The sequence below is a fragment of the Telmatherina bonti genome (assembly GCF_933228915.1).
Source record: "Telmatherina bonti genome assembly, chromosome: 2".
Taxonomy (NCBI): Eukaryota; Metazoa; Chordata; class Actinopteri; order Atheriniformes; family Telmatherinidae; genus Telmatherina; species Telmatherina bonti.
Genome location: NC_136620.1, coordinates 21,044,135 through 21,115,575, shown reverse-complemented (window position 1 = coordinate 21,115,575; position 71,441 = coordinate 21,044,135). Strand labels below are relative to the sequence as shown.

The 71,441-nt window shown below is 37.8% G+C and overlaps 6 protein-coding genes across 9 annotated transcripts in view; 1 reads left to right on the top strand and 5 right to left on the bottom strand.

Annotated features, from left to right (window-relative positions):
• The window catches only part of mfge8b (milk fat globule EGF and factor V/VIII domain containing b), a 22,960-nt gene extending 5,967 nt beyond the window's left edge, over nucleotides 1–16,993 (bottom strand). For 2 of the 4 annotated variants that reach the window (XM_079252509.1, XM_079252510.1), the window contains exons 1-7: nucleotides 16,866–16,993; nucleotides 8,967–9,089; nucleotides 8,687–8,818; nucleotides 8,009–8,041; nucleotides 1,994–2,107; nucleotides 1,483–1,664; nucleotides 279–434 (exon numbers count right to left, since the gene is read on the bottom strand). In XM_079252509.1, coding sequence (XP_079108635.1) covers nucleotides 279–434; nucleotides 1,483–1,664; nucleotides 1,994–2,107; nucleotides 8,009–8,041; nucleotides 8,687–8,818; nucleotides 8,967–9,089; nucleotides 16,866–16,935 — 810 coding nt within the window. In that variant the 5' untranslated portion in view covers nucleotides 16,936–16,993. The remainder of the gene's footprint in view (nucleotides 1–278; nucleotides 435–1,482; nucleotides 1,665–1,993; nucleotides 2,108–8,008; nucleotides 8,042–8,686; nucleotides 8,819–8,966; nucleotides 9,090–16,865) is intronic. The other 2 variants (XM_079252511.1, XM_079252512.1) reach the window with 1 other exon arrangement.
• A 5,769-nt stretch (nucleotides 16,994–22,762) lies between these two features.
• Nucleotides 22,763–30,259, top strand: LOC306768435 (monoacylglycerol lipase ABHD2-like; the record flags this gene model as incomplete). Its single annotated transcript, XM_079256800.1, has 10 exons — nucleotides 22,763–22,832; nucleotides 23,572–23,802; nucleotides 24,869–25,044; nucleotides 25,387–25,554; nucleotides 25,728–25,911; nucleotides 26,063–26,155; nucleotides 26,324–26,425; nucleotides 26,497–26,566; nucleotides 26,777–26,861; nucleotides 30,033–30,259. The coding sequence occupies exons 2-10, from the start codon at nucleotides 23,591–23,593 to the stop codon at nucleotides 30,257–30,259; spliced, it is 1,317 nt and encodes a 438-aa protein (XP_079112926.1). The 5' UTR covers nucleotides 22,763–22,832; nucleotides 23,572–23,590.
• Nucleotides 30,260–33,354: 3,095 nt separating this feature from the next.
• On the bottom strand, nucleotides 33,355–36,524 carry rlbp1b (retinaldehyde binding protein 1b; the record flags this gene model as incomplete). Its single annotated transcript, XM_079259885.1, has 7 exons — nucleotides 36,479–36,524; nucleotides 35,703–35,831; nucleotides 34,660–34,864; nucleotides 34,235–34,413; nucleotides 33,951–34,109; nucleotides 33,721–33,831; nucleotides 33,355–33,483 (listed from the first exon to the last, which is right to left on the bottom strand). The coding sequence occupies exons 1-7, from the start codon at nucleotides 36,488–36,490 to the stop codon at nucleotides 33,355–33,357; spliced, it is 924 nt and encodes a 307-aa protein (XP_079116011.1). The 5' UTR covers nucleotides 36,491–36,524.
• Nucleotides 36,525–39,878: 3,354 nt separating this feature from the next.
• On the bottom strand, nucleotides 39,879–42,997 carry isg20 (interferon stimulated exonuclease gene). The gene is made up of 4 exons (XM_079249619.1): nucleotides 42,933–42,997; nucleotides 41,453–42,115; nucleotides 40,922–41,122; nucleotides 39,879–40,704 (listed from the first exon to the last, which is right to left on the bottom strand). Exons 2-4 carry the CDS (start codon nucleotides 42,080–42,082, stop codon nucleotides 40,504–40,506), a joined length of 1,032 nt encoding a protein of 343 aa, XP_079105745.1. The 5' UTR covers nucleotides 42,083–42,115; nucleotides 42,933–42,997; the 3' UTR covers nucleotides 39,879–40,503.
• A 617-nt stretch (nucleotides 42,998–43,614) lies between these two features.
• On the bottom strand, nucleotides 43,615–50,602 carry pdia3 (protein disulfide isomerase family A, member 3). The gene is made up of 13 exons (XM_079252585.1): nucleotides 50,330–50,602; nucleotides 49,271–49,349; nucleotides 49,008–49,125; nucleotides 48,788–48,895; nucleotides 48,453–48,582; nucleotides 48,162–48,278; nucleotides 47,281–47,406; nucleotides 46,909–47,091; nucleotides 45,779–45,887; nucleotides 45,197–45,325; nucleotides 44,949–45,028; nucleotides 44,640–44,697; nucleotides 43,615–44,560 (listed from the first exon to the last, which is right to left on the bottom strand). Exons 1-13 carry the CDS (start codon nucleotides 50,461–50,463, stop codon nucleotides 44,444–44,446), a joined length of 1,488 nt encoding a protein of 495 aa, XP_079108711.1. The 5' UTR covers nucleotides 50,464–50,602; the 3' UTR covers nucleotides 43,615–44,443.
• A 5,601-nt stretch (nucleotides 50,603–56,203) lies between these two features.
• Nucleotides 56,204–70,850, bottom strand: LOC306766711 (creatine kinase U-type, mitochondrial-like; the record flags this gene model as incomplete). Its single annotated transcript, XM_079254531.1, has 9 exons — nucleotides 56,204–56,317; nucleotides 59,706–59,831; nucleotides 60,195–60,329; nucleotides 60,943–61,066; nucleotides 63,153–63,238; nucleotides 63,849–64,070; nucleotides 64,757–64,852; nucleotides 67,369–67,567; nucleotides 70,705–70,850. The coding sequence occupies 9 exons, from the start codon at nucleotides 70,848–70,850 to the stop codon at nucleotides 56,204–56,206; spliced, it is 1,248 nt and encodes a 415-aa protein (XP_079110657.1).
• Between the last annotated feature and the right edge of the window lie 591 nt (nucleotides 70,851–71,441).

Sequence of the window (71,441 nt, the reverse complement as noted above, 5' to 3'; positions counted from 1 at the left end):
AATATAAAACCAAAAGTAGAAATAAAAAGAAAGCCAAAAAGGCTACACAAAAAGTTTGAAAATATAAGGGAGGGGACTTTCATTTACTTATAATTTTTTTTATTATTATTAAGATTAACACCAAAGTCCATACAAATGATGTTTCATCCAAAACCAGTTTTCACAGTGAAGTACTGTTATTCTTGGCATCACTATGAACTTTGTTCAATAATATGGCACCCTCTGGTGGGTAAGAGATATCTTAGCAGTGTAGATTCTTCTGTGTTGCATCTCCTTACCTGGTCGTTCCTCTGTCCCTCTGTCCTGTATATTGTGTATGTCTTGCCATCGAGGCTGGAGGCCACTTTGAAGGCCTTAATGAACTCTGCTGTGCCCATACGGCTGGCCCCCTGAGTAACAATGCCTGTAAAGCGCATCTTTCTTTGCATGTTGATCTAGAAAGGAGAAGAGAGAAACCATGTGTGACAAAATACGATATATAAACCACCCTTTTTCAGCTATTTTATAAAGAGTCATTAAATCAAAGCAGGTAAGGCCAATATAATATACACCTTTCAAAATCTAAAGTTTAAAGGGGTCCTATTATGGTATTTTGAGTTTTCTGAGCTTTCTACAGTGTTACAGTGTTGAATCCTCATCAGACATGTGAACGACACTGTTTTTTATCACCTAAACGCATGTTTGAGTTTCAGTTTGAGTTCCAGCACGAAAAACGCGTCGTTTTAGAGAGTTTTTTCTGCTTGGAAATCCTTGTGATGTCCCAGGGGATAAGGTTCGGTGATTGGTTACCTTCTACTGGTTAACAAGGGCATGTGCAAATACATCAGGCGGGTGGAAAACGTCGGATAAAGTTATTTCCAACGATGGCTGGTGAGTTTACCAAAGAGACATCCTGCTGCATTCGTTGCTGTGGGTTGCTGTTTTCCACTTTGTTTTCAGGGTCTGATTCAGGTTCCAACATGTAGGGCTGTATGCTATGTGTTGACATTGTTTTTTTTTTTTTTTTTTTTTCTATTGAGTTCATATCAGCCTAATCCTTCTGTTTATGAGATGTTACAATGACGGCGAAAGCAGTTGTGGTGCGCGCTCCCGATGCAGTGCAGTGGCGGGAGGCGGGGCTTAATGCGGAAGAGTCTCAATCCACTCGTTTTGCCCACAGGCTGATCTGACAGCCTACAGAGAGGGTCGGTCTGAAGTAAATAAAGCGATTTGTGACAATAACTCGATCAATCCCAGCCCTTCTGGGCTCAGAAATAAAAATAAATTAGCCTGAAATGCACATAATAGTTCCACTTTAAAAGTAAAATCAAATCTGAATAAGTCTTCTGAATGTGACTCCTCCTCAATAAAAAAATAAACTTTTATTAATTGTCTCTGCTTCATATGTTGACTTCTGAAAACCACAATGGATAAAATATTCCATCTGCATCTCTCATCAGATCCAACTTCTAATGTCACACTGAACTTTGTAAGTAAGCCTACTTGTATCCATGGGTTCTTGTCATGGGCCGCGGCACTCCAGGCATTGACCAGTCCCTTGTTATTGAGGCGGGCAAGCTCTGGACCCCAGCGCTGCAGACCCAGCAGGCTGTAGCGGACCGATGAGGCTGAAATCTGGGACTCAGCAATGCCCCCTCCCTCCATACCAAGCAGAGAAATGCAGCCTGTAAGAGAGAGACAGTGGTGGAGCCTGCATTATACTCTATACAATAACCAACTGCAGCACATAGGCCATACAAACATTCAGGATGCTGAGCACTGAATTAAATTAACCAAAGAAAGTATCGATTAACTGTTCAAGTAGAACATCTTGCTGCATATTGATCGTCCTAAAACCCGGCAGTTTGGCCCTCATCCAAACTGGTGTCTTTAGTGTTTTCCATCACAATGTTTTAATGTAATAATACTGCACTGATTGTGCTGTCTTTAAAAATCGGAGACCTCTATAAGAGAGAATATAAGAAAAGAAAAAGTGCTCATTGATCATACTTACGCAAGTGGCAATGCTTGCCTACATATGGAGAAGGACAGTGGCATTTGAAATCTCCCTCCAGGTCTCTGCAGATGCCGCCATTCTGACATGGCTGGCCAGCACAGTCGTTAACATCTGTAGAGAGATAATCACACAGGCATTGACCATAGAGAAACTTATAAAGGATGGAGAGCTAGAGGTCAGTCTGAAAGCAGATTACAGTTGGAGATGCAAGGGGATTACATGCCATGCTTCATGGTAATACCAAGCCAAGAGGACTGGAGCTGTTGTGGAGAGAAGGTTAGTGAAAGCTTGTTTCTTGTTAGAGGGTTAATGTAGTCTTTATCAGGTCATGTGGTATTAATAGACCAACTGCACCAGGAGATCATGTGGCCATGATGTTGATAAAGTAACTGAAACCCATGATGAATATACACTGTTCAGAAAACACTGGAGAATGATTCAGTGTAATATAATGTGATAAACTTAATTCTTTCTGTCACCTCTTGATGGCGCCCTCACAAACACTGTTAGTCCCTCTTCAAGTCCACCACATATGAATCAAAGCACAAAACGAATCAGCAGAAGGAAAAGTGCATAAACTCCCTTTTCATCTCTCACCCACATGAACCACTAGTGTGACTAAACCAGCTTCTAACATGCTCTTGATTGGGAAGATATGAAAAGAATAGCGCAAAAATTCAGCTACTTGCAGAAATGGCCGTAAGCCAGAGGGGAAAATATATTCCCATCTCTGAAGCCTCAATCTTTAATGGTTGTTATTACTGAGTAAAGTGCACACAACCAACCCAGGCACAAAGACGTAATGTTTCAATCCACCAAACACACATGGTTGCATCTCTCTGCCCACATGCACACGCTATAAATAGCTCTGTGTCCAAACAGTTATTTTCACCCGTCATAGAAGGAATATAGTAATTTTAAAGTGTGCAGCCACAAGCTCTGGATAAAAAAAGGTCTGCTATCGAGACACTTCTGAGACATGGAGCACATATTAAAGGGAAAAAAAAAAAACATCAAAACATCTGTATGTGGAAAGAAATTTTTAGAATTTTACCTGATATTTTTATATATTTATTGTCAAGGTACTTTCAGGTTTTAGAGGAAGAACCGACTTCTATTAATAGAGTATAATCAACTATATACACATGAAAAGAATAAATGAGTAGAAAATATTTGGTAAGGTCATGTTTTAAGTGTACCTGAATACAGTCATTTTGAGGGACAAAATTGTAAATTATTGTGTAAACTTGCTGCAGATGTCTTGATGTAGTACAAAAGTTAGTTTTTGAGATCCAAGATGCGTGAGCTTCAATTTGTCTCACAGAAACACCACACCCAGACACTTACATCAGTGATTAAAGACAGACTGGCAAAAACTCAAGACCTTTGGTGTGTCCGCTAGTGGCCCACTAGGCTCTAAGAAGATTGAGCACCTAGTCTAGTCTAGTCAGCTCGATGCTCTAATCCATTTACCTGAGACATGCATTTTGACTTGAGATAAGAAAAAAAAAAAAAAATCAAAAGTCTGCATTTTCTTTTTCAATTTACAACAATAATGATGGAATTAACATTGTAGCAAGTAACAATTATAACATTATAGTTGTAACACAATCAACATACTGCGGTAGCATTTATGTTGTCAATATCTTGCTGGCATGAAGCGAAAACCAATATAAATCTCATATGGCCTGTTTGAAACCTGACCCTAATCAATGCAGTCGAGGTCAGCTGGCAGTGCATGTGGTGATCAGCAAAGCTATCTGCATCCAGGATCTGACTGCAGGCAGCAAGAAGTGGTGCCAGCCTGCATCCAACGACCACAACCAGCTTTTGTTTTGTGAGGAAGAGGAGAGAGAAGAGGGTGTCTCGCAATGAGCTCAGTTTTCTGTACCTTCAATGAAAAAAATAGCACTTTGGTAGTTTAGATTTTGTGAGACAATAAGTGTGTTGCTTTGGTTCATTTAGCAATGGCTTTTTTTTTTTTTTAAACCACAGTAGCCATGTTTACATGGATGTAAGTATTCAGATTAAAAGCATGATTGGTTTGCAATCGGAAAATTCTGGTTCAATCATGCTCATTCAGATCAAAATTTTGTCAACACGGCAAAAAATGCCTTAAAAATGCACGGTTCACTGTTGCTACATGATCACACGTGCATGTTCACATGTGCATGCCCACAAAAGTGCTCCTTTTTCCATCTGCTTGCTGCTGAATGTTTCTGATATTTGGGTGTTGTCAGGTTCCCTGCAGATAATATGTTATGTGTTTTGCATATCTTTAATTTATATTAGGTATCCCCTACTTAGTACTGTAATATTTTATGTGTGTATATATACTGTGATTGTGGCAGCTTAGACAAATTTTCCCATAACATTGTAACTCTGCACCATTTTCTCCTCGTTTTTTTTTTGGTTTTTTTTCCCCCCCTTTCTTCCTGCTTTCCTCTTCCCTGCCAGGTTCAGCATTGCCATATCAGGACTAATGATTAAATAAAAATAAAAAAATATTCAGATTATCAGGGCAGCCATATTCAAGACATCGCTCCCTTATTAGAGTAAATCTGTCTGGCAAAATATAGCCATTCTATATGCTACGATGCTGGACAGGGTTAAAAAAAAAAAAAAAAAAAAAGAAGAAGATGTTCACCAAGACAGGTGGGTCATGCAGATTGTTGATCTAATCAGTGTTCACAAAAACAGATAGTATAAATATTGGGTTGAAATTATCCTTAGTAATTCCTGTTCCTTTTACTTTATAAAGTTTGTTTGTTTTTTTTTTTTTTTAAAAAAAAGTTATGTCAAGTGGCAGACAGGGTGGAACATAAACATGAGCAGTATCTCATACAAAGACAGTGCTTGAGAATTTATAGTTATTAAGAGGGGAAGAAACAGCATTAAATACATACATGCAGCAGCAGTTGTTTAGAGTTTGTTTAGACTGGAAGTCATTTATACTTGTCCTATTGCTATTTCCAGAAAGTTAGACAACAGTATAATTCTGTGCATGTCAAAATGATTTTTTTCTTTTTAAAACGTGATGCATGGCAACGCATTGCGGTGCAGGTGTGATTGGACTTGTTACCTGACTGTAGTGATTTTTCCCATGTAACTATGATGACTAATGTCACTCCCACATTAAAAGCCTTAAAAGATATCCAGAATACTGCCAGTACAAAACCAGTTCAACTCTGATCAGTTCTCAATGCCAGGAGTAAACGCACGGAGCTGAAACATCATATGTCATCAAGTATTTTTACCAAGCGCATTATTTCAAGCGAGGTTTCTCAGTGGTGACATACAATCCTGCACACTGCTAAAAAAAAAAAAAAAAAAACTACTGTCTGCAGCATTTTAACATCTACAGTGTGTCATATGAACTGAAGATTTATTATTAGTACAAAATCAGCTCGGGCTAAAGTCAGAACCTACATATGCTGCAAGTAGAATAGAGTACTGTGCGAAAAATCATGCACCATGCCACAATCCCTTACATTTTATTTCTAATCAATCAGATTTTCTGTTACCGTTTGTGTTTTCAGATATTGCTCTCCAGGCTTTCTGAGAGTTTTTAAAAAGTTTTATTCAGATATTGGATGACTTTTTGTTCCCCACTTATCTTTACTCAAGCTGTTGTACAATGATACAATATTACATACATAAAGTACTTAGAAAATTTCAGCAAAGCTGGGCAAGTAAAAGAAAAAAAAAAAAAAAAAAAAAAAGATGTAGCAGACTAAAAAAAAAAAAAAAAAAAATTATAATTAGATACACACACGCACACACACAAAGTCGAAGATAAAACATCATGGCCATGCACTTACACCAAAGTTGTTACTGTACCTTCTGAAGAAATAAACTATTCTACCAGTGTAAAATCAGATTTACATGATAATAAATACATAGCATATTTGTTGTGTACCTGCAGTAGTCAATTGACAATATCCGTGGATACTTGTGACTATATCCCCAACTGGTAAGTTGCTATTCACGTTTTCATGTTTAAATGTGAGGTCCGGCCCCTCTAAAATACCAGACAGGTGCACTGGGTTACTCATCATGCTGCAATTCCACACAGGCAGCTTTGGGGGCTTGATAAGTCAACAGAGAAGAAAAAAGTGAACACTAAATGAACATCCTCCTGTGAGATCCACCACAGCACAAACAGGCATGCCAACACACCCTCTATGTATTCCTTAGGGGGCATGAAGCCCAGTCTGCCCACACGACCACATCCTGGGAGGAGCAGAAAACTCTTCCGAAACAAATAAGAGATTAGTACACTCATGCATACACTACTTTGGTGATTTCCAAAAAGTATAAATAACCACCTTAAGATGATGTGAAAATCTGGGATTTAAAAAGCTAGAAGCAAAAAGGGCTCCTTTCTTCCATCACTGTTTCCAACCATCTGCTTGGGCTGAAGTGAGCAGCAAATTAGTCTCACTTTCTCAGCATCTCCGCATTTGAGCCCATTGTGCAACACACACACACACACACACACCTTCTCTGCCACCAATAAAAGCTTTTAGACCAATTTGAGAGGACAGTTAAAGCTGCTGCAGTCAGACCTGAGTAGCAAGTGTGACATTGTCAGGAGGACAGACTTAATTCATCATTCTGCCTCCATATTCACTTTTTCGCCCGGCAACAGAAGCACAGCTGACGTTTCCAGCGCTCAACGCGGACTGCCACTTTCTGTTGGCTAGACTGGCATGAGGGATGAACAATGTGTGGATGTGTATGCTAAACAGTCTATATGAGATCATGAGCCATGTGTGGTTGTTCATGTAGGATGTGCAGTGCAAACATGATGGTTTTTCCCATCAGATTTTCATTTTCCCTCAAACTGTTTCTCAGAGGAATTTTAGCACAGCGTTCACAAATGAAAGAAAACATTTGATCTGCACAATGAACATTTGCTTTTAAGTTATTTTCCAGAAATAACAGTAAATCTTAATGGTGATTACATTTAAACATTTTCCAAAACACATTTCCCAATTGTGTACAGTTTCTATTTATAGACTGTTAGACATTGATTTGTGTGGGAAATACAGTTTCTTCTACATTTGGCTTCAGCGGACTCACACTTTCCAGCTTCCAAATTTATTCATCTCCTGTGTGGATCTAAAAGCCTCCCAGATGAATATCAAAGCTGTAACACTGCTAAAAATACATTTTCTGCTTCTTTTTTTTTTATCCAAACTGTGCATCTGAACATTGTTAGATCTGAGAGGAGCATGAGGACACTAGCAAACTGTCTGAACACAACATTCATACTTCGGTTGACAACAATTGTGGTTTTTTTACATTGAATTTTCAGTTGTTTCACATAAACCACACGAGCTCTCCGCCATCACTTTCATTTCTTGCCCTCGCACATCTTTGAGCGCTTTTAACTCTTGAGCGCTTTTAACACATCTTGAGCGCTTTTAACTCTTGTTAATGACTGTCACAACAGTCATTAACAAGAGTTAAAAGCAGGAGCCTCACTAAACGAGAAACCTACTGCAGACCTTTCATGAATCAGCATAGTAAAATCATTCCCCTAATTATCATCCATAAGGCATTATCTAATTAGTGTAAATGCTTTCTCTGCACTTGGTTCCTAACATTACAGCCAAATGACTAGTGAATGTATAGTTTTTGCTGAGCTGTCGGGTAAAAAAAAACAAAACAAAAAAAAAAAACCAAAAACCTCAAACGGACAAATAATTTTGCTGCACTTTAAAAGTTAAATAAAAATGTCTGCTGTATGAATACACTTGTGGGATTCTCAATCAAAAAATGAGAACTTGAAAAAATTCCATTTAAAAGGCTGTGGGTCTGGCAGCAACATGATCGAACTGCTGATTTTGAATCAGATACAGCTCCTTGTTTTCATAGATACAGACGGCCATGGTGGTTTCTATTAGATCATTTTCATGACTTCCAGAGTTTCTGCATGCAGTCAAAAGAACAGAGCACACCTGAATTCAAAGAATAAAAAGAGACTAGATTAATTTTTGCTGTTACCTTTGTCCAAATTTAAATCTGCCCATTGGACACCTAGGATAAAAAAGGCATACATAAAATGAAACAAAAAGAAATACACTGAAAAAGTCCCACATAATTCTTGTTAAATTAGTTCTTTGTGAACATTTGGCCACTGTTATTCCAATGCCTTCTCAGGCAAACAGTGGCCATCTGTCTTTGTACGCAGGGCTGGAGGCACTTGGAAAAGCACAGCACATGTCCCCTCTGTTGCTTCCCTTCTTCAGGCTGACCCTAACTGAACCAACCTGGTCTGAGTGACGTCTGAATGAAGCCCCCATTAGGACAGCAGCTGCCTGGTGGACAAAACTCATAACAGCCCACCATTTGGAGTGGCAGATTACGCCAATAGAAAAAGGGACCTTACTAAATTTGTCAATTAATTGTCAAGTTGTGAATATCTCAGGTCATTAATCAAATAAAAAATTTTTAAAAAATAAATTTAAAAAAAGAAAAAAAAAAAGACTAGCTTGTAAACAACACTAGCCGTTTTCAGTGGTACACTGCTGCAGCTTAAAGTAGTCAATATGAGCTACAGCAAACCGGCATGAAAATGATTAAATCTTTCTAAATTCATCAGGATTGTTTCTAGACTGACTGTTTGAGTTCAACATTGTGACACTACTGATAAAGCTTTTAATAAAAGCAGCACAAACTTACTGGTCTGGCAGTGAACTCCTTCAAAACCTGGCTGGCATTTGCAGATGTACTCATTGAAAACGTCACCTCGTCGGGATTGGCCAGTCACTTCACAAACGCCATCATTCTTACAGGGATTAGGGTGGCACGGACCTTTTTAAATGACAGAAATAAAAATGGAATTTAGGATAATTGAACATTGTTCTAATTGTTTGGTTATCAATTTTTTAACCCATTGAAAGCACAAACGTGATCGGTTTATCTAAATTATGAAAATCACATAGTTTGGAGTATATCTTACCAGTCTCTGTGTCATTGCATGTTTCTCCAGAAAAGCCATCAGGACAGATGCAGATGAAAGGAGCCCCTGTCCCAGTTACACAAGTTCCCCCATTACTGCACACATTCACCTCACAGGGGTCACCTGCAGGAATAAAGAAGTAACAAGTTGGGGACATTTACACAGTGGTAGCCTTAGAGCCAACATTTTATGATGTATTTAGAACATTTTTGTTTTCTCAACGTTTTTTTTTTTTTTTTTTTTTTTTAACAATGCTTTTCTTTAAAATAAAATCTAAAAAGGAGTAAAACACATTTGGGACAACACTGATTTATTACATTTTCTACTCCATTGCCTTGTTGTCCTGCTGAATGACTAACAAACAGCCTGTTGCTGGGTTGAGTGGGATGGTTTGAACAGCTGAGTAAGCCATCACTACACTGTAAACACAACACAGACACTGGATGCTTCCACCAGCATGCAACTGCTGCATGGCCTGAACCTGACGATCTGGCACCTCAGTGACCCCGGGTACGAGGAAAATCAGCAGGGCCTGCGTTTATTTTTTTTTTTAAGTTGTTTTCGAAAACAAAGTTTTGTTGTTTTTGTTGGGACTTTTTTTTTTTTCTAATGACTGTTTGAAGGTTTTTACTCAAAATTGGATTTCTGTTTATTAGAAATGTTTCAAATAATAAGTTTGTCCTAGAAGAGCAACCCTCACAGTTTTATACATGGCTAAACCACGTGTTAATTACAATTTTTCTCCAGTGAAAGAATTTAGCACATTTTACTTCCTTAATTATGGCAAGAATCTTATTAACCTGGCATTTATTTTGATGATTGTTCAAGAAATTGTGCTTAGACCCCAACTATGAAATCATTGCTTTACACACCACAGACTAAAAAGCAGCTTACCTTTCTTCAATGTTACAACACGGGAGGTATGGATACCCTGTTCAAACAAGCTACATACTCATGAGAGTACATAAATATTTTTTGTCACCTTCACGTTCCACTACAACGATAACGGGTGTTTAGGTCCACTTGGAGGGATTCTCAGAGGCTACAGACAAAAACATTTCAGAGTTTTTTGTTTTGTTCATTTTTTTCAAATAACATTGCTGAGTCCTTCATGTAAACTTACAAATAAGATTTTATCTTTTAAAAATGTTCAAGGATCAAAGCCATCTGTCTAGTTTATTTTAATGCCAACTCTGGCTACCAATCAACATCTAAATGATCTTTAAACAAAACAGGATTTGGAAAGAATTTTTTTTTTTTTTTTTTTAAAGGCACAAATGAGTGTAAAGTAGATCGTGGATTACATTTAGCAGCTCTATTTTTAGTCACTGATGTTCAAAAAAGATTAACTCAGTTTACTATGAATATTTATGAGAAATTAAAGGAGATGTCAGGTACATCTGTGTTGTATCCAGTGAGAGAGAACGAAGAAAAAAAAAGAAGAAAAAAAAAGACCCATTCTGCAAACATCCTGTCTGGCTGTTTATCCTCTCTACTTCCTATGAGTATCAAATGCTTTCAGTACTGTATCCAGTTTCAAGGATCTCAAGTACTTTCACATCCCGTGGGATTCTTAAGCAATTGTCTTCCCTGGCACCATCAATACATCCTTATCCAAAAGTTGTTTATCTTTGGGAAGGAACACAACCTCCCTTCCAACAGGCAGACAGCTCCCTTTAGAAAACCGTCTTTGCACCAAAGATGGCAGAGCTTAACAAATTATTTTCAAAAATGAATATTTCTGGAATGATCTGAATGATGAAAGTTTAAATAAATAAAAAGGAAAACTGGTCAGATACAGATTTCATTTAACTATTGCTGTAAATGTCACTTTAATTTAGGTTAAAGCCCAACCGTCTTCAATAAGGAATTGAAATTACTAATAAGTCAGACAAGGTTGCATAGGGGAAGTAATCAAACCACCAAAATGACCTTAATAAGGGCTTAACGGATGCAAAGTCATGCTTATATAAAATCATGAGGAGAATATACAAAAGTGTGCCAATTTTAGTACACTTATACTTTAAATGTTTTTGGGGATGGAAGAGTCTTAAAATTTTTAATGACCTGAGATTTCCCCGCCATGCAATGGCTAATTCGGCTTCCATCTTGCATCCTACCTGACCTGTTGGCTCTTTCCAGCCAGCAAAAGACAATCTTACGATTACTTGTTTTTTCCCTTCCTCTCTTTTAGTCTTCTTGTGTTTATTTGCTGAATCAGTGATGTATGTTCAAAACAGCCAGTTCCTTATTATACAATAAAGCGATACTCCTCAGCAACGTCAAATCGCCTCGGGGCTATAAAAGTTGTAGAGTGCGGCTTCTCAACCTCAGGACAGTGCTGGGTAGCAGCAGCTCTAGAAATGCACATGATAGATGTCCCTTTGGCAAGGAACAAGTCCGGGACCTTAATGCGACTTTAAGGCTTAAACACGCATACTGAAATAGAAATTACAAAAAAAAAAAAAAAAAAAAAAAAAAAAAAAAGACTACGTATCGCAATAATTAGCTATTACATTAATGGTTTGCTTACATTTCAAAGAAAACCATTAATTTATTCTTTATTATCTGCTTTAATTGTTAAGGGGAAAAAAAAGCTTCATATTTCAGAACATATTTATACTGTGTATAAACATCTTTATGTATATAGAGATTCTTTTTTTCCCCCGTAGGATTTTAAGGAAAAGAACACTTTAATTCTAATAAATTTTACATTCAAAAAGTACCTGTATGTTTAAAAGGTCTCTCTTGCTCTCTTGCTTTTGGTAATTTCAGTTATTTTTCAGTGACTTGTTTTATTTTAATATGCGTTAACAGGTTTTTCTTCAACTATGTAAAGCACTTTGTTGCTTTGTGTCATGAAAAGTATGTAATGAATAAATAAAACTTGAATTTAAATAAACTTCAATAAGGATGCAGCATCTGCTCTATTTAAGTCCCCCGACCCCCCAATACTCTGCTGTGAAAAGCATTTTGAGAGTGCTACATAATCAGATTCAAAATATATTTTACATTTCTGAACTTAAAAAGTGAAAATGAAATTAAGAGTAATGGAAATAACTCTCAATTTAAAAGAAATATTAATTTTAAAATATATGGGTACTACGACTACAACTACTACTACTAAGATTAATAAGCTGGTATGGCAGTTCGAAGCAGAGCCTCACAGCAAGATGGTCGTTGGTTTGAGCCTCAGGTTTGGGGAAGTTCAAACAATGGCTTTATGTGCAAAGTTTGCAGGTTCTGCTTTGGTTCTCTCTAGTTACATAACTCCAATGACATCCAAGTTTGCTTAATTGGACTCTCCAAATCCTCCACAGGAGTAAATGTAATAATGAGAACATTTCTTTCTGTGTTGGCCCCTAATAGACTGGCATCTTGTCCAGGTTGTACCCTGCATCTCACCTACTAATTGTAAGCATGGGCTCCAGCTTCCCCGCAAGTGGTATGGAAGAGAAATGCGTGAACAGTTATAATATTAATAATAATAACAATAATAAGCCACTTTGCCGTAACATTTTAGAAGTAAAAGCACCCCCGGCCCCCCAAAATCATAAAAAAAACCTTAGTCAAAATTATACCAGTGTACAGGTATGCCTCATGCCCCTCAGAGACCACATTGACAAATTATAGAGTTATACAGAGTTGTGTTTGGCAGGAAAGGGCATTTCCAGAGGGCATTGTGTTTTCACAATCCTTGTGAGTCATGGTCTGTGCCTTTCCCATGATGCCTCAGCTCAAGAATGAGACTCAAATACCAGACCAAAAGCACAAAGCAGTATTAGGCAGCTTCACATAATGGTTCTGTCCCCACAGCAACCTACCAACCAGGGGCTGCATATCATTCTGCACAAATGTAACTTCAGATAATAAGAAATAAATGGGGTGTGTAGCAATATTTGATTTGGTGTAAACACATTAAAAGGTGCCAAATGCTTGACCTAGGCTAATTAAATTGGAGAGAACCACACAGGTTCATTTCTTGGCGCTTAGCAGCAGGGAGTTGGGTGTGACTTGAGTATTTGCGATAATGGGGCGATAATGGGGCTAAGTAAATGAATGCTCACAGAAGACGTCATTCTGGTAATGGAAGAAATGTATGAAGAAAAGAACTGAAAAGAACTGAATGAAAAGATAAATGAATAAATAGAATGAAAAAACTAAAGATACTTTGAGTAAAACACCTTAAAAAATTTACAGCTCTAAAACATAGTTTTAAGGTTCTCTACAACACCAACTATGGTTATGACTGAAACAGTGAAATGTACTCTCCCATTTAAATGTAAGGCAATGGCGTCTTGTTGCGGTTTTTCTTCTGCGATTATTGCACAGCAAGAAGCCACGGCTATCTGGAAACGTATCACAAACCGCACAATCAAAAAGGAGTGCTTCCGCGTAACTGCGCTGCAAGCATGTGGGCCTATCAAGTCTGAAAACGATGCACATCAGGCATCAATGGGCCTATGCAGAGCATACAGCAGTGACGCTATAACCGACCTTACACAGACACCGCACCAGTATAAATCCAGCTTAAGAGGTCAGGGAAACTGAGGCGAACAATGTTTACATCAGTTTGTCTTAAACTGTGTTAGACAGCACAGTGAAGAAAATAAAAACAGTGACAGCACACTGACATGGGAGGCTCCGCTTATCATTCTAACTGAGAAGCATTTGCAGAGTATTAAGTATGTAATTTGTGTACATCAGTCCTTGTTAGTAAGGCCTGAAAAGAGAAAAAAAATGCCCACTGATCTGTCATGCACACACTGGCATGCTGTGAGGCATACAAGCTAATAGGCCACTGTGAAACTCAGTGTTCCAGAAAGCCTGTGAAAGGGTTATATCTGTGTGTGATGTAACCTTTCTTTCCCAGGCCTTGTTTAAACTGTTAGGGATGTGTTGAAGTACATTTAGGCGGGCTGCAATACCCAGCTAGTCAGACAAGCTGCCACTGAACTGACATACTGGTTGCCGTAGGTGAATGAGGAAGAAAACCTTAACGGCAAAAGCAATATGAATGGGACTGACACAGCTTGGCTGAAAACAATCTTAACTTCAACTTTATTTTTTTAATAATTTGAGATCAGCAGGACTCCAGCTGCAGGTGAGCTTTCAGTTATCTGCAATTGCTACTCCCGAACGCGACCATCTGCTCCTGCTCTAAAAGGCTAAAAATACACGCTGGAGTCACACACCACAACCAAACAACAACTCTGTTTGTTATGGAGGTACCGTGACTAAAACGGAGTAAAAACCTTCTGCACTGAGTCAGTTCACCAACAATTAACGCCACCCTCGCCACCAATTTGACATTTTTTTCCACAGATCATATAAACACAAAGAGTGTACGGAAACATTTCCTGCCATATTCCTCCTTGGCTCTGTTTAAACTTACAAGGCAGTGTGTAAAATTTTAAACAGAGCAGATTGAAAAGTGGGGCGACAGAAACTAATAAAGTAGCTCAAATTAGATGTTACTCCATACTGTGATAAAACATTGATTAAGATAGCTATTCAAAATTTAGATAGAATTAAAAAAAGAAAGAGGAGGAGCAGCAGAGGGAGGATTTGGTGGGAAAAGTAACAAAGTCATGAGCACAGATCAAGGCAGCAGCCTGAAGGAAAGACCCATTAGAGGCAGATGGTAAAACCCTGATTTGTCGATGGACATACATCTTTAACACATTCACAAATCATTTTGGCATTGTATGCGGATCTGTTTTGTTTATATTTTTAAACACTCTGTAGTTTTCCACCGGCTTTGAGCTGGTGGAAATTGTATTGGAAATCTCTTTTCCAGAATGGTTTTGCTTTCAGAGCGATTGGATATTGTACAGCAGAGTGAGTCACAACAAGCAGGGTATTAACTGTCCGAAGAAAGAAACTGAGATGCCTCAAAACCAAGAGCTCACCCAGGAAATCCTTCTGGAACAAAGACACAGGAAAGTCTGTGCATGATTTAGCATTCCATCCAAATGTGGAGAAAAGACATTATCCCATTAGTAGGAAATTTAAATTCCTGGCTAGGATCTGACACTTGACAAAGTAGGGCTAATAGCCAGCTAACATATCAGCAATCTTTAACCCACAAGGAAATTTGCTGCAGTTTGTGTCTACCTGCCAACATGCACAAATTATGCACATTTTCACACTCGAGCTATGCCATTGGTCCAGTATTTGGATATATTTAGCCTTGGTTCACTCAGCGACCTTAAGTGGTTCTGTTGTTTGGAAAAAAAAAAAAACGAAAAAGTCTGCCTCAGCCCTGACACCGAACAGTGTTCTCCACTTCGCTCCACTCAGCAACTAACAGAAAAACAAGCAAGCTGCAACCTGCTGAACTGAACCAAATCACGTAAAGCATTTTCTCAGCTTTTTTAAATGCCTCATAAACAGTTTGCAGGACACAACAGCAACAAGTCTCTCACTAACAATATCCATCTCCCTGAGAATGTAGAGGACAGATCTCTGTGAGCTCTGCTCTACTGATGTTCACTTGATTTTAGAAATGTGACTAATCATCAAGATAGCCAGAATAGCCACACCTTCTCTCCAAAACTTTTAGTCCACAAGCCTAGGGGAACAAATGTGTTGGGTTGTGCTACACACCTACTCACTTTGAGCTCTGTAGTTTTGTTTCGCTTTTGTTTTACCTTTCTATAAATTCAAATAGGGGGCCTAAAAGCACATCAAACATCGAGGGACAGATGTACCAGGAAAGAATAGAAATATAATCCAAGTCAAATAAAATAATTTAGCCACTAAGATCATAAACTATGCTAGGACGGAAAAGAAAATTGTGGTCTTTTACAAGGTCAACATTATAAATCAACACAAATACTACAGATCAATAGCAAAGTCAAAATTGAATAAAAAAATAAGTCAGATGCTATATTTGGCATTCTGACTTATTCATGTTTTAATCTGTTGATAATGTCAAAGCACTACTTCCATCAAATGTAATGCAATTTTGTACACTGTGTGACTTAGTTGTCTATTTGATTTATTTATCTTCATTACAAATTTTATATTTAAAGAAACGGAAAACCTACTTGACTACCAATACTGAGCCATGTTTCCTGAGAAAGGGAATATATACAAGAAATTCCCAACTAAGTCAAGTTATTAATGTCATCCAAGTCACACAATGAAAGAAAGTGGAACATTTTTACATGTGGAAAATCCATCATAATGGGAAAACTTATGTAGCATGTGATTTCTTCTCCTGGATTATGAGCAGAAATAAAAGCAACAAAGTCAGTCCATTTTACCTTTTGTCCACTGACCTAGATGTATTTGATGCATAGGACTGCAAACAAAGCCTGGCGCCAAATGCATGTGGTTGACATGAAAGTATAACAGTCAGCCTCTGTCTCTGCTGCTTTTTAAAGGGGGTCAGTGATTAAAACAGCCTTTAGGCACTGATTCAGTAACCCTGCTTTCTGACAAAAAACGTAAACAAACATGTCAATGTAGAACATCGTCTTCTTAAGACAAATGTTTTCTCAGCATAGATTACAGACCTTTAACATTTAGTTTCAAAGACAAATGGCGTCTCCCTCCCTGCAAACACACGTCTTGTACGCTTGTTGATCAGAAGTCTGTTAAACTTGTGAGCACCTTCACATGAGCACCGTGACTCCGGAGATTTACGGACGGTGTCACTTGTGACAGGCTGTGACTGAATCAACACATACCAAACCCCCTTAGTCGTCGACAAAACAAAAACACTGAGGGGTTCAATAAGTTGACAGATAAATTTAAAGAGAAAGAGAGGAGTCCACTTCAAACAGAAACATCCGTAATTCAAGGAAAATACCAACTGTCCGGGATGGAAAAGGCAGAAATTTGTAAACAAACAAACAAACAATAAAACAGAATCCAAAACAGACACTTTACCTTTCGCCCCAAACAGCAGAAAAGCTGTAAAAAGTTGAAGACAGAAGAGAAAACGCGCCTGCTCCTCCATTACTGCTGTTTTTGTCAGAAGGGTCAACCACTCGGTTAGAGCTCAGCAGCGGTCTGGACGTTGCTGCTGCGGTGGCGCGAGCTCTTAAAAACTACCAAGCAGCAGGCGTACAAGAGATGCACGTGCGCGTCACTCTTCGGCCAATCACAGCCCGGCATTTAATTACAGCACCGCCCTCCATTTCTCTTTGTTGTCAGAAAAAATAAGAGTCCACCAAAAGCCATAAATTAGCTTGAAAACACAAGAAGCCTTTACTGTATATGTGTTGAATTACTTTCACAATTTAATTTAATATAATATAAGTTACTTCAGAAAAATATAATTACAGCTCAGCTTCGACATTTATAATCTTATTTATCAAATTTTATCAGTAACTCAGTTTATTCTTTCCATTAGTCTTACTTAAAATATTTTCATAACAATAATTTAAAAGGCTACTCAAGGTCTTAAGTCTACAAAGAAGCCTGTCATATGCAATCCTCATCATTTGTTTTAGCTCAATGTAACGGCCTAAATCTACAATTTTGTTAATTATACTCGAACATTTAGTAGATACAGAGCACTGATCTAGATCAGACCAAAGGATTTAGAAAGGAGATATTTATCATACAGAAAGTGGTCAAAAATAGAAAATAAAAGACACTAAATGACTTACCATTATGAGCAACTTGTCAGAAAGGTCCAATAAAGGTGATAAATTTCATCAAAAAGAGTGATTATGTCAATTTGAAAACACATGGAAGACCTGTAAGAAACTAGTGGACAATTTTATTAATCTGCCTGTTATCTACCTACACACCTTCCAGAGCTAAATAAGTGACATGTACTTTATTGAACCATGTTGGCAATCTGTTTCTTAAACCTGCAATATGACTCAGGTCAGTGCATTGTAGGCCTGTTAATAAGTTGTGGGAAGTTTCCCATGATGACTCCTTGCATGAACTCCTCAGAAATGCAGATTAAAGGCACCGTTTCATTGTATAAAGAATAAAGGTTCATCTGTGTCTGTTTCTTAAACAGAGATCCAGCAGTGGGTCAGAGTTAATTTCTTAGCCATCATAGGGAGTGGGCATGGGCAAAAAAGCAGTTATAAATGCTTAGGAGCTATTTTCATATTTGCTTTTTTTAATATATTTTCCTAACTTAGTCTGTCCTTTTGCATTCTCCCATACTGCCCCAAATATTTTAAATAAAAATAAGTACAATAACATTTTCTTTTGCACTGTATAAAAGTCACCTAAATGTTGGCCAGAGAAATGTCTCCTGAAATATTTAATTTCCTGCATCTTTTACTAAGAAATGTAACAATAGCATGTGTCATTTAGACAGAAGAACTCAACACACTTTGACTGATGGGGTCAAACTAACCTTTCTGTAACCTAGTAACAAGCCAAAGTGATTTAAATAAAGCTCAAAGTGATCTCCCACAAGGTGGAGAAATGCTGCTGTATATTTTTAATTGTCCATTCTTATCAGAGCTGGAGTTATTGAGGATTGCTCTATGGCACCTACTGTTCCACTTTTATGTAGAAACACAGAGAAATACTATCTTCCAACATTATATTTATACAAATATACACATTTACTATTTAAAGCATGGCAGATCTTCTGATATCCCATCATTAATCTGTCATGATTAAAATATTTCTACTTGATGACATGAGGGTTGTGGAGATTGAACATAAATAAATAAGTAAATAAATAAATAGTGCTATTTATTTATTTACTTATTTAGTAGTATGCTTATACTTCCCATTAGAACGTAAACCCTTGTTTTATATTTTATGTGCAAATGTTAATCTACACTCAACTGAAGTAGTTACATATAGACTAAAAAGGTTTGGTTTGCTGAGTTAAAACCACCAGCATGACAAAATTATCATTTTGTTGTGTACTGAATTATTTCTTTTGCTTAAACCTAGTGGCCCAAATTCAGTAAGATTACTGACTGATCAAGTCATTCCACCCAGGAGTGGAATGGTTATGCTGGCCAGGCAGCAGAATCAGTACACAGACAATGCTTTCACTATGGACAATTTTAAAAAGAAAAATAGGCCACACACAACTGTAGATCTTTGTTACAAATCAGAAATCAAAACTCCTGAGGCAATGTGCCTTTGGCATGCTCAACACAGAAAAGTCTTTTACAGCAGAGCCAGCACAATTGAAAATGTGTCGTTCAACCATCAGCAATTTGAGGAATCTTTAAAGAGAAACAGGCAGCAGTTCTGTGAGGTGCACTGCTGTGCATAATGCCAATGGTGGAGAAACTCAGCACTGAGTGCTGTGATGTCGACCAGTCTGTGAACATGGTGCATTGTTTCATGAATTGTTCATTCATTCATTTTCTAAACCGCTTTATCCAATTCAGGGTCGCGGATGTTTCATGAATTGTTGACAGAAAATTACAGTTGTTGTAAAAATCACAGTATAAAAGGATTTTTTTCAAAACTGTTATGCAAAAACATTTAAATTAATAAATAAATCCATTCATCCACCCATTTTCTTAACCGCTCAGTCCAATTCAGGGTCGCAGGAAGCTGGAACCTAATCCCTGGGCGAGAGGCAGGGGAAACCCTGGACAAGTTGCCAGTCCAAGTAATTAAACAAGCAAATAAACAAATAAATAAATAAACTATGTTTTGGTTGTGTGTGCTACACTGAATAATTATATGTAGAATATTTCCTGTAGGGCAGTGGTGTTAACAAAAAGCGCTTGTTTAATCTGTTTTTGCTGCTGTCATATTCAATTCAGCTTTATTTGTATAGCGCCACTTTACAGCAATGTTGTCTCAGGGCACTTTACAGACACATCAGTTCAAGCCAATTCAGTATGAAGCATGCACAGCTTTTGTGTTTGTTTGGAGCATTTTTGTACAGAGCAGGACTGTAAAACTTTTGAGTTTCATTGATCTAAGAAGTCATGATTGTAACAATTAGGATGTTTGCTAAAGTTGTTATGCAGTAAAATACTACATTTTGCACATTCTTGTTCATCTGTTCTACATTTTAAAAACAAAAGTAAATAAATTGGTTAACTTGTTTATATGTATCTTCTTTGCCAATGTTTTCATATGTTTAAGTCAATGGTTCCCCACTATCCTTCCAGTTTTTAATAATGTGTCTGACACTTCTTAACCCAGTTTTAGTAGTTTCTAGAATTCTGTCTCTGCTTGCAGTATGCCAGTGATTTGACCCTTTTTTAAACAGAGTAACATCTTTACCATGACTGATGGATGTGTCTTTCCGTATGGTTGTTTAGGAAATGGGAATCTACTCATGGCAACAGTTGGGGTTAAATAGCTTGCTGACAGCTAAAAGATAACTGCAGGTTACAACTCTTCTTTTAGGTCAGCGTACAATGTGTACAATGCATTTGCCACTGGGTACCATGGTGGTTTAGTGGTTTGCACTGTGGCCTCACAGCAAGGAGGTTGCTGGTTTGATCCTCAGTTTGCGGAAAGTTTGAACAGCAGTTTTTCTGCATTTTTATCCCAGTGTATGCATGAGTTCTGTCTGGGTGCTCTGGGATCCTCCACAAAACATGTGGTTTTAGTTTAAATGCTAAATTGATCACTTCTTTTAAGTCGCTTTGGATAAAAGCATCTGCAAAATGACTGTAGAATAGCAGAAAGAAGTGTTTTGTGAATTTGTAGTTGCATCTTTAATGGTGTATATCCTTAGCTTTCCAATGGTAAACAACATGTGTAGGCACTTGGAAAGGGGACTGAGTAAAATACACATTAATTTGTCAAGACCCCCATATCTGGAAGGTTTGACATTTATGGTTTAGATTTAGGTGTGGTTAAACACAATGACAGAGTCCTCTGATGTTCCTCTTTACTTTGACAAAGCCTCTTCACATGACTAACCTTTGAAAAGTCTGAGCCAGAGAAGTTATATGTCAGAAGATGATTGTGAAACAGGACTTGAATGAGACAGCGGGCTGTTTGATCCTAATCCTCAATGCGGAGAATAGTATAATCCTGTAAATTCAAAACCAGAATGTATTATTCTTGAAAGAGAGCGCTCCTGAAGTTCTTTGGGAGAGAGTTCATAAAGGTTTAAGATGTGTGTGTCAGCAGAGTTTCACCTGTCTCAGATATAGAAATGGGATTAATCCACCTAGCCTTCTTTCACTTCTGTCTTCTAGTTAAAAATGGGGAATGAGCATTACATTTCCAGAAGGCATATCAGGTAAACTGAAAGTGAAGATGTGAGTATTTACAAATGACGTGATACCTAGTTTTTTTTTTTTTTTTTTGTTTTTGGTTTTTTTTTTTTGTATGTTTTTTTTCAGAATGTACAACAGTAATAAGAAAAACACTCAGATGTTTTGGGGTCTTGGAAAGTACAATAAATGCCCCCTAACAATAAACAAAACAAGTAGACGCCAAAGAGACAAAAGAAAGGAATAGTTTTCAAATTTGCATTGGACCTTGTTTTATTTAATATATTTTAATTTACTGTGATTCCAAAGGGATATCCTATCCATCTTATGTAAGTAAGAGTAGATAATTTATCTGAATTGCACCTTCAGTTAGACAATTGCTGGTTCAGAGCGCTGAAACAAAGTGTGTTTCTGATCTACAATAACATTTACAGTTTGTGTAATATACTTCTGATTAATTTGGTATAAATGTCTTTATGTTTAACTTACAAGAAACTCATCACTTCTACAATTCACATCGTGCACCCGCTTACAAAATTTGGTATCGTTGGTGAATAGCGCCACCCAGTGGTTATAATATTCACTGCAAATATGACTGATCGTTGCAAACTGAACTGAGTTTTTGCTGAATTTCTCTTTAAATATTTTTGATATCTTCTTATACCACCCTTGTGATTTTCAGTTGTTATGTTAACTTTTTTTTTTTTCTTTTTGTGGATCTGCAACTCTGTTTCCAAAAGCAAACAAGTTGCAGCACCACAAGAATTATGAGGACTTCTGAACCTGCACTTCTGAACCTTTGTTCTAAACAAAACATGTTTTCTTGTTCTTTTTAAATAATTCATTTTAGTTATCAAAAGTTTTCTGGAATTTTCTCATATTTTCCTTTGATGTGCCAAATGTTTTCAGTTAATTATAGATTTGGACATACATGTAGATCAATTTAACCCTGATTCTTTTGCCTTAGAGGCATGGCGTTGTGATTCATAACAATGCTTTTTTTTTCTTTCTTTTTTTTAAGTTACATTAAATGTAATAAGCGTTTCATTTTATTTAATAAACCAAATCAGACATATAAATTCAACATAAAATCTTCCAGTTGGAATAAAAAGTAGTCAAAGATCAAAAATATTGTGCCTGCTTTATTTTCACAATCATCAACAAAGACATTGAGGGACACAACTTTTTAGTACGTTGCTGCTCCTCTCCTCCAACACGCAGCTTTTGGGAATTTGTTGGTGTTAAATAATAAGCGACATTTTCAACTATTCACTGTCAAACAATCCACATATTTCGGACATCAGTGTTCTCCACTGAGGGGGCGTGTTTCTGACCTCAAAGTTGGGAGGGCATTTACGGTAAACTAGAGTTTGGACAAAAGGGAAGTACAAGGATATACTACGATCACACAAACGCCATTTCACGAGAATGGGGAAGTTCATTTGAACATAAGTGATTATATAAATATACAAAATAGATATAGTGCTTAAGTGACTTTAAATATACATATAAATATCCCATAAATGAGCATTTCTAAAAGCAGTGTTTCCCATTGTTGCTAATGATTACGACGTAGAATCCCAAAGTCGGAGCTTTGTGGAAGTCCCTGAAGGCATCCTGAGTTCGCGGCTGGTCACTCAGCCTCTCCGCTGTAAACAGCCGGTGTCGAGACGGAGGCCAAGTAGGAGTGTGTTCAGCAGACTCTAAACGGGCTTTTTCAACCATGGTAAGCCAGGAAGTGTCCTCCTTTTATATACTCTTAATACATATGTCATTTCAAAAACGTACATACTTTGTTGAGTCCATGTGTGTGTTGAAGCCTCTGTCTAAACTTCGGACCCCTGCTGGAGCAGTTGTTTCTGTAAGAAAACAAAACCAAAGCAAAGAACTTGTTGATTTTAGCTTTAGCGGAAGCGGAGCTTCTAGTTCTAATAACACCTTGTTTTAGCATTGCAGTTGCGTGTCAGAATAATTTTACAGCAAATGAATGGTCGGCTTTGTGTTTATAGTCTTTGTGTGTGTGGGTGTGGGTGTGTGTGACTGTGACTGTGTGTGTGGGTGTGTGTGTTTGTTTTCCAAGTGTTTTACTTCTTACATAATAGTTTAAAAGTTGACTAACTGATATGGTTTTCAGCTCTGACTGGAAACAGTTTATCTTCTTCAGTTTCACACAGGTACGTAAAACTGAACAACAGGGAACCAGTGTTGGTTAATACTGTAATGTAAATCCTCCAGACAAGTTCCTCATAATAAGTTGCTTATTAACTGGGTCTGTACTTTGGATTGAAGAAAATACCTAGCATTTTATGCTGGAAACCTGAAACATATAGTTTGTGTTAGGAAGGTATCACACTGTACATCCCTACATGCATATGTGTACTTGTCTAAAATAGGAGGACCTATATAAGTAAGAAACCAATAGGAGTTGGAATAGTTTTATGATTATATTGTTGTTATCATTACAGGACTTTTAACGTACCTACAATGACTATCATGGAGGACACTGGCGTGCACATTCTTGGCTCTGAGCTGCCAGCTATGTTTGATGGTATGAAGCTGGCAGCAGTGGCTGCTGTCCTCTACATCATCGTTCGATGCCTGAACCTAAAGAGTTCCACAGCACGACCAGAAGTAATCTACCAGGACACGCCGCTCAGCCGGTACCTGTTCAAGTCTTGCCCAACAATGACCAGAGAGTGAGTTTTACATATTTATTCTTCCCTTTTATCTCAGTCAGATATAGATTGTTGCCAAACAGAGATACAAAAGACCAGTATCATGTTGGACCCAGTCATGCCACCAGAACAGCTCTCATCCTTAGGAATATGTATGAGGAACATAATTTTTGCACAAGGGCACTCCCTCTGCTGGGAAGCATTTCTAATAAGGGATTCTACGAATAGGACCAATACTTTTATCTATGCAAGTCTGTGGTTTCAAAGTTTTGAGCGATAGATCCATTTATGTAGTTTATGTAGTAATGACCCTTCAAGAAAATTTCTTACCACCCTACACTAGAAGGGTGAAAACAACCAGTGTTGTCCTGGTGCCTGGAAGAGAAATTGTCATGGTGAACTTTTACATATTGAGACTGCTTTTAAAATATATTAGAATATATAATAGTATGAAAAAGTTGAATGTGATCTAATTAGTAAAGCTTCCTTAAAAGTGAGTACAAACCTCCAAAAGAGATGCACTACAACTTAAAGAAGTAATCAGTTTGGTGCAGCAGGACCAAAGGCATGGCACGCATCAGAGATTCAGGTGGGTCATGTCAGCAGCAACTAGTGAAGCATCAAGCCGCTCACTTCCAGCAAAGTGCTGCAGGTAGAGTTTTCATGTTTTAGTAAACCTTTTATTTACGGTGACTAAGCATTTCTTTTATTTATGTGCGGTGGAATACGTCTGGTAGACATAGTAGAGTGTAATGTTTGCTTTTGAGCATGTATTTCAGCACATCAACTTTATTATTCATCTTGTGAGCTATTAGTGACGACTATTTTTGCTATTTACAATGGTTTATACTGTTTCACTGGAATCTTTTAATTTCATAGCATTAAATTAGTAACAAAACTATGAAGTCATCTCAGTTTACTGGACTGTTCAGTAAAAAGGCCAACAGTCCGATGGATTTATCTGCATCCTCTTGTTGAAATGGAGTGCATGCATGTTTGTGATCTCTGCTGGGACTCCACTAAACATCCACAGGGCTGCAATTACAGCTGACTTATATAATATGGACTGTATGGTCCTTCTCTTCAGATACATTCCTCCCTTGCTTTGGGGGAAGAGTGGTCATCTCCAAACAGCACTGTATGGCAAGATGGGACGCATCAACACTCCAACACCCCATGGGGTTCGCATGTTCCTCCCAATGCAGGATGGCGCCACAGCAACCTTTGACCTCTTTGAGCCTCTTGGGGACCACAGCACAGGAGGTCAGTGGCAAATAGTCCATCTGTTTTTACAACTAAGCAGCTCACTTTGTGGATTTAATGATATGGCTGATGTCTTTCTTAAAGACTTTATTTTTTATATTGTATGGTTCTTTGTCTATTTCTTCATGGGTTTATATGCTTGCTTGGATCATGAGTACATCAGCCTCAAGAATGCACAAGCAGAATCAACTCTAATGAACTCCCACGGGGGAAAATACCATGCATTACAGCAGCCAATTAAATCAACACACACACAATATCCTCTTTGCACTCACCCATGACTTCACTTTATGTTTTTGTGCATGTGTTCCCACTTTCTTTGTGTGTTTATGTATATATCAGATGATGTTACCATGGTAATCTGCCCTGGGATTGGTAACCATAGTGAGAAGAACTACATTCGGACCTTTGTTGATTACTCCCAGCGGCAGGGTTACCGCTGCGCCGTCCTCAACCACTTGGGAGCTCTGCCTAACATGGAGCTCACCTCGCCACGCATGTTCACCTACGGTAAAACAGACAATGCATCACTTTTGCTGAATTTTGAAAACCGCTCACCTAAACTAATTACCCAAGAGCTCTTGTGAAGCATTACCAAACTACTGAGATGACCTAACATTTTGCTAATCTAATCAGTCCAAATAACTGTCTCACATTTTGAAAATTATGTCTCTTGGATTCAGGTTGTACATGGGAGTTTGGGGCCATGGTGGGTTATATAAAACGTGCTTTTCCTCACACAATGCTGGTGGTTGTTGGATTCAGTCTGGGAGGAAACATCGTCTGTAAGTTCCTGGGAGAAAACCGATTCAACCAGGACAGAGTGCTGTGCTGTGTCAGTGTTTGTCAGGGATACAGTGCCCTAAGGTTGGTAGACAACACAAACAAATGACCTGAAATAAGATTTGATCCCGTGGGGGGGGGGTTGTTGTTGACATTTTTATTTAGAGGCTTAGAAAATACATATTTTATGTTATAAAGTAATCCACTCATTCTAAAAACTTTTTTTTACATTCAGGGCCCAGGAAACATTCCTTCAGTGGGACCAGTGTCGGAGACTTTACAATTTTGTGTTGGCTGACAACATGAAGAAGCTCATCCTGTTACACAGGTGAAGAAACAATCTTCACAGTTAGAGACAAGGCTGATTGTGAACGATTTAGCAAAATGTATTAATTCCTCGAGCCATTATTTAACTTTTGTATGTTTTTTGGAGGGGGTCTGAAAAAGGATTTAGTCTCATGCCCTGATTTGTCTGAATGCTCATATTGTTGTACAGGGGCACTTTGTTGGGCATGACCTCCAGCAACATTGGCCACGCAGACCTGAACAGATTGTATGCAGCCACATCTCTGACACAGATTGATGACAATGTCATGAGGTAAAATGCTGCGTTTTGAACGTCAGCGATCTTGATCTAACACTGATGTTAACCCATAATTTCCACTGCAGAAAATTCCATGGTTATGGTTCCTTGAGGGAGTACTATGAGAAGGAAAGCTGTGTCCACTACATACACAAAGTGAGCAATTACATCTATTATTACTACTGTAGTTGCTATTTATGCCTGTATTGCTAAAGCAAATACTAAATTAAATTGAAGGCCTTAATATTTATTTTTTACTATTGTACTTGTTGATGAGTTCTCAGAAAACAGTCTCACAAAAATGTTTGAATGAATACTAAATTTGATAGTGTATGTCTACAAACTGAGCCAGAGTTTTGCCTGCAGGTCTCTGTACCCCTCCTCCTGGTAAACTCCTCAGACGATCCACTGGTTCACCAGTCGCTACTGGCTATTCCACGCACACTTGCAGGTTAGTGGTTAATTCCAAAAAACAGTCACAAGGTTTGTATGAAAATGGAAAAATCTGAATCTGGTTTTAACATATTTTTTTATATGGAACAAAAGGCACGTTGGATATAAAAATATATCTATTTCCAAGTTTCTTTCGCTTTTTAGTTCTTAAATAGGAAATTCTGAACTGCTAGAAATTGTTCAAGGGCCCAATATGTTTATAATAGTGTATTTTCACAGTCACTGTGTTTTTTGGAAGGGATTGGGGTGGGAAGGTTGTTTAGAACATGTAGTCGGTGAAAAATTAGCTTCTGTCAAAGTCAAGTCAAAAAGACTTGCACCACATACTGCAAAACAGCTCTATCCCAAGGTCTGGATCTAAACATCTGTGATTAGAGCCATTTGAAAGAAGCAGCGACAAGATCTAAGCATTGCATATAAGTCACATCACAAAAACACTGTCATTAAACTTCTCTGAACTTTTGAATTATGTTGCACTTTTAATTGAAGAAAACTGGACATCAGTAGCTGGCATTGATTGTTGTTTCCATGGATACAATAAACAAGATTTCACAGAGGCCTTAAAATCTTTTTTTCTTTTTAAATAAAGAGACAGAAGATTTGGTGAGAGCAGTAATGTGTGAGGTTGTTCAACCTGGCCCTACTTCAGCTGATGTCCTTCAACAGCTGCAGTAGGCTAAACACGTGACAAAACTAACATGTATTTGTTATATTTGTCTCGTATTTGTCATTGTCCATATCACAACAAAACAGAAACCATTAAATATTGAGCAAACTGATATTCATGTCTCCAACAAATAATGCAAAATAACTTATATCTAAGTATGATAAGACAGGGAAAATAGTGTTTTTTTGGACCGATGTTTCTGCGTTGCTCCCTGTTAAAATGCAGCAAAATTTGAATGAGGTGCAATCCAGTGAAAATTGTTTGGCAACACTCATTTTTTACATCCATCTGAACAAGATCCCAAAATTTATCTACTAATAAATATTCACCTTTTCTCAGATTAAGGTTTATGGTCAAACAAATGTGCCATAATGATATTAAGGTTTTATTGTTTATTGTATGTCTCTTTCTTCCTTTTTCTTTTGTCAAATAAACGTTAAGATCAGTCACCAAACCTGAGCAAAATCAGTGTAAAATGGTCCAGTGTTTTTGTCAGCCGAGGCAGAAATCGCAGTATTATATTTCTCATATAGTTTTAGAATTATATAACTACTTATAATATCAGTTTTATTGTCATTAATGACACAGATGACAATTATGGTTTGAAAAATTGACAGGGGTGTAGAAACCTGATACGTTAGTCTGGAAAAGTAGGAATCATGCTTTCAAGCATGAAAGTCACTGGTGTTGCTGTCCAAATTTAGCACAGTGGCTGCATTAACCAGTCAGTTGTGCATGTTTAGTTTGTTTATTCAAAAACAATGACTAGATCTGCAAAACATTTCCCACAGTTACACTGAATTAAAAAGCGTGAATGAACCTGTTGTCCTTCCTCAAGAACCGGAAAGACAGTGTTGATAACATCTTGCCGCAGCTATCTGCTCAACACCATTCAGCCCAGACGATACTGTTGAATTTTTCAGGGCTATGTGATCTCCCTCGGCTTTAAGGATTTTGTGGTGTGTGTGTGTGTGTGTGTGTGTGTGTGTGTGTGTGTGTGTGTGTGTGTGTGTGTGTGTGTGTGTGTGTGTGTGTGTGTGTGTGTGTGTGTGTGTGTGTGTGTGTGTGAAGGTTTTTCGGGCCAGGGGTTGCTGATATGTCTCACATTGGCAGCACACGTGCAGTGACCTTATTGTGTGTTAATTATCGTGTAATAACTTCGAAGTGAACTAAGAAAAGTAAAAACTGGACTAGTACTTCAATGTAACACATCACATTTTTTCAGCTTTTTTTCTTCTAACACTCACATGTTCAAAGTCAAGTAAAGTAAAATCAGAACACATAGAATATGGCTTCTTTTTTTTTTCCCATGTAGATGATGTAATTACCCTTTACTGTACTGACCTGTAGCACACAGGAGCGTTATTAAGATACAGATAGGCAAAGCTTGGAAACAGAATTTTAAGTTTCCTCATCAGTATGCAGTATTTTACCAAAAGTCTCAAGTACAGATGGTGAGAAAACTGGCCCTGTACGAAGTGAAGGTGGAGTCGTGTAACGGTGCGGGAAAGGAAGGTGGTGCAGAAACCAACCATCTTGGCCAGTGACCTTGTGAGTTACTGAGCACCATACCTCCACATTCAAAGTAGGGGGAGCTTAATTATTTATTGCCACACAGACAAGATTGTGGCAGCTTGAATGAACTGAACGCAGATATCCAGAAAACAAAAGTGAAACATTTTTGCTCAAGAAGTTGCATCTTCATAGACCTTTAAGCACAGCGTTTGTGAAAAGTGTCATTTTTCAGCAGCTGCTGGATGTTCCCCCCCCTGTTTCTGCTGTTCAGCCTCATAGAGGGGAGAAACCAGACACCTTGCACAATAAGATTGTTTGCAAAGTCATTAATAGTCTCTACTCGTTCTTGCAGTTCATTCAATAAGCATCCTGGTAATGACAATAAATAAATAAATGACAAAAAACTTTGCAGTGTAACACTTTTAATGCTTCACTGTTTGCAGATGAGGACCTAGTTTTACATTTGTTTCTGTCCTTTTGCTCACTCAGACATGTTACTTAAACTCTTTAAATATGTAGTAAGAAACTGCATGTGCATGGGTCAACTTTCTGTTTTGCTGCTCCAGTCTTTGATCTGACTTTGCCTGACTTGCATACATACTTGAAAGACACTTGGAAGAAACCATCAATTAAACTTCAGGGAAGTAATTTTTGGATTTGTACAGCTGACATGAAATAGAATTCCAGTTCGATGCTTTGTCTCTTCTGCTAACGGGATAACCAGAGTTTTGTTTTACCGAGTTTCTTAAAGGTCTTAAAGAAGCACTGCAATTCTTCTAAAGATTTTTTCAGCTGTACACCCGCTATCGGCAGCTTATTCATCATCCATCTCACATCCTTACAGTATTTTGCAATCTCTCTAGACAGTAAAAGACAGTTTTGACTCATCTTTTCTCTTGCTCTTTCTTTTTCTCTTTCTCTCTCTTCCTCTAATAATGTTTGTGCATTTCTTTATATGTACACATTTCTATCCATCTTACTTTTCAGAGAAGATGCCCAATGTAATGTTTGTCCTGACACAGCACGGAGGCCACATGGGCTTCTTTGAAGGAGCTGTGCTGTTCCCGCAGCCCCTCACCTGGATGGACAAGGTTATTGTTGAGTATACAGATGCAATCTGCCACTGGGAGAAGAGGCAGCCGGTCAACCAGAAGAGCACTAACCAAGATTTGGACTCTTCACGACAAAGCACAGGGATGAAGCTCAGCGGGTAATGGAGACATGCATGTCCAGGGACAGACTCCCAAAGGCAAAACAAGCACGTGCTCAAGCCCAGCTCTGCATATCTGCTCAACTTCAGCACTAACGACTGTACAGTCAGTCATACTGGAAATAACACCTGCAAGAGTGATGTGGCCTGTTCTAAAATGTTTCACTTAGCCGCCACTGTAACAGCAATCTGCCCTCTGCTGGTTTGTGGGAGCTGCAGTGTTTGATTTAGCTGAGAGGTGAACTTCAGCTACACTGTAAAGACAACCTTTTACTTTCAGACTATTTTTATACACATTTTCTACTCAAATCATTCCTTAAAATGCTCATTCATCTTAGTATTTATAAGTCAGTTTACATAGAAGCAGCACAGTATAGAACAAGAGAAAATCAAAGTGACCTAATATCAATGAGGTAAAGGAAGATTCCTGATGCAGCTGCTGTGATGAGTACAAATTGTTAGTACTCTTTTCAGATATCTTCAATTCCTTAATATGACATGTTTGAAGAGAATGTGGCTGCTTGTTGCAGGTTAAATGCGATAAAAACACCTCACTTTATATTTCTGTTTTTGCACAGTCGGCCATCAGGCCGTGATGTTGTTGCTATCCTTAAAAACAAAAATGAGAGTCCCAATTTTTTCTTTGTTTGTTTTTTTTGTTTTATTTTGTTTAATGAAACTTAAATCTTGAAACTGTGCAGGCACTTTATACAAACTGGCTGTAGCCTGGTAATCCCAACGTTGCACTTCTTGGTGTAAACCATTTTTTTCCCATTGTACTATTTCTTTTTTTTTTTTTTTACTTCATAGTAAATCTACCTTAAAAACATGCATTGCATGTTGGTTATCACTCTTCTGTCTCCTGGGGAAGATGAAGCGTTCAAGTGGTTTTGTTATTTAAATGCAGCTGTTTACACGGGTTATTACTTGCTTGAGTAAATGCCCTGAAACAATTCTGCTGTCAAAAAAAATGGATGAATTACAAGAAAAGATGGAAAAGAAGGTGGAAAATACTACATCTAGAACATTAAAAATTGTCCCTCTGAACTTTCTTCTATTGAAATTGTCATGATATCAATAGAAAACGTGCTGGTTTAGCTTCTTTTACAGTAAAGCTTTTGTGTCATGTGGCAGTGTGAACATCAAATGTTATGGAAAACATACTGATGAACAACTCAACAACTCAACTCAACTCAAAACGGGTCCAGAAATGGCATTTTTGCTTTCTGTAATTTCTTTTTTGACGTCTTTCATTGATATTCATCAGTTTCCTGAAAACATCCACAGTTTATTTAGTAAACTACAAACAGTTTGTGCAACTCAACAATATTTAAATCCTGTTTACTTGCATTAATCAATAACCAACTTTTAAAACAACTTCTATCGGCTTAACTTAAATTCACCACTGCCTTATATGTGCAATGTGTCCCGTTTGACTGTTTTTGCACTTTATTGGATTAATAATTTTTTGTAACATGAATCAGCTTGTTTTTTTTGTTTTTTTGTGTGTTTGTTTAATATTGTGTTTGCTCTAATGTAAACAGGCTGAACTAATCCGTTAATAAAAAAATTTCAAGCGTGTGTATTTATATAAATATTTATATGTAGAATGAAAATCACCAAACTTTGTATTTATATACAATTTATTGTACATTTATTGACATTATTGGTGCACAAGACAGCACAATGGGACAAGCTTGGTTAAATCCATTCTATAGCAAAAGCTAAAAGAAAAACACACACATGAGACAGGCACTTGTTGAAATTTCAGCCTTGTATTTCATGTGAAGACAGAGACGGAGGGTGGAAGCTGAGAAAGCTGGGGCCTGCCAGTGTTAAAACAAGCTGTGTGGATATCTGGAAGCTCAAAGAAGCACAATTAAACATGAGTGAGACTGAACATTATTTGTTTAAAAGAAGGCAATCCTGGAGTTAATGTGTATATTTAAGTGAAGTGCTGATTATATACTGAAGCATAAGTTTTTAGATGATATACTACCTCCAGGGCAGCCACAAGTTTCTACTGGTTTGACATGTAAAGCAATGTGCAAAATTGTGAAAGCTGCTTAAAATAAATTCACTACAGTGAACATTAGTCCTCTGAATGTTTAACAGTTTCAAATTTATTAAATTTTGAGTGTGGGTCTTTAGCAAACTCTTCCCTGTTGGACACTTTTCAGGAAGCACAGCTCATTTTCAGTCCCGTGAGTGTTAAATAACACAATCGCTTTTGTTTTTCTGATCTGAACATTTTCATGGAGCCAAAAATAAAAGTAAAATCCCTAAATTATCACAGTGACAAATGACTTGTTATTTAGACTAGTGAGACTGAGGGGTGATTTCTATACTATATTGCTATAAATGTAAATTAATAGTTTCTTGGGCGACACCTTTGTTAAAACAAGTTTAAAAGCCAATTCAAAAACAGCTAATTAGTGAAGCATCTTTGTCTTCTTTGTTCTTTACACCAGGGTTGTCCTTTTAGTCTCTCTGCTTCTTACTCACCTGATTAAAATGAAATGGGTCTCCTCTACAGCCGGTTCAGTTTCTCCACAACTGTTACCCACCAGTTCATGTGGGCCAGCTGAAGCAGGGATGCATTGTAAACCAGCAGAGCGTTTAACCTTGAGGACTGGATTGGACTACTCTGGTCTACACTGTCTCTAAGGGCTGCTATTTAGCAGCTTTTTATTGTTTTCACACTCTAGGCATAATGGGTCACGATGACAAGAAGCTGTTGTTACTTTTGATTTGATTCAGGTGTACTGGAGCAAGGAAACATTTGAAAACTACAGTATAACAGACCTCGAGGACCGTGGTTTGACACCTCTGGTCTGTAACGTCATATGAAGTTGTAAAGTGCCAGCTGAAGGGCTTGTACAGTACACAATATACAGCAGAGTGAAATGCTGGTAACAAACCTTAGATGATCTTACTACTGCATGTCTGTGCTTTATTAGAACCACTTTTAATTTCTCACACACTCATGCCTTTAATAACATCTGTTCCTACAACCACACAGCAAGATTGGACTTTGATTCTCCACTGTCCTATAGGGGTGTGTAATACATAAAGACCCTCAGCTTTCTCTGAGGATGTTTAGTCAAACAGCTTGGCAGCCGTTGCCTTGCCGTCATACTTGGAGCCTTTTCCGTCAAACTCGGAGGGAAGGATGTCTGCGTCAAACTCCTTGTAATAGTTTTCCAGCTCATCTCCATGGACAAACACCTAAACCAAGGACAGCAGCTGTTAGCGATGTTTGAGACTAGAATTAGTCATAATTTGATTTACTTGGTATTTACAGGACATATGTTGCTTTATTTCTAAGATGTTTTATAGCAGCAGTGGTCAATGGGTCTTCATTAGACCCCTTGTTTCTGCTCCCAAAGTATCTTGATATGCTTTAAAACCATCATTCTACCTCAGTGTCATTGTTTTTCTACTGTTTTTTTTTAACTGACTCACTCTCTCTAGGAGCTTGCTCTTCATGAGTGGTTTGACCACGTTGTAGGTGGTGGTGAAGTACCAGGGCTGATGAATGAAGTGCACAGCTTTGAAACGTGCAGGGAAGGAGTCCTGGTGGAATACAAAGAGCAGCGGGCATTTGTCTACAATCCTCTAAGGGTCTTCATTTACTATCCTACTGATCTATTACGATCTAGATTCAACTAAAGGTTTAAATTGACTCCTCCCACCTGCAACATGTCCACCATCTTTTTAAGCTCAGTTGGTTTGATTCCTGAAGCTTGCTGCATGGTAAAACCTTTGAAGTTTTCAATGATGCAGAACCCATTGATCTGAGTTTCCTCATTCTCCAGGAGCTTCTCAAGGATCACACAATAGGCACGCAAAATCTGTTGGCATATTAACATTCTTATCGTTTTTCTTTAAGTTGTAAGAAACATCTCCAGTACATGCGGCTACTTAGGCCTGATCAATGATAGAGAAAGCCTCTAGGTATACAAAATTAAGCCTGTACCTCATCGAAGGTGATCTCTTCATAGTCCCAGTTCTCAATGTTGAAGAGCAGAACCACACGGCCGTATTTGTCTCTACTGTGCAGGATGCCGGGATAGCCGGCCTCGATGGTGCTGCGTACGGCCTCTGGGGTGAGATTCTCAAAAAGCTCAGGATAATCTTTCCTGAAGCGAACGTATCCTGGATAGAGACACAGTAGAATCACTTGATTACCAATGGAAACTCAAACACCTCACTTGATGAGAATTTGGCACAGTTTTGAAGAACACCATGGATCACAGTGGAGTCTTAATGGACTGATACAGCAAGTCACAAATGAATCCCTGTGGTTGTATCATGAAAATTTGTTCAAATTGACAACTTGGCTATATTTTTATGTAAAAAACAAACAAAAAAGTGCATCATCAGCCAGTCATCTTGACTTACCCTTCATAAGATCGAAGGCTCGGGGCACGTCGTACTTTCTGGCACGAATGAAGCGAACCAGCAAACTGTCTGGTTTCTCCCCGAAGGTGTCCAACACCCCCTTGGCCAGATCATCTCCTGCATCTGCCTTCTCCTTGATTATTCCTCTTAGCTCCTTCACTGCAGACACTCGCTTCTCGTCTGTCTCATTCAACTCATCCTTGGCCTGCAGGGAGAGTCAGAACAGACAATTATGTGTATGTTTAGTCAGATACTTTACATTATTTCATATTGTCAGATAATTTAGTGATTGTTATTATTAAAAGGTTCAATAAGTGGTGGGTTTTTGTTTAAATAAGCTTTTAATTCAAGTGTCAAGTTAGACATTTTCACTTGCAGCTGACAAGCTGGTTTAGCCAGTCACCTGCAAAACTGAGTACTTTGATGCACAGAGATTCTTACCCAAAGCTTCTAAATAAGAGAAACTTTGCAACAGTGAAACTGTGCACCTCCTTTTGTTATAAAAGGGTGTCTGACATCATGTCAAAGCCTTGATACAGTTTGAAAAATCATCTTTGTACCACTGTATCTGCTTATTTCTCCATGATTTTTCCATTTAGGGCTTAACATGCTAGATTGACTTCAAGAAAAGATGCAGGAATTACTTTCAAACCTAGACATGACCAACAATTAATGCACAGTGTTACTGATAGTCAAACCTTCCTGGAAATTCCATTAATGTGCCTAGAATTTCACATCATCATTTTTAAATAAGCTAACTTCACCTGTCATTTCTAACCTAAGTGTTAATTTTTTTGTTTGTTATTCTTAATGTTGTTTGCTGGAGTTTTTTTTATATCAAGATTGTAACTGTACAATAATCTAGGGATGTTATGTATTTCCTGTATGTACAGAAGGTGGATTGTTCTTGCAGGTGACACTGCGAAGGCCTGCAGTGCAAGCAAGTCAGTGGTCTGTTGTAGAAGTTTTATTTCTTGAGCTGACCAGGAAATGGTTTGATAGTTTTAACATCATTTCTGTTTCGGTGGAAAAATCCGATCTACCTTCTGCCTGGTGTGATCTGGCAAGTTGGCACATGGTCCAAACACTGGCCCGTGGTCCTTGACGGTAAGACGTTCCAGCTTGGCCCTAAGTGCTTGCTCCTCCTCTGACACCATACGGTAGGTTCCACTCTGAGGAGAGACAGGACAGTGATACAACTTGTCATTGTTTAGACTGAAAAACTGAAAGGTAAAAAAACAACAACAACAAAGATGATCAATACTATAGCTGTTACAGATTCAGTCCTGTATGAAGCTGATATTTCTTTCATTCTAAAACAACTCTGTCCTATGAGAAACCTTTAAGCTTCCAAAAAGTTTGGGTAAAAACTAAATGTTTTTGCGTGTCGACATAATTCTCTCACATGATTTGGTTGTACTGTGTGAGCTTTAAAACATTAATAATGCATGAGTCAGAGTGCCTGTCTGCCAGTTGCAGGAGCATAATCAATAGGCCACAGTGTTTGGTTAATCTTCCTCACATGAATCCAGTAAAGCCTGTAAATACATAGTAAAGACTACTTGTGGGTCTGAGGCAAGGATCAGAGATTAACAGCTAAGGCTACTGTAGCTGTTGACTAAACAATGATAAAGGAATTTGGCCTTGCAAAATGTGGAGCTGCAGCCAGAGGAAGATGTTTGTTAGGAAGGAGATAAGGTGTGAAGGATTGAGGATCGTTTTTCAACCTTCTTCTCCTCCAATACACCTGATTAATGGAGATCTACAGATATTAGACCTCTTTGCACAGTTTTGTACAAGTAAAAGTGTAAGTACTTACGACCACAGCCATGCTTTCTGCTCTTCAAATCAGCTTTGGATAGTCTGGGGGGAAAAATATGGGAGGAATTTGTGATTTCCAGTAAATACAAGAACAATTGCCACTCTGTGCAGCATGTTAATCCCCCTTTCATCTCATCCTCTGTGCTCTCACACACAACCTTGATTATGCTATATTTGGTAGTTGCCCATTTCTAGATGATTTATAATGCTGACAGTCTTTTGCTTTAATTATGAATAGACACGCTGCTGTTAAACTATGCAAATATATAATTGGAAAATGAATATTATAGTTGTAATTATATCTACAATTATAAGCAAACAATCAAAAACATTTAATCAAGCTGACTTAGTATAGTGTCTTCATGTCTCTACAGTCTAACATCCACAGTTGTGATCCAGTTAATGTATTATTTCTTTTAGCGCTGTTGGTCTCAGTATAAGCTCCAAGATCCTCCATCTCTTTAGATGAGGGCAACAATTTTCAACTTGGAAAGATAATCAAATACATTTGGAGAAAAAAATCAGGAAATAAAAGGTTACTAGATACTCATACTTTATGCTATTATAGTAAGCAACAACAGTGTCCCTGGTTCAGACTGTTGACTAACAAACTGCAGTGTGAGGTGTAGAAGCTGTAAGGATGCTAAGAGGAATCATTCAAGTCCTACCTGAAGCAGATGTGAAGTAGCTGGCAAGAGTTGAAGGAGTCTGTGTGGAGCAGAGGTAAAGGGGACCTGTGATTTGTAGTGCTGGGATTAGTGGCGTCACACCAGATTACATCCAACAGATTGTTTTTTTTCTTTTCAATCAGCAAAAAAGTGCCAGTGGTGGGCCAGGGGGGCTGTGAGGGTGACATTGTGTGGCCAATAGCAAAAGGCACTCCTTTAACAAAAAATCAGAACCCGGACACATTTTAGATGATGTAATGCTGAATATAGATTTTAGGCAACAGGTGACTTCGTGTGGAGGGAGTGATTGTTTTCCAAGTAGATGTGAATGAAGGGACAAATGAATAAGAGCCTCCATTACTTGAATGATGGTCCTGATATTGTCATGTGATCAAGTCATAACCAATATTATCTTAGAGTAGCATTTATATCATCTAATTTTATCTGGTATATCCTGTTTACTTTAAATGTAATTCATTTGTGGTGATACCATTTCTTGATTATAATAGTGTTAAATTAAAAAATGTAATCAATGTCTTGAAGATCCATCAAAGATGTTGTAACATCATGTCAATGGACTGACTGAAATGCAAACATGTCCCAAAAAGTGTATTTCATAAATAATATAGCATTTTCATTCTTTTCAGTTTAGAATGTGGATATCTACTTTATATTTATATATATAAATATATATATATATATATATATATATATATATATATATATATATATATATATATATATATATATATATATACAAATATATATATATATATATATATATATATATAGATAGATAGATAGATAGATAGATAGATAGATAGATAGATATTCAGTAGCCATTAGACCTGAATCAGCACATGTAAACACACAAAACACATGTATAAAATAACATTTTAATGCACATCAAAAGATAAACAACCACCTCGGATTTGGATTTACTCAGGCACTCATATCAGTAAACATGGTCCCTAAATTATCCACAATTCCATGTGATCAGATTAGTTCCCACATATGCATTACATCTCAGTACAGAGAACACTGACACATTGCACGTGGTCGTCACTTTATTGGTTAGGCTGTGGATGGGGTGGATTTGTGTGGAGGTTACGATGTATGAATACATTTAATGTGTTGTACTATTTTTCACACAGTTTATTATAGTTCTTGTTTAGACACAGTTTATTATAGTTCTTGCTTTATAAAAGGGGAATATATCTGAGACAGACATGACATAAATCATTCATGTGGCCTGCTTGCAAAACTACTAAAAACTCAAATCCAGTGAGCCACTATTAGAGAACAAGTTGAGAGGAAAAGAGTTAATACAAACAATAAATTTGACTTATTCTCAGTTAGAAATATATTAAAATGTGATCCTGAAAGCACTGCCAAGGTGGACTAAACTAATTTGTTGATTTTCTTTCAGTCTCAGTTAGTAGACTGAGTGCACTTCCAGCAGCAAAGTTTATATCTGGAAGTATCCCATTTCCCACTCCATGATCCTGGGAGTTTGAACATTGCTGATGCACGTTTTAGCTCTGATGCAATGACAAAGAAGCAGGCAGCCAGCCAGTAATCTGCTAAATCAGGCTTGATCAGCTCAATAAAGCGATTTAGGGAACAAAATTAGATGGATTGAGCAAACAATACTATGCTCTGTTCTCACTATAGGTTGGGCTGTACCTCAATAAGGAACAAGAGCAAAGCCATTTACAGAATGCAAAATGAACAGGTCCACCCGCAGGTTCAGTTCAGTTTTGCCACAAAGCATCATAATCTGCCCCCCCCTCTTTCTAGAGAGCCTAACTGGCTCTCTAGAAAGATGGCTAATGCAAACTGATCTACAACAGCCTTAAGTTGTGTGGTGGTTTAGCTCATCACATGGATGCAGACTGAAGAAAATCAACCATTGTTAGAAGTTGATCCAGCCTTTGTGTAATGAAGTATCTTCCCAAAATAAAACGTAGTATACAGGTCAGCCCAGCTTTGCAGAGGTGGATTTAGTAACCTATTTGGACATAGTACTATCAAATGTCACATGCTAATGCTGCTAACAATGCTGCTATTTAAGTTGTTTCATCAGTGGATCAGGTAGGAAGCGCAATATTGGAGCTTTTCATTTCTAAGCAGCTTTGCCTTCAACCTTCACCTCACTACCATCATGTTTTATTCCTTTTTTTTGTTAATCACTCTATATTAATTCAATAGACAGCAAGACATTTTTCCACTTGACCTCAGATCAACTGAAATTTCCAGGGCATTATAGACCACAAGCATGGACTGTTTTTCTTTATCAGGAGTCAATATCATGTACAGGAAACAGTGCTAAAATTATTTGTAATTTTATGTTAAAAAAAAAACCCAAAAAACTGAAGCTCTTCTGTCATCGTCTTAAATAAATTTCAATGTGACCATACCATTTTAGGATCCACCTCTCATTTAGCCATTTTTCCATTCTTTGTTCATCTTGTGATGCTGTTTAATAAGTCAAATTGAGCATGTTTTATCTCCAACACAGATAAATACTGCTTCTATTCAAGAGTATGTCTCCATATTTATTGAAAAGCACTGAAATACCTTTATTTTTTTAACTAATGAACATCCTGAGTGTCTGTGTTTCAGTGCAGCTTTATCTTCCTAATCGTAAAAGAAAAACAACCACTTTCACAATAACTGAAACCAACCTTTACAGTTTAAATTTCACATTTTATTTGAACCAGGAGCAGCTTATCAGGGGAAATTAAATCCAAGTGGCACATCTCGATACATACCAGTAACACCAGAAACACTTTAAGTTACAAATTAAGGGTAGCAATTTCACAAAGTTAAAAGTTACGGCAGTGAACTTGTCTCCCTCTTCTGGCTGCGAATAATAAAACCAGCTGTTAGGCTGAATGACTATCCATGTATTATTTGCCAATTTTCATAATTACAGACAGCAGATCTTATGATTAAAAGTCCACCAGAAAGATTTTTTACCCGGAACTGATCAGCTTTATCCCAACTTTTTTTTTTAACTAGTTTGCTATAGATCAGCAATAACATCCCTTTATTGACATGTTAAAAGGTTCCACATTGCAGATTTTTATTTTAGACCAGTTTTTTTTCCCCCTTCAACAGCAAAAAACTTTTTTAAACAAGCATTGTTGTACTTAAGCACATCCTTATAGTGTGATCCATTTAATAGCACCATTTACTGCAATAAAAGGATTCAAGGTGAGAACTGCAAACTGCACATCAAATTACTCCACCTCAACTGTTATATATTATAACCTAAATTTTCTCTTGTAATTTTCATCAACAGAAAAGGAAATATGAGGTATTTTACCCCAAAAGTATAAATCTTTCCCTTTTATTGACAATCTGTGATGACATCATCTGGCCAATACTCGTCCTGCATATAATGATTAGACGAGGCGAAGCTTGGTTCGCTTGGCACGTCATCGTCTCTCAGCTTTCTTTGCAGCTCCTGCTCCCACTCCCCCTCTACCAGTTTGTAGAGATCAAGAGCAGCCTTAGCATCCTCCACTGGACAGTGACCCCTCCGTCCAACCTGGACAGAGAAAAACGAAGCGTCAGCCTGAACAACGTTTAACGAAAAAAATCACTACAATGAGAAAATGTAGGAAGATAAGACAACAGTCTGAATTATTTTTGATTATAGACACATTGTCAAATATTTCGCCCTTTTTTTAGAGACTTGTGCCAATTTTATAAAAGTAACCCATTTTTATTTTGCAGCAGGGTGTGACCATGCTCCCAACACTTACCTGTATTTCCTTATTCAGCAGCTTACTGGTCAAAATTTTGAGGGAGACACAGCGTTCACGAGAGAAACCAGCTAACCGGCTGAGTAGACGTGTTGTACTTGTGTCCCTGACCATGTGACACGGATGGAGAATGTCAAGCACTTCAAAGTCATTGTAGATGGAGTGGCCCACAATCACTTTGCCTTCCAGTATACTGAGGATCTGCAGGGGAGATTCAAGTTACCATTATATTAGGGGGGAAATATCACAAACAGTCGATATTTCTCAGACACCCCTTCTTTGGAGCTAGATTGTTGCACAAATCTACTTCCTGTTAAACCTGTTCTGCAGCCTCATCTTATAATTACAGAACAAGGTCAGCCACAAACTCAGCAAAAATAAATACATTTTTTTTAAAAAAGCATGAGCACATCTGAGTAGTAGCAGATTTATTATTGCTTGATCATGCCACATTACCTGACAAACACACACTAAACTATGAAATAATCATTATTACACTTCAGAACCGGTAATTAAGTTAGCAATCCTTACCTCCTCTCTGGCCTGAGTGAAGGGTGTGGCATTACGCAGATGATGCCTTCGGATGCCACTCCAGCGAGTTCTAAAGTCAGTTACGGGTTGACATGGTTTGATGTATTTATCAAACAGGACATTCCCATGATAGTCCAGGATGCTGCAGCGGGCCACCTCACTGCATCGCCCACCAGGCCCTGTCCCCACCATCTCACAGTCCAATGCCACCACTGACGTAGGGCTCAGGCATGGTGAACTCCGGCCACTGGTTGAAGGACTAGATTCAGAGCAGAAACCGCTGTCAACCTCCCAGCTGTCTCCAGAAACTGTTAAACCCTGGTGATCAGGCAAAGTTGTAGAGGGCTTGTGTTTCTTCACATCAACACTTTTGCTTTCACAGTTCAGAGTGCATTTATTTTCCAGATCTGGGTCACTCAATTTAGTTCTCTTTAGCGTATCCACAGGTTCCCAAGAGGTACCTAATCTTTTCATCTTTCTGTTGGAAATAATCATCTGATGTTGGCGTTTCTTCCTGGCTCTTGCATTCTCCATGGCTCTGATTAGTATCGCCTTTTTGCACAGATATCGGTAGTTGCCAAGAAGACCGCTTGAGGAGGCTTTATTATTCTCTTTTGATGGCTCTCCCATCTTTAAATGTCAATGCTGATTTTGTCGACATACCTGAAAAAAGTCAAATTTGGAGGGCATTGTAATTTAAATAGTGAAACATTTACAGTAAACCTTTTTTCGGCACTGAAACTCTAGGGCAGGGGTGTCAAACTCCAATCCTCAAGGACCAGTATCCTGCAGGTTATTGTTGTTTCCCTCTACCAAACACACTTGATTCAAATCAAATGGATCCTCTTGACAGCCTGTGTATTAATTTTGGTCAAGTGGGTTGGAGCATGGGGATAAACAAAAACCTGCAGGATACTGGCCCTTGAGGACTGGAGTTTGACACCTGTACTTTACAACACAGCACCATCAAAAGCTGCCCAGTTTTCAGGTTGCTAATCTACCTAGCGAGAAAGATGGCTAACTTTACCTCTTTTTAACCAAGTACAACAAAATCTGAGGATCAATGTAAAATAGTTCATAAATAATTCAGAGTAAAATGTATCAAATGTAGGAAATTCTTAAAGTTAAAAAACATTTAAACAACAAGCTATTATCAAATTACCATGCATAACTTAATATAACGTACTTTTTAAAAAAAAAAGGCCGAGTCCATCAAAGGACGTCCATGGAGAAATTCACGTGTTTAATAAGAAGCCCAATAAAACAAATTTTAAAAAAAAAAATTCTTTCAGAGATTTCCAGAGTTTAAGATTACGGTATTTAAGATGAGGCGACACGTAACTAGCTTGAGAAAATCATGTTAAATAGACCCAGACATCGTTCCTCAGATATCATAATGCATTTATCTTTATTCTTTTTTATTTATGACAACTCTGGATAATCTAAACATATTTAGTTAAAATAAAACTACATAACATACCTTATTAGGCAACACGTGTCCAGATCAACTGTATGGTAAACTGGTCATGTCCGGGCATGTCCGACTTTCAGGAAGCTGATTGGTTCATCTCTCTTTTTCTTTTATCTTCTGCTGAAACAAGCGCTAAATAACTTAGAGTCGCCCCCATGTGGCGAGACGTATTAATAAAATAAATGCTTTTATAGCCCGGTTGTTGAACCGAACTGTTCATTTTATCACTTCTAATTGTGTTCAAGATCACAGATGACTCACATTGAACTTTAGTTCAAGTTGAAATGAAACACCACAAATAACAATCCGGTTACTATTTAAGAAAAATTAAATATATATTAATTGGTTCCTGCCTTTACAGTTTAAATAACTTTTTTCTATTTTAATAAAAAAAAAAAACAGGATTTTTGAAGCTGCAGCTTAAAACAAAGACCAATGAAAGAAATATCTGATATAATTAAAAACTTTTTATTGGGTTCTACGCACTTTATTAAAATAATTTTTTTGGTTGGAATGAGGCATTTTTTCTTGTCATAGGTCCTCATGCATGACAGCTGCCATATTTGTACCACTAAGTTATCTCTGAAAGGGCCAATTGTGTGAAGTCAGAACCCTCTTCACAACTGCAGTATTAGCTTTTATATAGGTGCTTCAATTCTGTTTAGGAGGAACAACACTTTTAAAGAAACAGTTCATAATTTTGAAGTACCAGCAGGTTCTCTGCAGTCATTACTGCACCGAGGGCCACCTAAGTCCTTTGCAGATGAAACTATTTATGTCTGGAAGACTTGTCTATTGATGGCAGCCATGCATTTTTCACAACTACATTTGGAATTTGAAGTAATTTCTATGCCCATCTTTAGCATCAGATATTAGTAATTCTCACACTGTAGTTTTTGGTTACAGACAAGGTGCAGCAGGTAGACTGCAGGAAAACAGTAAGTGTATTTTCTTTCTCTGATATAATCTTTTCCTTGAAATCAAGTCTGTCACTGCTCCAGCCATGACAACAAAACAAATTTTATGGATTATTTTGGTTTTGTGGGCCTTTTTATTTAACAATCCTTCCAAATGTACAAAAACAAAGACCAGTTACAAAACAAGGAAAAAAAAAAAAAAAGATATCCCCTTTGATGATGACAAAACCCAAAGTGTCAGTTGACTGGAAATTCATATCAAACCAAGGTGCATCAGTCTGAGGTGTATTAGACAGACCAGAGGAACAGAATTTTATTTACCATGTTTTTTTTATAAGTTGTCCCCTCTTCCCTAAAGATTTGTTTTTGTTTCTAAACGTCGAGCAGACCCGGGCCACCACCTCTCCACCTTCCACAGTATTCCCAAAGCAGCAGAGGATCTAGGGAAGGCTGAGTCTTTATGACTACAGCTTCAGACCATTTGATAGTTCACAAAGAGCAGAATATAATTTATTTCTTTCTCTTCCCCAATCCTCCTCCTCTTGTTGGTATGGGGGTAGGTGATTAGTTCCTGTTTGGAGGTTTTTTTTTTTGTTTTTTTTTTTATAGCTCTGGCTTGTCATCCCTCTTCTTCTTCTTCTTGGCCTCTTCCTGCATCACTAAGGGGTTGGAGGCCTCTCTCTTCAGGTAGGAGATGAAGTCACTAACCTCACGACCTCCCTGTAATAAGAGCAGAGGGAAACGATCGTCAGTGGATGTAGACATGACGTCTTGGTTGATTGTAAGAGCCGAAACTCACCTCATACTTCTTTGGATTCATCTTACGACCAGCTGGGGAGAAATAGATTGTGGGGAAACTGAGGAGAAAAAAGTTGACAGGAAGAGATTTTACTTTAGGGAGATTGCCTTGCTGTTCCATCACAAAATGATGCTTTTTCAAATGACAGTCACAGAATCAAAGACATCACCCTCAAATCATGGCAGATATTTCAGTGAATGCATTAAAAGTACATTTCCACCTGTTTCCAAGCTGTGTTCTGATGCTGCTGCACATTTAAATATTTATTGTTATACATTGCAAAAATAACATTTACAACTCCAGACTCACCCGCTGACTTCATATGGAGATGGCACATCGTTGGCTGTGGCATCCATCTTGGCAATAACAACGTTGGGATCATCAGCCAACTGTGAAAGCAGGACATAATTTCATTTTTCATTTGTAGCATGTTGTAAAATCTCTTACCTTTCACACCAAGTCATCTTAGTACAAGAGAATGAAAATGAAGCTGCCATTATTTTACTTTTTGCAAGAGGAAATAGTGATGTGCATCATGTTGGTATTCTTGTTCCTACCTTTTCTCCCAACTCTTTGTATTTGGGCTCCAGATTCTTGCAGTGTCCGCACCATGGTGCATAAAATTCAATCAGCACATCTTTGCTGTCATCATTGACGATGTTATCAAAGTTCTCAGCCACCACAACCTGAAGACAGTATTCATTACACATTAGCTCTTTTATTGTAATATCCAAAAATTTCACTGGAATTTTACCAAAATTTTCCCTTTTCTTATATGAACCTCTGCATTTAACTTTTTGAAAATGATCATCACATTTTCACCAATAGTGGAAAATCTTCCACTGACAAAGTCATCATGGTTTAGCCGAGCAGGAACCGAGTTAGAGCTTTTACAGAGGGGTCAATGTGCATCACTTTATAAGAGCTGTTTGAAGCACTCTTAACCTTCAATTCAATGCATCTATCATTAAACAAAAAACAAATAAAACCCCCAAAAGCAGCATGAGTCAAGAATGATCTGTAAAATTGATTTAACTAATTTCCTTAATCACTTCAAAACTGAAAATGAACAGAAAAGTATACAAATGAATGAAATAAACCAATACAAGTCAGGTTAAAAGAGGAATTAATCATCTCACCTTAACAGGTCCGTCATTGTTCTCTGGGATGGGTTCTGATTTGAGGTAGCGCTTCAACTTTCCATCAAAGTAGTCCTGCAGGAAACGCTCGAGAGTTTTTCCATCTCGGCTGTTGGGAGGACAACAGGAAAATCAGTGGAACGTCTCTAAGTTTGTGGAAACTATTTCAGTCTGATGTGCCATTTGTATTCAGTGATCATTGCTTTATCTACTTATATGCCAGTGTTCAGCAACCAGTATCTCTTGTTAACTTTGGAAAATTCACAAGTAAAACATCAAAGGGATAATTCAGGACACCATAACGGTTACCAATGGCAACCTCAACAATTATTTTAAAGCAGCATTAGTGTGTCAGCCTTTAACTTTTCCTCGCAGCACTGTCAACCCATAATAATCCACAATATTCAGGTAAGAGACAGAAAGGGGGGTGGGGATAAATGCATGTTGTGTGTGTGTACAGGTGCACTTGAGAAATATGACCACATGCGTTTTCAAAATGGTTTTAAAATAGTTACCCATTTTATGTAGATTTTGTGCTACTATTTGAATGAAAAGTGTTTCATAAATAGAATTTGATGTTGCACTTGTGTAGATGTGGGACATAACTTTACAGTCATGACAGTAAATCTCGGAGTCTTGCATACACACTCTTGTCAGTCTCTATACTCATTTCACTGCAGGGTTTCTGGGAGGTTGGAGCCGATACCGGCCGCAGTAAGGCCAGATGCTGAGTATACCCTGGACAGGTTGTCAGTCCATCAGAAGGCCAACACAGACAAAACAACTGCTAAAATTTCCACTTGCGTCTCCGTTGAGTGCAAGCGCACAGGCTAAGGCTTTTTCTGAGCCCCTTTGGTGCTCTCCATGTCAGTTTCAGGCCTGGTTGCATGCATATGGAAATCTGTGTGGCATCTCAGTTTAAAGGTTTACAAACTTCTTTAACACAGATTGAACTCACTCCTGTACACTGGGTTGAGTGTTCACGATTGTGCACCTTCACAATCGTTAAACTGAAAGCTTTTCCAAATACAAACTAGATGAACTCCTAATACACTGGCAACAATGTACACAGAAAGTAGTGATTTTTTTTAACTTTTTGCCATGCAACTATGTATTTTGTTGGGACTTACGAGAACTCTTCGCTCATAACGTATTTGTCTCCCTTGGCAGTGCGGATGGCCACCACAGGCAGCTCTCCTGAGTTGCTGTCAAGGCCAAACTCAGACACTTCGTGGCTGAAGAGGTTCTTGTTGGCAACAGCAAAGTTCAGCTTCTTTCCCTGATCAAGGAAGCTCTTTGCCACCTTCATCACCCTGTAAGATGTTCATTTGGTTCAAAACATGCTAATCAAAAGATAGTAGATAACAGATGCCGCCTTGATGCGCTTTTTTTTTCTCCTGAGAATGTGGTTGACTACTACACACCCACAACTTACATTTGAGACAAGTTGACCGTTGTAAGATGCTAAGCAAAGTGCAAGCCTGAGGTTTCAAAACACCAACCTGTTTCTCCAGTAGTTTGAGCCTTTTGGGTTTTTCTCGTAGTCAACATCATAATAAGCCACCAACAGATCCTTCCCACGAAGCTGGTCCTTGTTGTCGTCCGTCATGTGGGGACAGATTCCAAAGCTGCGTCAACAAATTGGAAGTCACAATGAAACATTTATGAAGACTAAAAACTCTTTCAGACTGTTGTATTCAGATGTATCAGGAAGTCCTCACAAGAGCCACACATTCTGAAATGTAAGACCTTAATTTCACACAGTAGGCATACAGAGAGGATATGAAACCTGGGTAAAACAAAAAAATAAGTAAATGGGCATATTGCACAATGTGAACAGCACTTAGCAGAAGTATCTTTTCGTCAGACTGTTGATGAGGAATACTGGTAAAACACCAGTAGACGACTACGGTTCTCTTTGTACAGTATTGTACAGAGATTCTCCAATGTCTCATCTGCACAGAAATAGTTGATTTTATTATCTACTTCCTAAATTGTAGCCTCTTCAGCCACGGTGTATATTGTTCTTTTTTGTTATTATTTCTGAACAATAAATGATCTAGTTAGTGTCAAGTTATATGAAAAACCTAATGAAAGCATTTGTCCCCAGATCTGTTGCCTATGCTGCTGCCTGCACATTTAAAAAAAAAAAAAAAAAAAAAAAAAAAAAAAAAAAAAAAACTCCCTCAGCAACTACAAATGTCCTGTTGGCACAGAGCCAAGTATGTAAATATGCAGCCCGACAATAAAACAGTGCCATATTATGGTTAATAAGATCCCTCACAAATATAATTCGCTTGGAAATAAAGTCAGTTATTGTTTCTGCAGCAGTTTGTGGATGAGTGTGTAAACTCATGACAGAATGAGGATTTTAGACACTCACATGTTGTCCTGGATAAATTTCTTGACTTTGTTGCTGGTGAATTTGTCCTCGCTGAATTTGACAGAACTGTCTTCAAACTTGTTGCTCAGACGTGGTGGACGGAACAAGATGACTCCCCTAAAAACAAGCAAAGGTAAAATCATTGGTGATAACTTTTACAGTTTTCTAAATGTCTACCTGTGTTAAAGCCCAAAAGATACCTAAAGCTAAAAACCTAGAATGTGCCAGGTGACTTTACAATTAAGGGCATATTGAATCATTTTAAGCACATATGCAGAAAAATCAACTCACTCAGCATCAACGTTGTGCCTCTGGAGAAGAGTCTCTGAGTTGGTGTGGGCAAAGCGATAATTGTCCCTCAAGGCGCTGGCTGCCTTCAGGAATTCTGTCTGTGCTGTGCTCTTGTCATCAGCAAAGAACCCTAGAGAGACAGATCTATTAATCCATTACAATATCTTAAATCTGAAACTAAAACTGACAAACTGGGTTATGAACCCCTAACTGCAGCTATGTTAGAAACCTTACACAGATTAACATCAAGACTGAATATAAACTGAAACCACCTGCCAGATGAGGTGGCCACTAAAATGTAAAAAAAAAAAAATAAAAAAAAAAAAATCACTGACCAATCACACTTGCATCATGATCTGCAATAAACTGGTCAAAGTCAGCATCAGCTTTGAGCTCCACAGAAGCTGGGCCAGCCTGCTTCTTCAGAAAACTGACAATCCCATCTTCACAAAAATGTGGACAGACAAAAAGATTAGGAGATGTAGAGAGTAATAAAAACTGTCATATGGTGCCAAAATACCAGATTTAAAAATGGTTTTAGTGAGTGTAAAATACCTGCAGTTCTGGGCCCATCATAGGGACCAGATTCATCTCCGTCTCTGAATATCTTCAGCGTTGGGTAGCCACTGACACCATATTTGCTGCATGTATTGCTGTTGGCTGTGCAGTCAACCTAAAGAAAGAAATAATTCACTTTTTGAAGTGCTAAACAATAGGTCAGAAAGAGTTTACTAAAATCTCACTATTAGGATAAAATCAAATCAAAGTTACTTTATTTATCCCCGAAGGGAAATTCAATAAACTACATAATACAATACCTTGACCAGTGGCACAGTTCCTTTCAGGCGTGTAGCCGCTACCTCGTACTCAGGTGCGAGTCGTTTACAATGACCACACCTAGTGGATAGAGGATATGGATCAGTAAACATGAGCACGAGTTCCACGTCATTTAAAAGCTTGGCAAAGATCCTATGGTGTGACGTACCAACTTCTCGGGAGGCAATTTGAGACCTCTTGCAATTCAATACACAACAAGTTTAAAGATTAAGATAAGAGGGATTTCCAGAACTTACAATAGGTTAAGTTTAATGAGTAAACAAAAAAGGGCGGTACTTAAATCTTCTTGAATTAGTCACAATGCTGATCGGATTATTACAGACAACTAATTACAGTAGTGAATATTTACATGTGCTCAACATAACAGTGACTCTTTCAAATGCTTGTTTTATTTTTCTTTTTTAATTTTGGAATAAATGTTTAATGGCTTAAATTTCCGGTTTATTTAAAAAAAGAAAAACGAATCTTCTGTACATTTAAGTTTGGCACCGTATAAATACGTCACACTTCCTTCGGACCAATCAGTAGTGGACACCAAAACTTAATTGGCCAATCATATGGTTACAACAATGAAAGGCCACACCTCCCAACTTCCTCATAGCCTCATTCATGTACTTTAAACAGAAAAGATTCATAACATTAACAACGATGCATTTCGTTGTATGTTATTTATTGTTACAACAAAATAATATATTGTTAAACTGTGGTGGAGCTTAAATAATTTATTCAGCTTCAAATATGCAATAATACAGCAAGTTAGCTTGAGTCTTTCTGCTTATAGCTAACGTGCTAATATCTTGTCCCTTGCCAATAAACTGGATAACATTATAGAAACTATTTAGATATTGTCAATATCACACTGAAAAGCAACTTAGACGAAATTAAACCCTTTTAAAAGAAAAAAATGATACATTTGCCGCAACATTCTTTTCAAGTGAACGTCACTTTATCACGCAGAGCTAAAAAGGAGCTAGCGGTAATATCGCCATGGATGCAAAGAAGAAATTTATTTTATCAAGTTTAAAGAAGGCAAAACTCACCAAGGTGCAAAAAATTCCACGAGAGCGAGTTCATGGTCTCCAATCCTGCTTTCGAAATCGTCATCCGTGTACTCAAGCACATCACTGCCCCGACAAAACCCAGCGAGAGCGGCCAAAAAGATCAACCTCAACATCGCGCACACCGCAGTTTCTTCTGTCTATGTTGCACAAAAAGCTCAAATTGCAGATGGGGTTCCTGACTGCCCCTCTTCAGCACTTGGGCGATGTGAACGCCAAAGCTGCAAGACACTCAGACAAGACCGACGCAGACTAGACGATAGAGAAAGAGAAAGGGATGGGGGCGTTGGAGATGTTCACAGGCAGCGGGACCTCTCCTAACCACAGTGTGGCAGCCTCCCATTGGTCAATTTCTCACGTCACTCTTCCCCTTTCACCAATGAGAAGTAAGCGAATAAGAGCTAAATGATTTTAACCAATCACGACTCGGCTAAATCAAAACTCCTCTCTCACACTAGGAAGTAGTAGGTTAATAGTTGATTCATAGAGATCATGAAGCTCAAACAACTCTGAAAGATGATTTTTTTTTTTTTTTTACCCTAGTTTGCCAGGTACTTAAATCTTACAATACAGCTGTGGTCAAAAGTTTTGAGAATGACAAAAATATTAATTTTCACAAAGTCTAATGCCTCACTTTTTATTATGGTAATTTGCAGGTACTCCAGAATTTTATGAAGATTGTTCTGATAAATTGTATTTATTGCAAAGACCCTCTTTTCCATGAAAATGAACATCCCCCCCTAAAAAAAAACAAAAAAAAAACATTCCCACTGCATTTCAGTCCTGCCACAGAAGGACCAGCTGACATCATGTTAGTGATTCTCTTGCAAAAACACGTGAAAGTGTTGAAGAAGACAAGGCTGAAGGTCTGTTATTGAGTTAGAATACCAGATTGGAAGCTTTAAAAGGACGGTGGTACTTGAAACCTCTGTTCTTCCTCTGTTTACCATGGTTACCTGCAAGGTAACATGTGCAGTCATCATTGCTTTGTGCAAAAGGGCTTAACAGGTAAGTATATTGCTGCTAGTAAGATTGCACCTAAATCAACCATTTATCAGATCATCAAGAACGTCAAGAAGAGACGTTCTTGATGATCGTTAATTGTGAAGAAGGCTTCATGGCACCAGCAAATGCTAAATGTCTCCTAAAGTTGATTCAGCTACAGGATTGGGGCACCACAAGTGCAGAGCTTGCTCAGGAACAGCAGCAGACAGGTGTGAGTGCATCTGCACCACAGTGAGGCAAACACTTTTGGAGGATAGCCTAGTGTCAAGAAGGGCCGTATAGAAGCCAGGAAAAACATCAGGGACAGACTGAGATTCTGCAAAAGATACAAGAATTGAACTACTGAGAACTATGGTAAAGTTATTTTCTCTTTTGAATCCCCTTTCTAATTGTTTGGGGAAAAAGCTTGTGTGGAGACAAAAAGGTGAGCGCTACCATTAGTCCTGTGTCATGCTAACAGTAAAGCATCCTGAGATCATTCATATGTGGGGTTGCTTGTATCTCAGCCAAGGGACTGAGCTCGCTCACAATTTTGTCTAAGAACACAGCCATGAATAAAAAAATGGTGCCAAAACATCCTCAGAGAGGATCCCACCTTAATTCCATTTAAAATTTGTCATCAATTCTCAAGTGGTGGGTGGACAAACAAAAAACCCCACAAAGTCTGACAAACTCCAAGCATTGAATATGCAAGGATGGGCTGCCATCAGTCATGCCAGGGTGAATTGCAGAGGTCTTGACAAAGAAGGGTCAACACTACAAATATTGACTCTGTACAAATTTGATGTAATTGCCAATGCCAAAGCATTTGACCCTTATTAAATGCTTGTAATTATACTTCAGTATATTATAGTAACATCTGACGAAAAGATCTAAAAACACCAAAGCAGCAAACTTGTGTGTCATTCTTAAAACCTTTGCAGATGAATTTCTTGTTGAACTGATTGCCTACTTGTAGAGAAATTCTTTCAACCTAACATGAAACTAACATGGCCCTAATGCAGTTTATTAATTAAATTTATTATTCCTCTTCAGACAATTGCAGCACCCTATTTATCTGCTCAGACTTTGTTTTCATGAAACAAAGTTTTTAATGTTCCAAAGCGAAGCTCAGGCTTGGCTCAGATGATGTCAGAGGAAAGGTCAAACACACTGATAATCGTGGTGGTGAGTGGGTCTCTGCAGTCGCTGTCATCTTATCTATTTTGGAAAAACAAAAGCCACCAGGATTTAGTGTACTGGAGCCATTAGCCCTTTCTCAGTTATTATTTCACTTTGTTTTTTCATTTATTTTGGTTTTCTATCAGTCTGTGGATTTGTACATTGATTAAACTCAATGAACAGAGTTTCCTTGAATTTCTTACAGCCTAAAAGAATAGTTGTCTTGTCTCAATCAAAAGGAAACTTACATAATGAATTTTAGGTGCTTGGACTGCATCGAAAAGACTGAAATAGTAACTTGTCTTTGTGGCTACTTACACTTACTGTTGCTGTATGCAAAAATGTTTTCCTAACTGCATTTGCATAACCAAGCCAGTAGGTGGAGCTGTGTGACAGTGCAGCTCATCGGGAGTACTTGGTAACACTTTTTCCTCTGATCAGCCATATATATTTTTTTCAAATTTATTTCTTTGAGACAGTTTTTTTATTTTTTATTATTCAAATGTCATTTAGTTGAAGACAGTAACAACTTAGACAAAAATCCAGTAACAGAAATTGTTATATTTGCATGTAACTGAGCCTGATACAAACTTGGAGACAAGTCCTGTTAAGAAATTTTGCTAAGATTTTGCATTTGAGCAATGGTGCAAAAATTTGTGTTAGATATGTTACATTTAGTTAACAGAAAACCTCCTTGCCTTTTAAGCATGGGGATGAAGAACAGATTTCACCACATCAGCAAATTCTTGAAGCAAACAATGCAGTTTAAAAAAATGAAAATGAGAGAATGGCTTCCAGAGCACAATGATGATCCAGAACACACCTTAAAATCCATGACAGATGTTGGGTCCTCTCAGGGCTATCGTTCAGCTGCTCCGGGTCATTCTCTGCTGCATTGTTCTAGTGATCATATAGCTCTTGTGCTCAGTATTTAGATAGTTTTTTCCTCATGTTACAATTCTTTGCCCCTTTACTCTCCAGTGTTTGGGTTTACCCTTCATTGACTACGGTAATAAAACATGCCATTGACTTTATGATTTTGGAAACATAGTAATAAACAGTTGATGTTTTGATAGCCATTATATAGTAAAATGTGTTAGTATGAAAGAAACCACATATTAAATTTGAGTCTTTTAAAGAGAGATGCAATACCTCAGAAAGTCTCCTTGTCTTTGTAGCTCAGTGGGAGATCCACAGATGATCGCTGAGCTGTGTTAGTCCTTTAGACCCACACTGCTTTACTTTCAGGCCTGCTGCTGTTTACTGTAAACCCCCTGTAGAGGAATTCAGAAACTAGACAGAAATAAGTTTAGAGCATCCACCTCAGTTTATTCATTTAGGCAAGCATTGAAGGTAAGCACCATAAACACTTACTGCTGAAGCAATACAGCATAAGCTTCATCATTTCAAATCTGCATGTTTGTGAATGTGCAACACCCATCAGTGTTGTAGAGATCTGCTTTTTGTACCCACCAAACTCCTTCCCTCCCCCATCAGAGCCTTGATGCCTTTATGAAGTGGTTACCATGACAACTTGTCTGCTCCTCAGCCATATTTGGAACAAGGAGGGAAAGAAGAGAGGAGACATCCGCTGCATTATGCTACTGACATGCTCTGACTATAATGAGGTAGAAGGAAATCTGTGTATTTAGGACATCAGAGCCCTTCGTCCAAATCCTCTAGTATGAAACAGATTTTTCATGCCACACAACACCTACACTTGACAGCTCAGCTGTGTCTCCTCACAACACTGAATGCCTTGTTATTGTGTTAGCTGCTAGCCCAAAACACTGTAAAAAAAAAACAAAAAACAAAAACTCGCCCATTTCATCACAACAGAAAATATCCATTCATTCGCAATGGGACAAAGCAGTTGTTAGACTTCCTCTACTGCAGAGAAAATGCTGATGTCTTCAACCTTTTCAAATAAAGGCTCACATTCAAGTCTATGTGCTCACACAAGGGCAAATTCATGTGGCACGTTTTTCTGGTCTGCACCATACTGCATGTAATCCAACTAGCCATATAAAGCAGTTCATTGTGGAGCTCACAGCTGAACTTTGATCTTTAATATATTTCTTTTTTTTTGGGTTAAAAGAAAAATACATCTTATTCAGTAAAATAAGTTTTTTGTTTTTTTTTTTAAAAAAAAGGTTAAATAGTTCCTTAAATTAGCTAGATGCAGTACGTTCCACTTAGACAGGATGAATTTGTGGAGAGAGTTGGTATTGACACTACAGAACTTCATACAAATAAACACAAAAACCACTAAGAACTGCAATCCTGCAGGTTTTGATTTAACACACCCAATTCAAATTAAATGGCTCACTTCAACATCTTCTTATCAAGTTCTGCTCTAGGATGTTGACAGATAATTCTGATTCAGCTGTGCTGCAACAAGAAACCTGTAAAACCTGCAAGACAGCAGCCCTCAAGGACCAGCTTTATACATCCCTTAAATATAGACTAATATAATCCTTTATGAAAATCAATTCAAATGGGAAGATCTTTTGAGTACTTATAGTTATTGATTATTACAAGGTTTGACTTTAAACTGAGTTCTTCACTGCTCTGCATCAATAAGCAGAGGATAGGATCAAAACATTTTAAATTAAGGGAAAGAAAATCTGGAATTTTCAGATTTTCAGGTCTAATGTCTGCTTGAAACTATGAATGTGTCTCCACCCTTTGACGCATAATACAGTTTTGTTATGCCTAAGACTAAACAATGTCACATGACACTATACAACAATGTTGATCTCGATCATGACCTGAAAGCTTAGTTGCTATGGTTACCTAAAGCTTGGACTTATTTGTAAAAAGAAATCCTCTTGGACACAGAAGAATTTCTTCAAGCTCACACTGAAACATTAAAAGTAACACAACATCAACAAATAAGAGCCAGACAGAGGAGGAGGTGCTTTTAAATAGAAGGTCTCTTTAATAAAAGACATTACAGTATGACATTCAGATAAAATGATATTGCTCCGGGAGCTTACAGTGCAGAGTCCAACTCAACCAGTGTGTTATAATATTTTAATATGACACCAGTGTGTCATCATTCATCCAAATCCTTTGGAGAACACATCTCTTCGGTCTGCAGTCAGTAAATATACATTCAAGTCCACTCAAAATGGTGAAAAGACACTATGCACACACAATCCACTATGGAGAGTATAGCACACATGGATGGACTGCACAAGAACCAAATAATAGGCAATCAACACACTGGAGTGTAGGGTAGGGGGTGAGGTGGGGGACAGGCTGAGTATAGGACATGCTGTAAGAAGGGACTTGGCAATGGATAAGTGGCATGGTTTAGGGTCAGAGCCACAGATGCTGACTGGCCATGCAGAGAAAGCCCCGCAATTTCTGCAACCTTAAAAATCATTGTTGCCATTTTAAAACAAGCTTAGAATCAGACTCTGGTTTTATTTCCTGCACTGGCCTTAAAACAGCCAAGTTCTAGGACTGATTATGTTTAGCCAGATAGCTATAAATAGAATATATACAATTAATTAGATAGATTATATTGTGGGGGAAAAAGGGGAGATTAGATAGGTAGGATAGTAGTAATTATAGTTGCAAATGAGGCAATGAGATATTTGTAATATCTATGGACACACAGAAAGTAGTTTGTGCATGTGTGTGTGCCCAAAGGTCTGTGTGCAGGGATGTGGGGATCAGTGTCTACTTAAACTGCTTGAGAGGTGGGGGCACCTTGATGTCCTGGCCTTTCTCCAGTCTCTTCTCGCACTCAATTAGGTAGTTGACGCCATCTATCACTGTCTGCACCAGCTGGACCTGGGGTTTAAAGAAGAGACAATATTTCTAAACCGTGATCTTTTCATCTCACACTCAAGCTTCTTCTGAATGATGTTCAAGTCTAGCAATGAAATGATTTAAATTAATCATGTGAGCACTTTATCCAGATTTTGGAAAGGAAGAATGTTATCATGTATTGAAAGAATTTAAACACGCTTATTTTTGATAAAGTTCAGGACTGCTGGGCTGCACAGTGCCATAACGGTTAGATCTATGGCCAAACAGCAAGAGGGTCACTGGTTTGATGTTTGCATCTTCTCCCCATAGGTAGCTGTCACTGGGCAGATGCAGATTACACTCTGGACAGGTCGCCAGTAAATCACAGGGCCACACAGAGCGACAAACAACCATTCAACCTCACACTTGCTCCTAGTGACAGTTTTGGAGTAATCAATTAACCTAACATGCATGTCTTTGGGCTGTGGGAGGAAGCCAGAGTACCCAGAGACAACCTATGTCCAAATGGGGAGAACATGTTCAAAGGCTATTCAACACCCCCAGTGCTATCCCACTGAAGTGGGGCTTTGCTAGAAGATGCTATGCAAGGCCTGAAGTCTCGTGTGTATTCCTGGAGTGTGCAAGAGAAAAGCCATCATTGGAGCTTCAGAGGCCGAAGAGAACGGTTCAAGATGCCCGAGGATAGGGACAAGCAGTGGGCTAATGCTGCTTGGACACAGGCACACAAGCAGGGAACTGTTCACTCTTGGTCATGTTGCATGGGTGAGTGAGTAGGAAGTTGAAAGAGTCAAAACCCACTATAACCCCAAATACTTCACAGATGTGTCAAGTGCATCAAAAGATGTCTGCCACAACCAAAACCTTGTTGGCTCCTCCAAATGAAAGTCAACAACAAAGCCCACAACCAAGACAAAAACGTCAAGTATTACTCAGAGAGGAAGATGCTTTAAAACCTATGTATTTAACTAAACCTTTCTTTTAAATAGATGCTTGATTCTAAGCATTTAGTTATAGTATAATGTGTGATATTCAAATAAGATTAGATAATAAAACTAATGTCATCAGAAAGATTGTATATTTTGTTTTTCACATTTAGTTTTACAAAGCAATCTTAATTTAAGCAAACTATGGGTGAAAACTCTTTGGCTTCTTGTTCATTGTTGTACAGTATTTCGAGTCTCTTTAGCATAAAGTCAAGAATGTGCCTTATATTTCTAATAATCTGATGAAGAATACATCCAGAAAGATAAAGAACTGTATTTTTTCATTATACTGCTTTTTATATTATACTGCTGTTTATATTAATTTTGTTGACATATAGTTGCTTTATCTTCAACTTCTTGTTAGTTACTGGAACTGCTCATAACTTTTGAGGGTATGGACTCTTATCTGGCCAAATGAGGAATAATTTCCTATTTCATTTATCCAATAATCCTCATTCTTACTGTCTTCACCCTGGGAACTATCCCCTTAGTTATGAATTTCTCCAAAGCACTAAGGGTCTGAAACCTTATGACCCACTGAGTCAGAAAACAGTGTGCAATAGGGAAAACATTATGTTCTTTTGTTGAACAGTACTTTGCACACTGCACTCGAACTGAAGACAATGAAGAGCCGTCTCTAGCCTTCGTATCATCAACATGTGGAACCACACTCACAACAACGGAGAACTGACCTATTGTGCTGTAGCACTCCGTCACACAGTCGTTCCACCAAGACCGAGAGCATAACAACGACTACTTGGCCAGCTTCTCCTCTCTCATCACAGCTTTTTGAAAGATAGTAACTGAACCTTTTCATGTAAAACAATGCAAAACGAAACATTAAATTTCAGTTCCTGTCATTTATTAAACCTGATTTGAAACTGAGGGTTTAAACAGACCAGCAGTTTTCTGGGAGTTTGTTCTACAAGTGAGGAGCATGCCTCTCCATGTTCAGTTCTGATTCTGGGAAAAGAAAGTCGATTCCACCCTGATGACCTGAGGGATGTTGTTGGTTCATAGGTAACCAGAAGATACTGAATGTATTTTGGCCCTAAACAATTCAGGCGCTTTGTAAAGTAAAAGTTGGATTTTCAAGTCAGTTCTTTCACAAACATTTAAAGATTTGAGAACTTTGAGTTATGTGAGCCACTTTCTTGGTCCTAGTGAGGACTCGAGCAGCAATATTCTAAACTAACTGCAACCATCTGGACGTTTTAGGGAGACCTAAAAGGACAGCATTACAATGGTATAGTGTAGTAAAGATAAATGCATGGACAGGGTTTTTAAAACCTGCTGAGACATTAGTCCTTTAAGCCTTGACGTGTTCTTAAAGTGATAACAAGACGTCCAAATGCTCTTCTGAAAGTTTTGTAAGAAATCTGCTTGTATTCATACCTCACACCATCTTCCCTTCTGGTTCAGTTTTGTCACCTTTCTACTCCAACTCCCTTCTATTTGGCCTCCCACAGAAAATCCTCCATAAACTTCAACTAGTACAGATATAATCAGCACAAATGATCATTATAACCCCATTTACCCGTCTTACATTGGCTCCATTGGCTTTCCATACTGCATTCACTTAAAAATACTACCGATACTTATTACCTACAAGGCTATACAACCTCACCCCTCCTTCACATCACATCCATATCTACTAGCACCCTCAGATTGTCTTTGTCCATCCATCTTACTGTCCCCTCTGCTCTTATATTTATTAAATATATTTGACATTTTTATCAGGGCTGTTGAAATCCAACTATTAATGCAGAGATAAATCTTAATTTTAACACATAAACAACAAAGTCAGTACATGTCATATTAAAAATCTGAATATGGCATTTTCTGTATGAGAGATGGGATGTATGCGTCATAGCAGTGAACCAATCCATCAAGCACGACTTTATCCTTCTTATTTCTGAAGACTCTGACAGGTTTCCAGCCTTACATTTAAAGGATGATGCAGGATATAACACATCATACAATTAATCACTCAGTCATCGTGTTGAACTGGGAGGTGCGAACACCAATGTATGAGTAAAAAGTTTGAGAACCATTGCAATAGACTTTGGTTTTGTTGAGACAAATGAACAATCCATGTCTGAAGAAGGGCTGGTTCATAAAACACAACACAGAGATCAAACTTTTTAAGGAGCAGCTTCTGGTGTGCAGACTGAATCATCTCTTATCACCTCTTCAGTCCATCATCCAGCATTACTTTCCTGGGAAATGCATGTGATCACTTGTTTTTATAAAAGAACATCCGACCAACATCATATTTAGCTAATGTTTTACCGGAGCTGCAGATGTTGACCTTTTGCACACATCTCTAATAAAACAGTTGGATAGATGAATATAGTGCTCTGGGCTGTGAGGTGGCAGTTTCACTAAACTTGCATTTCTGAGCATCTTTACCTAGATTCACTTACCTCAGACTGTCCCAGACGATCCAGGTTTGATATGTCAAACACACCTCCCACAGCTGCAGTGTCCACTCCCCCTGTCCCTCGCTTCTGCAGACGCAGGTTGTCCAAGATCTTACTGAAACGGGGATCCTGTGAAGTAGAGAATGTGAATTCATGGCAGGTACGTGCAACTGTTTTCACCACCAATATAACAGCAAGAGAAATGACATATTGTCTTTTATCTGGGGTATTTACTCTTAAATTAGTGTATAGTGTTTATATTTTGTGACTGTGGAGTGAGGAAGTCAGATTCCTCATTGGAAACACATTTGAGACATATTTAATATCTCATTGCAACTAGACACAATTTAATTGCATAGTTCACTTGTATACTGGTCGCAAAAAGGATAACTTTTACAACCAGTAGAAAAAATGTTCACGCTGGCAGAAAATACTACATGAAACAGACTGAGATGTTGGCTTTTCTTTTAAAGTGTTTTGTTTTTGTTTTACCTTGCTCAACAGAGGCAGTTTGACATGGACTCCAGCCCTGAGACCTGTGCCCAGGTTGGAGGGGCATGTGAGGATGTAACCGAGCCTCTCGTTCCACATAAACTCCCAGCCTTTTTGCTGGATCAGATGTTCCACCTGAAAAGCAAATTATCAATTACAGTGAGCAGTAAGCAGCCTTTTACTTTCATTTTTATGTGAGACTTATTGTCTCATGGGGCAGTTGCTTACGTGCACAGTTAACTCCAGTGCACAATAATGCAACCAGATGTTGTAGTTTTTCCCTTTGCTCCTTCACTAATAGTAGACTTACTCTTCAATAAACAAGTTCTGTTCATATGACCATGTTTACACAGAGTGTTTTGTACATCTTTGCCCAGATCTAATTTTGAGGTTGCATGTAGACCTGTGTAAGCAGTTTCAGCATGAGCAAGCATTCTTTATGTGGATCCTTCCAGACAGTCTTAATGCTCTCCCTTTGTGTTTATTCAATCTATAAAACCATCTAAATGTAACAGACCAGCAGTCACTATCTTTATTAAATCAACACAGCCAATTTTAGACTGCATGTGATGTGGTTTGACTGTAACTCTTTACTCTCCAGGTGTATAAATTAAAGTTATACATGCATTTAGCAAATATCACAGACAATGAGAAATCAGGAAGAATAAAAGAAAGATTCTCTTCCTTAAGATTTTAAAACACCTTTAACTATCTTTCAAGATTCAGTCTCATAAAGAAACATTCTTACCTCCTTGAGGCCTCTGCAGAACCTCTCAAAGACTCTCTTCATGTTTCCTCCCTTCTCCATAGAGATGACCCTGGTGTGATCCTCCTCATTGACCCAAATCAAGAATGTCTTCTCATTGTTGTGCCTGCACAAAGAGAAGTTATTTTGATATATACAGCTCTGAGGCTTGAAAGAGAGGGATCTGTCCTGTGTAGGTCATAACTGTTAAGGATCAGTGGACAGACCCAGTGAAGACACCAGGGTCATATATTCTGATGAGGTATCCAATAAAACTAAACATAAAGTTGGTATTCCTCTTATTTCCTAATGCTGTGCTTTCTGGTATTTGTCATCGTGCTTGTTTCTGCAACAGATCATTCAGTTTATCAAGTCCTTTACTGATTATTGGCATATTATACAGAAATCAGATCCTTTCTTCAGTAGATAAACTCAAATAAAATATTAAGATTCAAATAGTATTAAAGGAGTCTTTGAGACAAACGATTCAACATTGTTAAGTCATACAAAAATGCATACATTTTGGAAGACTAATAATAAGACAAAACAGGTTTTAATAAGGGGAAATAAGGTAAAGTTTAGGACAAACAGAGCAGACAGTGAAAATGAGAGCCGGTGAATAACAAAGCTGCCAGTACACCTGAAAGAAGAGATGACGGTGGGTTGAAGTGTAGGTGAATTATTAAGGAGAACAGAGGTCGGCCTGGCAGAGAAAGCAAGGAAAGATGCTGGTGATTGATTTTGGCCCGCTGACTCACTGAATTGGGTTATTCCTGGGTACATAGTGAAACTCAATGCCGAGGGGGCATTGTCCATATCGCTAATGCACTTCTTCCACAGCTCAGGAAATGTAAAAGCATGTAACTGGTGCAAAAAATGCTAAGTAAAAAAAACTTTAAAAAAAGAATCAAAATGAATGATTTGATAACTGTTAAATTTCAATATTAAAAGGTAAAACTGTGAAATGTAACCTAATCTTGAGCAAACAGATGATCATGTCAAACAAATAAGCATCATCTAGTTACGTTTACATGGAGTACATTTAATTCAGTCAAGAGTCCAATCAGAATAAAAATGCATCATGTAAACACCAAAGTTGATCCGATAGGCCACGACTGGAAAGAATTTTCAGTCGGATTAAAAAGGGCAGATCAAGACCTTTTCATGGTCGGGTCAGAAGGTACAACTAACCACGTATACACTCATTCCAATTGTTTTGTGGTGGATGTTGTTGTGTGAATGCTTGAATGCACATGGGGGTTACGTGATTTAATAATAATAATCTTTTCAGAGAAGATTTCAACAATGGCGACAGCAAAAAAAGAACAGCATTGTAGTGAAAACTATGTTTTTGTTGGAAACTGAAAGAGTTAAAGATTATTGAGCATTTCAACAGTCAAAAGGTGTTGAAAAAAAAAACACCACTTTTTCTGGACAAGTAGGCACTGCACATGTCAAAAAGGTTACAGTTGCATTCATCTGTTCATCATGTAAATACAACTGATTGGACAGCTTTACATAGCTTACACATTAGCTGGAAATCTGTGATCAGATTTATTTAAATCAGTTAAGATTAAATGTTTTTCCCAATAACCCCAATACTCTTCTGTACAATGGAGGTAGAGACATTTTGCCATGAAGTTTTGTGTTTATAATTCCCAGAAGTTGACTATGACTGGCATACATGGGGCTTTACACATACAACAGCTTTTTAAATAAGGTCCCTGATCTGACCTGGTTGTGACTCCTAAATAGCTGTTTTAGCTAGAGGCAAATCCACATCTCTTACTGTTAGACAGCCACTCCTCCAGATGAACACCACAGAGTAAAATAACAGATCATCAATGCATTTAGTCTGTTAACTTTTTGCTGCCATGACATAGCTCTGGTTCTGTCAATAGCTGCAGGCAGCTGTGGCCAGTTTTGGTGAAAACAATGTTTGTATTCATCTTTCAGTTCTGTCAGTCAGATACAAGTTGAAAGTAAATGCTTTTTTCCCACTGCAGAAGCTAGTGGGGGCCAAATCGCTAGTCAGCATCAGTGTTGATGACAAAACTATTGTTCAAACCACCAGTTCTTCTGGTGGTTCTTCTGAAGTAAAAGTCCAGGTTTTATACAAATACCAGGATTTTTACGGCAGAAAGTTCTGGTATTGTACAAATAATAAAAACATATTTTGTCCACTGTTATATAAATTTGTTATATTGGCTTACCAAATACCACGAGCATCTGGCCAGTCACGAGCCATGCCGGCACAAGTAAGCAGGGGTGACACAGGCTTGTCAAACAAAAAGTGGTCCTGCAAAACAAAAACGAAAAAGGAAAAAAGGGAGAAAAAAAGGTGTTTTACACACAGCTTGGACTGGACAGTATTTGTCAGCTAGCTGAAAATTAATGTGACCAAAATTTGACACTGGACTACCAATGTAACTTTTTCCACTTACACATTTGTTCTTAGCACACAGCATGAAGTAACATTCTTAACATTTCCTTAAGCCTATTTTCTCTCTAGAACTGCAGGTATTGAGTTGCACACAACAGGCCTACAGATACCAGGGGGGCATGACTTCAAGAATGATTTAATCTGGCAAATCTGCCTCATTGACTGGGAGAAAAATGCCACTGCTGTCACAATGCAACCATATCTGATCACACGTGATAAAAATGTCTTCCCGTTATTGTTTTCCTCTACTAAGCCTTTCAGACAATTTCAATTAACATCCAGAGCATGCTTAAATCTGCTGTATATAAGCAGGACATCTCGGTATACTGAATAAGTGCATGTTAATCTATGAAGCATTTTGAAACACTCATTGATAGATCTTTCATGACAAATGCTGCATTTTCAGAAATTTTCTGAAAATGTCTGGAAAAATGACAAAGGAAGATGGTTATGTGAATTCACTCACATCGATGAGTTGCTGTTGCTCCTTTTCTGTCATTTGGGTAAGACTGTAGTATCTCCCAGTTAGATCACCTTTTAGACCAGAAAGGGCATCCACAACCACCCTCTCTACTTCCCTGCGCTCTGCCCGTGTGCAGGCAGGAGGCAGGCTCAGCCCCCGGATACTGCGGCCTGTCCTCACCCTGGATGACAGCACGTAGCGTTCATCAAAATGGCCTGATTGGATCTGAAATGAAGATATGTACGGAAAAAATGTGTTGGGTGTTTCTGCATTTAAATTGAGAGGTTATCATGCAGCTGAAGAAATCAATGGTCAAATAAATTGCACTTGTACTGAGTTATTTTTTGTCTTTAATGATAGAGACTTTTGATTTGAGTGCAGAGTTCCTTGTTTGAGCACAGAGTTTGTGCTATTGTTTTCAAAACTTTGCCTATGCATTCACATACATATACATCTGCATGTACTAATGTCCTGTGTTGTTTGAGCTCATCACCTTGCAAACAGGATTCTACAGTGTCCGCATGAAACAAAATGTGCTTTGGGATTGCTGTGAATTTCCAGAATACCAGTTTCCCTATAGATAATTACTAGTTAATGACATACACTCCCTCTTGTCTTGCAGGATTACTTCTTATTTTATACTTTGATTTGATCAATCAAAATCTCACATAGATATGTATAAATCTTCTATTATAATCATAATATCAAAATAGCATCAAAGCATCCATGTACAGGGATGCTTCACTGGTTTATTGAAGCACTAACTATAACAACCAGAATTTGTTTAAGAAAACCAAAAAAGCCAAACACTTTTACCAGATTTAAATTAAATTCAGATATGTGCAGCTAAACTGCTCTCATCTGGCCATGCTGTGTCATCTAGACAGATTTCACTCTGAGACTTGCAGTACCTTGCTGGCATCCAGGTCAGTGGGGTGCTTCATGATGCAGGGGTCATAGCCATTATGCCTCTCTCTGATGACAGGATCCATCAGGTCTGCAAATACCTAAATAAAAGCAGTCCAACATTAAAGAATGAAGAGATATAAAAGCTTAAGATGTTTGCTGCATACTACCTGCAATACACATTGTTAAAGAGGATGTAGATTATTAATTAAGGATCCTCATTTAACTTTCCTCAAAATGATTTCAGTAATTACTGCCACAGTTTTTATTACAAATGGCACAACTTCACTCAAAGTGAAAAACTATTAATTTTCTATTTACTCACATGGATTAAGTAAGATGAGGAAAAGGACATTAATTTAAATTAAAATAGATGTCCATGATGTTCTGCATGTTCATTTACATTTTTCATCAACATGCCCGTTATTAACAGAAAACAAATTCAAGTTAATTAATTAAATGAATACAGAAAACAGAAATATGGATATGGATAATATTTGACGAATATGGATAATATTTGTCCCCCTTCACTTTCTGCAAAGCAACAAAGCATAACTTTAAATGCACTGCAATCCCATTGAGGACAAATAAGGGCTGGGTCCAAAACATCTCTGGATCCAATACACTCCTATAACAATAGATCAATGCCTCTCAACGGATACTAAATGAAAATCAATACATTTTAACTACTTTTTATCATTATTTCATCAGGTAATCCTCTAAATTCTGTTCTGATTAATGTGTAGCTGGTCTTTTGTATTTACGTTAACATTTATTAAGCTGGTACAGTTATTATTTGTCTTATGACTACCGCACACTCTATGCAACAGACTATGTCCAGTAATCATAATCACATCACAAGATTATAACACAAGATCTTGATCTTTTGGTCAAGACATTTCCTAACTGCATTGTCAAAACTTGTCTAACACAGTGTAATTTCCCACATTAGTAATACCACTCCCTGTGACTAATAGAAAAAACAGATTTCTTCAGAAAAACAGCTGGAAACAGTGGTGTCATTCTGGTCCGAGAGTGACCTGCATCTAGTTTTTATCATGACCCAGTTAACATCAGATTTAAAAAGACACACTTCTAGCTTAAGATATTTCTGTTGTGTCCAACTGAAGTAGGCAAATGAAATAGAAATGTAATTAGACCCCCATTAGAATTAGATAATGAGACATCCCAATGTCCTGGCTTAAACTCCTTCCTCTTTAATACTTGAAGACTTCTTCCTCTGAGGCAGAACTGATTAATTCAGGACAGACTACAGAAACTTCCACATTGTCATTAGGTTAAAGCCATCAGTTAAAATATTTCTAAAGGATTTGTGACAATTCATTCATTCATTTAATTAACCCCCAATTCAAGTAGTGAGGTAGTTTAAGATGAACAGACATTACAACATAATGTTCAGATACAATTGGGTCAACTTCCCGGTATCTGTGTCATGGTGGTTTTTGACATTGAAATGAGCTGATTCATTATTTAATCGATTCATCTCAATGTAACAAGGGCCAATTCAATTGTGATTTGTAAATATTCTGATGGAAAAATCATGATATTGTGAGCCTCTATAGAGGACAGATAGTCAGAATAATGTTTGTAGAAAGTTTCTTATCTCCTACTTCAAAGTGTGTCTGGAATGGCAACATCTGCAAAGGACATTTACCCCCTGCAGGAGATTGGTGTCATTAACCCAGCTCTGGGGGTCCTACACCAAATACAAATATATTTAATCATAATTCAATGACAGAATAAGCTTCAAAGTGTGGCAGGAAGCTAAAAGTTGCTCTGCCACCCAGACATGTTTGGAAGACGAACCAGTCTGTCTCCCTAAAGTGTCTGGGAGGTAAACAGTAAACAACAGAGAGTAAGAAACTAGCAGCTAGCCTTGCAGCTGCTGGTACAGAGCATGAGATTTTACTCGTTGGGCTTGATGGCTAGCATTTGGAAACATTTAGGCTTTTATATACATGAGAACACACAAGGCCTGGGCAAGACTTGAAAGTTGTTTAAAGCCAAAATAAAATCTATTGGTGATAGTACAAACATGTAACAGCAGCTCTGTTCCCTGCCAGGTTAGAGGAGGTAATTGTTCCTAACTATTGCTAACACATATTTCTTGAAAATTCCCAGAAAACATTTAAAGAAAATATGTAAAACAGGTTTGACATTTGTTGGATTTATTTATGGTTTCACGTAACAAAATAAAACAGTGGAGATAAGTTTGTTTGGTTACTTGAATGAAAGGGTAATGAATGGAGTATAAAATAGTATGCAGGTAGCCATAGAGTGAGAAAAAAAAAACCTTAATGTCGAAAAAAGATGCATGAAAATCCTGGTAATTATTTAATGATCTATGCTGAATCTATTTAGAATTGTGATGTACCTAAGATTGCACATACAGAATTGACATACCAGTGAGGAAACAAGCAGCAGCAGGTCCTAACTTCATTTCTGCCCGCTAGAAAAATGACTGAACAAATTCTGGACATAAACCCCCCCCCAAAAAAAAAATTAATTGCCTAAATCAGAGGAGAACCTCTGAGACACAACCACAACTCAACCCAAGAATGCTCTCTATCTCTTAAAAGGTATGATGATGTCTGACCTCATAAGACTCCTCATCTCCTGCTACCAATCCAACGGTCTTGATGAAAGGGTGCCCAGGGTTGTCCACACCCGTCTGGATGGCCTGGTCCAAAGTAAAACCATTGGGAGTGGCCTTATCACACAGCTTGGCATAGATTGCAGGTGTCAAATTACTGGCCATGCAGTTGTTGTGTTTGCGTAGGTCAGGGTACTCCGCACTGCACAAATATAAACGGGAGAAAAATCAAGCTGTATTGATTTTTGACACAGTCTTCTGGTTTAGTTTAGTCACTGGTTAACTGTGGTTCTATACTCTTGTAGCAGGTGCAGATGGAGAACATTTCCCGCAGCATGCCTTCACCCAACCAAAGTTGATGCCTGTGAACTTCTCGAAATAGTGCACCCCAGGACTGATTAACTGTAAGAATGTGAAGGCTTATATTATCATTAAAAAAATGCTCTTTCAACTGTGTTTAGTCACTATTAAAAGCTACACCAGATGGTAAAAGAGTTAATCATTTACTCCATCATTGACAGAGAATACAGACCTATGTGTCATAAAACAATGAAAATGAACTGTAAAAACCGAAGATTAAATACTGTTGATCTCGCTCTTCAAATGTCAAGTTAGGTTTGAGTAAAGTTTAAAAGAAAATGTTTCCAAAGACTACATTTTATTAAAGCAATATTGGTTTGTTTTGCAAATGCATTCAACCCCTTTGGCATTTTATCCTAACCTGTTGTCTTGAAACCCTGAATACAACTGGATTTGGCAGGGGTTTGTATTATTTTACCAATACAATATACAAACACATAACAAGGTGCAAATCATAAAGTACATACCCGTGAACAAGTTAGGAAAAGACAAAAAAAATTAAAAAATTAAAAAAATAGTAATTTGGTATAGTACTTTCTACACAAAAATATTTTTTCACAAAAATACCTTTTTAACAATCATAGCAATAACATTTTTTGATGAGGTCTCTAAAGTTAGCACACCTGGTTGCACTCTTAAGGTCATATCACAAATATTCGAAGTGACTGAGGTCTGAGCTTGAACTACACCAGTAGTAGGCAATTTTGCTCCTAAAGAGTTGTGGGATTTATTTCCTGCTCTAAAACAGCTGGATCAAATTAAATGGATCCAACTCTGATCAAGTTCTGCTCAGTGAATCATTTAATTTGAATCAGGTTAGCTGAAATGAAGAAACCCCAAAAAACATGGAGAACTAAGGATCAAACTTCCTTATCCCTAACCAAGGCCAATCAAAGATTTTCATAATTATGTCCCTAAACTGCTTGATAGTATATGGACTCACTCTGATTCTGAATTGTGGAACCTCTTTTCCTTCTCTCAAATCTCTAGAAGACTGAAATAGTTTTGTTTCAACAACGGACCTGTAATGTGACTTAGAATCAGGAATTATTCCCTTAATCCTGGCAAATTATTCAGGTTATGTAGATGAAAAACACCTAGCAGTATGCTGCTGCCTCCATATTTACTGCTTGCTAATATTGTCAGGGTAATTTTTTCTCCCTTTTCTATGGACAGAAAACTCAGTTTTGGTCTCATCTGAACAGAGTAACTTCTTATGTTTAAGAGTATCTCACATGGCAATTGCCCAGCTGCAAACATGCTTTTCTATCCCTTAAGCAAACAAGCTTAACGCCTAGATATGTGTAGTATACAGCTTAAAATGATCCCATGTGACACTCCAATCTCTACTTTGAAGCTTTTTTCATCTTATTAAGGGTTACTTTTGGTCTTGTTACCTCTCTGATTAACGTTCTCCTTGCCTGGTTGACAAGGTGGTCTGCCTTTTCTTAGGTGGTTTCTGATATTTGCTGTGTTTTACACGGGTGTACTTTATTGCCCTCATAAGGTTATCAGGTTAAAATCAAATTTTTTTAGAACCCTCCTAATCCATCATTCTCAAAAATTGTTGCCCCTGACCTGTTTAAAGAGGTCCTTGGTCTTTACTGCAACCCTTAACAACAGGCATATACACACCAAGATCATGCAATACAAGGATTACACACAAGTGATTATAAATGCACAAATTATGTGACTTTTGATGTACAAATGTACAAATTAAAACTTAATTTGGAGCTTCAAATATAGATTAAATATATGTACTTGTGGAAAGAATTAGATGCTGATATAAAACATGTCCATTTAAATAACAGGTTGTAAAGCTACAAAGATGGAAAAACTGAATTAATTTCCCAAGAACTGTAAGATCTTTCCATTTTGTGGACAAGTCAAAAATCTTTTACATGGTCAAAAGTTCAGACTCCCTTTGCTTGTTAATCAATAAAGGAAATTTTCCCTTGAAGACTGATAACAGATCTGAGATCCAGTGTTCAAACTGTGTCTATTATCATATTTTCTGATCCTAAGAAACTTTCTTAAATAAGCCAACTGATATTAGAGAAAATACCAGAGATTTTAAAATGCAGCAGCATGTGGTGAGCTCAGAATTTAGGAGAGCCTATCAAAAAGATTTAGTACTAAGAAAATAAAGATGGCTAAAAGTACAAAATGTACGTTTGCAGCTTCAAACATATAGCCAAAATTAATATCTTCTAATAAAATGTGAATATTGTGTATTTAAACTTTGAAGCTTCGAATTGTAGGTCACCTTTCTCCAAAAGTTGTGAATCTTAATGTAGACTGATGCAGTAAATCAAATGCCTATGTACTTCCTGGTGGCTTTTTTTCTCAAATAAACATTGATGCAGTAATCCAGAATAAACATGTGCGTGTGTAAACCAATGTAAATGCTTTGTTTCTTCTAGTTGCCTTGGTTTGGCAAGTAGACATTTGAAATATAATTTGTATGAAGAAGGACTTATGTCACTGCAAGTGCTCTTTTAATGTGTCTGGTGTGTAACAGGTATACACCGGGCAGTTTTATATCTGAGCCGCAGATAATGTTTTACTAATCTGCATATAGTAGTGCTGTTTTATAGTATGTGATGACATGTCCTGGGGCACGTAGGCATCATTCCTCCAGCTCATATTTTAATTCCACCATACAATATCCACGTACTATCCAAGATATACCAATAATATAGTTTTAGCAATTAAACAGCAAATCTTTGCGTTCGGGTTTTTCACACATGCCTACCCCTCCACCTTCATTAGCACTGTAACATTATCAATATTTTTAATGATGCTGCATATTAATTAAGGTGACACAGCATTTCCTTAGATAAAAATAACAATAAATCCTTGCATATTCATCAATACAATTGAATAATAAGTGTTAGGGAAAATTTAAAAAAAAAAAAAAAAAAAAAAAAAAAAAAACCCAAAAAAACAACAACACATAGACTATCTGGGTAACGTTACCTGGCGGGGTACCGCCTGCGTACTGGCGATCCGGCGCTGACATGTTCCCGGTGGAGCAGAAACCCAGCCGTTACGGAGCCCCCTAGCAACGACAGGAGCCCCACTTTTCGTTTGGAGGACAAGATTCTTGAGAAGCTGCTTGCCATTATTTTATTTTTTTTTTTCTTAGACCAAAACAGGTGTTAAAATTACGCGATTTTTCCTACGACCATACAGAGAGATAGAGGACAGGTAGATTGCAGCGTTGGAGATGCAGCGCCTCTGATGGAATTATGTGGAGCCGTTTAACAGAGACGTTGTACTGGTGAAAATTCAGCACGAGACCGGAAACCTGTCAAAATAAAGCACGTTGTTTAAAAATCTTATAAGACTGTGACACAAAAATGAAAGAAATGAATGTTCAGTTCATTATTTTTGTTGTAGCAAATTTTCTCAGCAATAAATGTTAGATACTGTTGGAAATTTAACTTCTTTCCCTTTTAAATTATTTTTAATTTGCAGGGCCAGCTGGAGCCTGTAGAGGCCCTGAGAAGAATTTCATCAGCCAAGAATTGAGTATTCATTTATAATTATGCAATGTGATCTATACGCGTGGTATACTAAGTTTGCACATCCTCTGTACCTGCCTCTTACCCCCTTCACAAAGTAATGAAATAATCACAACTCATGTTATTTCAACGGCTTTCAATGTCCTACCCTCAAGGACATTTTACAACATGTAAATTGAAATAATAAAG

Coding starts and splice junctions, on each gene's coding strand:
- pdia3 (XM_079252585.1), bottom strand. CDS start 50,463: ATGTTGAGGTTGATCTTTTTGGCCGCTCTCGCTGGGTTTTGTCGGGGC. Junction 48,896..49,007: donor TGATGGGCCCAGAACTGCAG/GTATTTTACACT, acceptor ATTTTTGTGAAG/ATGGGATTGTCAGTTTTCTG. Junction 45,029..45,196: donor ACAAAGAGTTGGGAGAAAAG/GTAGGAACAAGA, acceptor CTGCTTTCACAG/TTGGCTGATGATCCCAACGT.
- isg20 (XM_079249619.1), bottom strand. CDS start 42,082: ATGGGAGAGCCATCAAAAGAGAATAATAAAGCCTCCTCAAGCGGTCTT. Junction 41,123..41,452: donor TCACTCAGGCCAGAGAGGAG/GTAAGGATTGCT, acceptor TCTCCCCTGCAG/ATCCTCAGTATACTGGAAGG. Junction 40,705..40,921: donor TGCTGAATAAGGAAATACAG/GTAAGTGTTGGG, acceptor TTCTCTGTCCAG/GTTGGACGGAGGGGTCACTG.